Source organism: Somniosus microcephalus, unplaced genomic scaffold (assembly GCF_052327205.1).
Source record: "Somniosus microcephalus isolate GS21.2 unplaced genomic scaffold, FLI_Smic_1.0 unresolved_chr1, whole genome shotgun sequence".
Taxonomy (NCBI): domain Eukaryota; kingdom Metazoa; phylum Chordata; class Chondrichthyes; order Squaliformes; family Somniosidae; genus Somniosus; species Somniosus microcephalus.
In genome coordinates this window covers 161,538,976-161,611,064 of record NW_028225179.1, presented here as the reverse complement: position 1 = coordinate 161,611,064, position 72,089 = coordinate 161,538,976, and the positions used below count along the sequence as shown (strand labels likewise).

At 48.1% G+C, this 72,089-nt stretch overlaps 3 protein-coding genes across 9 annotated transcripts; 2 read left to right on the top strand and 1 right to left on the bottom strand.

Annotated features, from left to right (window-relative positions):
* The first annotated feature begins 5,039 nt into the window (after positions 1 to 5,039).
* LOC147096412 (uncharacterized) lies at positions 5,040 to 12,241 on the top strand. The gene is made up of 2 exons (XM_085975189.1): positions 5,040 to 6,839; positions 12,156 to 12,241. The coding sequence occupies exon 1, from the start codon at positions 5,237 to 5,239 to the stop codon at positions 6,128 to 6,130; it is 894 nt and encodes a 297-aa protein (XP_085831315.1). The 5' UTR covers positions 5,040 to 5,236; the 3' UTR covers positions 6,131 to 6,839; positions 12,156 to 12,241.
* An 819-nt stretch (positions 12,242 to 13,060) lies between these two features.
* On the top strand, positions 13,061 to 14,644 carry LOC147096411 (syncytin-2-like). The gene is given in 2 exon segments (XM_085975190.1): positions 13,061 to 13,171; positions 13,173 to 14,644. Coding segments are annotated over 2 exon segments (774 nt in total). The 3' UTR covers positions 13,836 to 14,644.
* A 7,519-nt stretch (positions 14,645 to 22,163) lies between these two features.
* On the bottom strand, positions 22,164 to 69,763 carry LOC147096410 (uncharacterized). 7 transcript variants are annotated; one of them, XR_015074909.1, is made up of 4 exons: positions 69,206 to 69,745; positions 64,091 to 64,242; positions 31,055 to 31,132; positions 27,111 to 27,672 (listed from the first exon to the last, which is right to left on the bottom strand). XR_015074909.1 is itself a non-coding variant. In XM_085975185.1 (3 exons), exon 3 carries the CDS (start codon positions 25,409 to 25,411, stop codon positions 24,194 to 24,196), a length of 1,218 nt encoding a protein of 405 aa, XP_085831311.1. In that variant the 5' UTR covers positions 25,412 to 25,520; positions 64,091 to 64,242; positions 69,206 to 69,763; the 3' UTR covers positions 22,164 to 24,193. The 7 variants fall into 7 exon arrangements, 2 of the variants coding, with proteins under 2 accessions (XP_085831311.1, XP_085831312.1); XM_085975185.1 differs by lacking the exons at positions 27,111 to 27,672; positions 31,055 to 31,132 and adding an exon at positions 22,164 to 25,520 and having other exon boundaries at positions 69,206 to 69,763; XR_015074907.1 differs by having other exon boundaries at positions 27,111 to 31,132; positions 69,206 to 69,737.
* Between the last annotated feature and the right edge of the window lie 2,326 nt (positions 69,764 to 72,089).

The window sequence follows — 72,089 nt, the reverse complement described above, 5'->3', positions numbered from 1 at the left end:
GTGTACACTGGGAGAGGGACAGACTGTGAATGGACAGAACTTGCACTGTTACTGTATCAGGCCGTGGGCAGGTTATCTGGGTTAGTGTGTACACTGGGAGAGGGACAGACTGTGAATGGACAGATCTTGCACTGTTACTGTATCAGACCGTGGGCAGGTTATCTGGGTTAGTGTGTACACTGGGAGAGGGACAGACTGTGAATGGACAGAACTTGCACTGTTACTGTATCAGACCAGTCGGGAGCAGCGGGAGCAGCGAGGAGGAGCTCGGGAGAAAACCCGGCGACCAGCGAGGCCCGAGACCAGTCGGGAGCAGTGATTCAGAGCCGGTATAAAAACCGGAGAGAGGCGAGGCCCGAGACCAGTCGGGAGCAGCGGGAGCAGCGAGGAGGAGCTCGGGAGAAAACCCGGCGACCAGCGAGGCCCGAGACCAGTCGGGAGCAGTGATTCAGAGCCGGTATAAAAACCGGAGAGAGGCGAGGCCCGAGACCAGTCGGGAGCAGCGGGAGCAGCGAGGAGGAGCTCGGGAGAAAACCCGGCGACCAGCGAGGCCCGAGACCAGTCGGGAGCAGTGATTCAGAGCCGGTATAAAAACCGGAGAGAGGCGAGGCCCGAGACCAGTCGGGAGCAGCGGGAGCAGCGAGGAGGAGCTCGGGAGAAAACCCGGCGACCAGCGAGGCCCGAGACCAGTCGGGAGCAGTGATTCAGAGCCGGTATAAAAACCGGAGAGAGGCGAGGCCCGAGACCAGTCGGGAGCAGCGGGAGCAGCGAGGAGGAGCTCGGGAGAAAACCCGGCGACCAGCGAGGCCCGAGACCAGTCGGGAGCAGTGATTCAGAGCCGGTATAAAAACCGGAGAGAGGCGAGGCCCGAGACCACAGCTGGGGCAGTCGGGAGAGCAGGAGGCCAGTAACTGGTGAGTTTAAAAGCTCACCTTTCGCGGGCTTTTTCTTTCACAGCTGGTGCAGACGGGAGAGCAGGAGGCCAGTAACTCTTATATAGGTGGAGCTGTTGCTAAACCCGAAACACTACAGTGTAGTGTCTCCCACCCTTCCACCTCCTCTAACCTTTTAGGGGTTAGGGGAAGTTGAAAAGGTAGGTTCAATTTATTTTATTTCAGGAGCCTAACCTAGGTGGAGAAGGTTCCAGGACAGGAGGCGGCAGTGAAAATACAACACCAGAAAACAGGTAGGTGACTGGTTGGTGAGTACTTTCACAAACTTATTCTAAGTAGAATTCAATAGTTAAGCTAAATCGTAGTAAATAAAAGGGTATTGTAAGGGTTAAGTCATGGAAGGGCAGCTCGGACCCGTGTCATGCTTCTCCTGTGCCATGTGGGAAATCAGGGACACTGTCCCTGACAACTATGTGTGCAGGAAGTGTGTCCAGCTGCAGCTCCTAGCAGACCGCATGGCGGCGCTGGAGCTGCGAATGGACTCACTCTGGAGCATACGCGATGCTGAGGATGTTGTGGATAGCACATTCAGTGAGTTGGTCACACCGCAGGTAAAGGCTAGCTCAGACAGTAAATGGGTGACCAAAAGGCAGGGTAAAGGCAGGAAGGTAGTGCAGGAGTCACCTGCGGTCATCTCCCTCCAAAACAGGTTTACCGTTTTGGGTACTGTTGGGGGAGATGACTTATCAGGGGAAGGCACCAGCAGCCAGGTTCAGGGCACCATGACTGGCTCTGCTGCACAGAAGGGTGGGAAAAAAAGGGATAGGGCTATAGTGATAGGGGATTCAATTGTAAGGGGGATAGATAGGAGTTTCTGTGGCCGAGACCGAGACTCCAAGATGGTATGTTGCCTCCCTGGTGCAAGGGTCAAGGATGTCTCGGAGCGGGTGCAGAGCATTCTGAAGGGGGAGGGGGATCAGCCAGTTGTCGTGGTACATGTAGGTACCAACGATGTAGGTAAAAAGAGGGAGGAGGTCCTACAAGCTGAATTTAGGGAGTTAGGAGCTAAATTGAAAAGTAGGACCTCAAAGGTAGTAATCTCTGGATTGCTACCAGTGCCACGAGCTAATAAGTTTAGAGAGAGTAAGATAGATAAGCTAAATACGTGGCTTGAGCAGTGGTGCAAGGGAGAGGGATTTAAATTCTTGAGGCATTGGAACCAGTTCTTGGGGAGGAGTGACCTGTACCAAGGGGACGGTCTACACCTGAGCTGTGAGGGTGCCGATGTCCTCGGGGTAATATTTTCTAGGGCGGTTCGGGAGGATTTAAACTAATTTGGCAGGGGGATGGGAACCTAGATAGTGGAAAAGAGGGAAGTCATATGAAGTCAGAAATAGATGGTAGAAAGGTGAGAAGCAATAAGCAAAGGAGAGAAACACAAAGGGCCAAACTAATTCATAATGAGAGTGTGAAAAAAGCAAGCCTGAAGGCTTTGTATCTTAATGCTAGAAGCATTAGGAACAAGGTGGATGAATTAGTTGTGGAAATAGAGGTAAACAAGTATGATTTGATTGGGATTACAGAAACGTGGCTGCAGGGTGGGCAAGGCTGGGAACTTAACATCCAGGGATATACAATATTTAGGAAGGATCGGCAAAAAGGTAGGGGAGGTGGGGTAGCATTGCTGGTAAAGGAGGGGATTAATGCAATGGAAAGGAAGGATATTAACTCGGATGAAACGGAATCTGTATGGGTAGAAATGAGAAATAGCAAGGGGAGGAAAACGTTAGTGGGTGTGATATATAGGCCTCCAAATAGTAATATGGAGGTGAGGGAAGGCATAAAAAGGGAAATTAGAGAAGCGTGCGATAAGAGCACAGCTGTCATCATGGGTGACTTTAATTTACATATTGATTGGACTACCCAAATTAGTAAAAATTCTGAGGAGGAGGAATTCCTGGAATGTTTTCGGGACGGTTATCTGGACCAATATGTCGAGGAGCCGACTCGAGATCAGGCCATTTTAGACTGGGTATTGTGCAATGAGAAGGGACTTATCAACAATCTTCTTGTACGAGGCCCCTTGGGTCAGAGCGATCATAATATGATCGAGCTCTCAGTCGAGATGGAGAGTGAGGAAATTGAATCAGAGACTAAGGTCCAGAACTTAAATAAAGGGAATTACGAGGGTATGAGACGGGAATTGGGTAAGATTGATTGGGTGGTGTTTCTGGGGGGATTGACAGTGGATAGACAATGGCAAGCATTCAAAGATAGAATGGAAGAATTCCAGAACATGTTTATACCGGTTTGGCATAAAAATAAACCTAAAAAGGTGACTCAACCGTGGATAACGAGGGAAATTAGGGACAGCATAAAATAAAAAAAAAGGGCATATCAACTGGCAAAAAAAAGCACCAGACCGGAAGATTGGGGGCAGTACAGGATACAGCAAAAGAGGACAAAGGGATTAATCAGGAAGGGGAAAATAGAATACGAAAGTAAACTTGCAGCAAACATAAAGACAGACTGCAAAAGCTTTTATCGGTATATCAGGAGGAAAAGACTGGTAAAATCCCAAGTCGGTCCCTTGCAGTCCGATTCGGGAGAATATATAATGGAGAATAAGGAAATGGCAGACCAATTAAACTCATACTTTGGTTCTGTATTCACAAAGGAGGACACAAATAACCTCCCAGGAATATCGGCAAACATAGGGACTAATGAGAGGGAGGAGCTGACAGAAATTAGTATCTCTAGGGATATGGTGTTGGGTAAGTTGAGGGGACTGAAGGCCGACAAATCCCCGGGGCCTGATAAACTACATCCTAGGGTACTTAAGGAGGTGGCCCTGGAGATAGCAGATGCTCTAAGGATCATCTTCCGGAACTCCATTGACTCGGGAACAGTACCCGTGGATTGGAGGGTAGCTAATGTTACCCCAATATTTAAAAAGGGGGGTAGAGAGAAAGCAGGGAATTATAGACCAGTAAGCCTTACATCGGTTGTGGGCAAAATGCTAGAGTCCATTATTAAGGATAAAATAGCGGAGCACTTGACAAATGGGGAAAGGATCGGACAGAGTCAACATGGATTTACAAAGGGTAAATCGTGTTTGACTAATCTGCTGGAATTTTTTGAGGAAGTAACTGGTAAAATAGATGGGGGAGAGCCAGTGGATGTGGTGTACCTTGACTTCCAGAAAGCCTTCGATAAGGTTCCACACAAAAGATTATCATGCAAAATTAAGGCTCATGGGATTGGGGGCAAAGTATTAACGTGGATAGAGAACTGGCTGGCGGATAGAAAACAGAGAGTTGGAATAAACGGCTCGTTTTCGGAGTGGCAGGCAGTGACCAGCGGGGTGCCGCAAGGATCTGTCCTGGGACCCCAGCTGTTCACAATATATATAAATGATCTGGATCAGGGAATTGGATGCAATATTTCCAAATTCGCTGACGACACTAAACTAGGAGGAGGGGTGGGCTCTGATGAGGATGTCAGGAGGCTACAGTGCGATTTGGACAGGTTGGGAGAATGGGCGGATACGTGGCAGATGCACTATAATGTGGATAAATGCGAGGTTATCCACTTTGGGGGTAAAAACAGGAGGGTAGATTATTATCTAAATGGCAATAGATTGGGAGATGGGGAAGTGCAGAGGGACCTGGGTGTTCTTGTGCACCAGTCACTGAAGGAGAGCATGCAGGTGCAACAGGCGATTAAGAAGGCAAATGGTATGTTGGCCTTCATATCAAGGGGGTTCGAGTATAGGAATAGGGATACCTTACTACAGCTGTACAAGGTGCTGGTGAGACCGCATCTGGAGTATTGTGTACAGTTTTGGTCGCCCCATCTGCGGAAGGATGTTCTTGCCATGGAAAGAGTGCAGCGGCGATTCACCAGGCTGATACCTGGAATGGCGGGAATGACCTACGAGGAGAGATTGAATAGTTTGGGCTTGTACTCACTGGAGTTTAGAAGATTGAGAGGGGATCTCATCGAAACATATAAAATTATGGCAGGCCTGGACAGGCTGAATTCAGAGAGAATGTTTCCAATGGCAGGGGAGCACAGAACCAGGGGCCACAGTCTAAAAATAGCGGGCAAATCATTTAAAACAGAGATGAGGAAGAATTTCTTCACTCAAAGAGTGGTGAGCCTGTGGAATTCCCTGCCACAGAGGGCTGTGAAGGCTAATTCAATAAATATTTTCAAGAGAGAATTGGATATATTTCTGAAGGCTAAGGGGATTAAGGGTTACGGAGAAAAGGCGGGGACGGGGTACTGAACTGGTAAGATCAGCTAAGATCTCAGAGGAAGATCAGCCATGATCTCATTGAATGGCGGAGCAGGCTCGAAGGGCCGAATGGCCTACTCCTGTTCCTATCTCTATGTTTCTATGTTTTCTATGCTTTAAAAGTTCCAGGGAAATGATACGCCATCAACGTTTTCACACTGGGGAGAGACCGTTCAGGTGCTCGCACTGTGGGACTGGGTTCAGGCGGACATCTGAGCTCACTGTACACCAGCGCACTCACACTGGGGAGAGACCGTTCACCTGCTCCGTGTGTGGGAAGGGATTCACTCGCTCATCCACCCTGCTTACACACCAGCGAGTTCACTCTGATGAGAGACCTTTTAAATGCTCGGACTGTGGGAAGTGCTTTAAAGGTTCCGGGGAACTAATACACCATCAACGTGTTCACACTGATGAGAGACCGTTCAGGTGCTCTCACTGCGGGACTGGGTTCAGGCAGTCATCTGACCTCACTGTCCACCAGCGCACTCACACTGGGGAGAGACCATTCACCTGCTCCGTGTGTGGGAAGGGATTCACTAATTCATCCAACCTGCTGACACACCGGCGAGTTCACTCTGAGAGACCTTTTAACTGCCCGGACTGTGGGAAGTGCTTTAAAAGTTCCGGGGAAATGATACACCATCAAAGTGTTCACACTGACGAGAGACCGTTCAGGTGCTCTCACTGCGGGACTGGGTTTAGGCAGTCATCTGACCTCACTGTACACCTGCGCAGTCACAGTGGGGAGAGGCCATTCACCTGCCCTGAGCGTGGGAAGGGATTCACTCAGTCATCCCACCTGCTGAGACACCAGCGAGTTCACACTGGGGAGAGGCCGTTCACCTGCCCTGAGTGTGGGAAGGGATTCACTCAGTCATCCAACCTGCTGACACACCAGCGAGTTCACACTGGGGAGAGGCCTGAGGAAATGTGAATAAAATGGACGATGAATTGGCTTACAAAAATGGCTTCGCACAAGGAAAGTCTAGATTAGATTAAAGAGCAGCCCCAGCTTTGCAAAGTGCAAAGCTAGCAGAAAAGAGAGACACCTGCCCCAGCCTGCGGCCAAGTGTTAACGAGCAATAAAGGTCACTGAAAAGGCTTAACTGCTAGCTAGAAGATGACTGACTAGCTATTGTGCGGTGCCCAATCACGATCCGGTACTTCAGGAAGGCATATGCAGCAGTGAGACAAGTCAGGACTTGCCCGCCAGACTGAAGACCAGATCATGGCCAAACTGAAAGGGCTTAAGTGATCCCCATTGGAGAACGCTTGTTGCCAGGGAAGTGATGTAATGACCCTTGTCCCACCGTATAAAAGGGGCTTCCCTACCGGTATTCGCTCTTAGCCAGAAGACGTGTGGATCATCAAGAGAGTCAGACACCTCCCGGGGACGTAAATGCTGGCAACACGTGCCTAACCCGGTGTGACTCTTGGGACACGAATGTACTGCAAAAGACCTCAATATACCGTGTGACCACTGCGAACAGTTGGAAGTAATAAAATGTTGTTTTAACTCTCCGAAACCTCGAGCCTGAAATCATTCTTCGTACTACGGAACTCAAGACGAGGACCAGGAAAACCCGGTTCTAACAACTTGGCGTAGTCGGCAGGATCGCAAGACATCAAGAAAGGGGAAAAAGGTAAGCACTATAATTTATTGTGCCCTTTTTGCACCCTGTCTCTGTGATCTTTATTGAACGAACCAACCGGGTAGCGTACCCTCTGGCTGGCGGTTAACGAAGCACAGTGCCCCATTGCTAGCACGCGACAGAGTCCGGGACTCTGATCTATCAATAAACTTATTCGTTAAGTCTACGACCTGTGGCAACATGACAGAACCAAGTAAAAAACCAACGACGGAAGAAGGAGGCAGAGCCCCTCCCGAAACCACGTTAGAAGAAATAGTAATCCAACTTAAACAGTATATAGAAAGTACATTCGATGTCCCACAACATGAATATAATATCGAACAAAAATTTGGTGCCTCAAAAGGACAATGGTCCCTTGATGATATAAAAAGAGCATGGGGCAAGACCACCCGTATGAAAGGAGGGAAAAGAAAAACGGGCTGGGTATTGGCCACCTTGAAACAGTGTAGGCAGAGAGGAGAAATAACTCGGAAGGCGGCAGAGGCCAAAGAGAAAGAACAAAAAACAGCTCTCCACGAACAAATAACAAAATACAAAACCGAGTTAGAGAAACACCAAAAATGCCTTGAAAAAGCAAACGAAAGAGCAGAAAAGTGGAAGGCAAAAATCAAGAAGGAAAGGGAGGCACACAGGGAAAGCCCAAAAGTGGTGATGATTACCCCGACGCCCTTGTATCCTACCTATCCTGCAGCGCCCCCTACAGCCCCTCCGGCATATGAACAGCCCACGCCCCAACCCCGATCAAACAAAGCCCATATTGCTAAAATAAATACTCCTCTTACGGACTCATCAGATGAAGAAGATATAACCGAGAAACCACCCCCACGCCTTGCCCCCATCAGGTTACAAAAACATGAAGTAGGCGGCCGAAATCTCCGAATTTATACCTACTACCCGGCCAACCCAAAAGATATAGATCAATGGGCAACTGATATGCCACACCCAAAGAAAAGCAGAGTAAAAGCCTGGCAGTTCTTGGAACGAAAAAGAACAATCTATAACCTGCACCCATTTGATGGATGCCAGGTTATAGCAGTAGTAGTTAGCGCAAGAGAGTCGGCCGCCCTGACGGCAATAGTAAATATGGCTGTCACCAGACGAGCAAACGCCCTACTTAACGCAGCCAGACAAGCACACCAAGCGGCATTAGCGGCGCATCAAGCAGCCAACCCACCTCCAGCTGCCGGAGCCGCACTTCCTGCCGTACCACCTCCAGCTCCACCAGTCCTAATAGTCCCCCCTGACCTAGCTATGATAGAATCAGAAGCCGATAGGACAGAAGGGTGGACGGCCATTAGAAATTGGCTACAGGAAAGGGGCCCGACCAATCCAGACTGGTCCAAAATAGCCTCCTGTGTCCAAAAAGAAAAAGAAGACCCCAATGACTTCGCCGTTCATTTCGCTAACCAGTGGGTAGAGTACTCTGGCATGGGACAGAATACCGAAGCAGAGGTGGATGCCTGCACCCATGAACCATTAAAAAACGCATTTATGAATGGTTTGAGACCTGACCTGGCAAAATTGGTAAAATTAACAATGGCAAACTGGAAAACAAACGCAGTTTCTTTTGCGAACCTGACCCAACAAGCCGTAACCCAGGATAGAGAACACTGTGCCAATCTCCGAGTCATGAAACTAAACCCCCCGGAGCGAGCAAGCTCTGCACCCCCCGTGGGAAACCCAGATAAGAAACCAGGCACTTGCTACAAATGTGGGAAAGAGGGACACTGGGCTAGAACATGCCGAGTGGGCAACAGGGGTAGAGGAAGAAGCAATAACGGAGGAAGAGGTGGGGAGGACAATGGCAAGGACAGGCAGTCCCAGATAATCAACCCGGCACAAATCCGTGGCAGACCCTGGGCACCGCCAGCCTGTATGACACCCAGACAATTACCCCCTCCCCACCGACCCTTAGCCCTGGAGAGATGGCGATGGTAGAAATGTACCGGAACTCAAACTCCACCGGAAGGGAAACCTTCGACAGCATGGCCCGACAGCAAGCAAAAAACCAATAGACCCCACCAACGAACCCCCGAAGGTAGAGGTACCTTGGCAACTGAGAGCTTTAATCACCCAAGCCAGGGACGGCCTCTATATGACTTTGTTGGTGGGAAAAACAGATAACTCACCCCCACTGAAAGTAGACTGCCTATTGGACACAGGAGCAGAATTGATGGTCTTCCCCACACAATATGCCCAAGACTGCCCGCTAGATGGGAAAACTGAGAAAGCCTTAGGGGCCAGTGGAGAAGACATCATCTTACATAGAACCCACAAAATGACCTTGTGTTTCGGCCCCCATGAAACAAGGGAACATATATGGATTGGACCCGTCACCGCCCCCATCATAGGCTTGGACATATTGACAAAGCTAGACTTTAGCCTACACTTTACTGGGAATGGAGACATAGGTTGGACGATCCAAAACAGCCCCCGCAGGATAAGAGCTGTGAAAGAGAATAGTAAGGACGAGTGGGGACTGAAGGACCATCCTATCTGGGCGCGAGATAAATATGTGTGCGGAACCCTACGGATAGACCCCGTAACGTTCACAGGGAAGCCGCCACCTTCCACAAAACAGTACCCTATAAGCCCCGCCGCCATTTTGCCTATAATCGAACAATTAGAAAAACGAGGGGTGTTAATTAAGACACACTCTGCCTCCAACAGTCCTGTGTGGCCAGTGGTAAAATCCAATGGACAATGGCGACTGACCATTGATTATCGAAAGGCCAACGAGTGCATAGAACAAAAGACCCAATTGGTGGCGGACCCATCAGTTATCTTTAACTCCTTGGGATCTGAGGAAGAAATCTTCTCAGTAATAGATATGGCCAATGGCTTTTGGGCCGTACCCTTAGCCAAAGAGGTGCAGCCGTGGTTCGCCTTTATGGTAAACCAACAACAGTACACCTGGACAAGGATGCCACAGGGCTTCCACAGTAATCCTACGGTGTACCACCGAGCGATACAGACGGACCTACGAACACTGCCCCCTCTGGAATCTACGGTGATCCAATATGTAGATGATATCCTTATAGCCTCAAAGACAAAAGAGCAACACCAAAAAGACCTTCTGATAATCCTGGGGCACCTAGAGCGGGCAGGACACAAAGCAACGTGGGATAAAGCACAGATTAATAGAACCACAGTCACATACCTAGGACAACAAATATCCAAGGGAAATAGGGGACTGACGGAGGATAGAAAAAAGACAATTCAAATGGCCGCATGCCCACGAACCATAAAAGCCCTGAGATCATTTCTAGGCCTGTGTAACTTCAGCCGCCTCTGGATAGAATCATACAGCCAAAAAGCGCAGCCTTTGACCAAACTGCTAAAGGACAATCCGGGTTCCAGGGATCAGATCGCATTAAATCCAGAGCAAATGCGGACGTTCGAAGAACTGAAGCGCGCCCTATGTAGCGCACCGGCTTTAGCCATTCCCGATGCGCGGATGCCATTCCGCCTCTATGTACACGAAAAGGACGGGTATATGACAGCAGTACTAACCCAGGCCCACGGAGATAGACACAGGCCCGTAGGATACTATAGTACCCAGTTGGATTTGGTGGCCCAAGGATGGGGTAGCTGTCTGAGAGCTATGCAAGCAACCTGCCTAGCAATAGAAGTTACAGCCCCGGTAGTTTTAGCACAAAAGTTGGTGGTCCAATGCCCGCACACCGTCCATGCCATGTTAGGAATGAATAAGGTAGCTCAAGTGACCGCCTCTCGATGGACCCGATGGACCACGATTATGGAAACAGATAATTTGACCATTACTAAATCCGGGCCGGGCAATCCAGCAAGCATGATGCCCCTGACAAACCCCGGAGAACTAGAAAGTGATCACGACTGTGTAAACCTGTTAGACGCCATGCAGCAGAGGGCTGAGACACAGGAACTACCCTTACACAATCCCGAAATGGTCCTTTACATGGATGGGTCATCCTTTGTGGAAAAAGGAACCCGATTGGCAGGGTGGGCGGTTACAACAGAATTCGCAGTAGTACGAGCAGGAAGTATGGGAGGAGGGGCCTCAGCACAACAGGCAGAACTAGTCGCCCTCACCCAAGCCTGTCTCTATGCTCGAGACAAGACGGCCAATATATATACCGATTCTAGATATGCCTTTGGCATCGCTCATGACTTTGGACAATTATGGAAACAAAGAGGTTTTCTGACAGCTGCAGGTACACCCATAAAAAATGGAAGAGAGGTAACAGCATTAATGGAGGCCATCCAGTTACCCGAAGAAGTGGCCATACTAAAATGTAAGGGCCATAACAAAGAAGATACCCCTGAAGCTAGGGGCAACGCTAGGGCAGACGAAGCAGCAAAATACGCCGCCCGTACCATTACCCCCCCCCAACACCTCAGGTGTGATATATCACGACAAACAACGACCAAGGGGACATCCTACTAATGCAAAGAGCGACCCCAAGGGAGGAACAATGGACATGGTTAGAAAATGGGTTGCAACCCAATAAAGATGGCATATGGCAACATCTCAAAACGGGAGCAGTAGGATGCCCAAAGGAACTGATGCCGTTTTTGGCCCAACAAATACACTCGTGTGGACACATAGCCGCACAGCAAATGACAGCCAGATTCCAGAGAAATTGGTGGGCAAAAGGGTTTCGAACTCAAGCCCAAAGAATAGTGGAGCAATGTGTGACATGCCAGAAAGTAAATCCTGGACAAAAAATTGAAGTACCAATGTTAAAAGCAGGGCCCTTCCAACATTTACAGGTCGACTATATTTCCTTGCCAAAATGTCAGGGATATACAGATGTATTGGTGATAGTCGATTGCTTTTCACGATGGATTGAAGCCACCCCAGTTCGAAGCGCCACCGCTGCTGCAACCGCGAAAGTCTTGTGTAAAGATTACATTCCTAGATGGGGCGTGCCCTTATGTATTGACTCAGACCAAGGCACACATTTTACGGGGGAAATAATTAAAGAACTTTGCAGACTACTACAAATACAATGGTCATTGCATTGCCCATACCACCCCCAATCATCGGGACAAGTGGAAAGAGCAAACAGGACAATTAAACAACGGCTCACTAAGTACCACTCTGAAGGAGTGCCATGGCCTCAGGCCCTACCCCTTTTCCTATGTAGTATTCGAGCCACCCCGAATAGGACCACTGGACTCAGCCCCTATGAGGTCGTTACCGGTAGACCAATGTCGCTACCCGGAACAATAGATCTACGTAGGGCTGACATTCATCTTCTAAGTGACACAGTACTAAAGTATTGCAAAGATCTAACAGATGCTGTCAGTTTTGCTTCCCAACAGGTCAGCGCAGCTTGGCAAGAACCCCCACCGGGAGGACACAGTTTAGTCCCCGGGCTACAAGTTTGGGTAAAGAAAATAAAGCCAGCCCCCCTGGAAGACAAGTGGGAAGGTCCGTATGTCATCCTGTTGACCACAGGAGCAGCCGTGAAAGTACAAGGAAAGAAGGCTTGGATACACGCGTCACACGTGAAAAGAGATACGGCAGGAGCCCCAAAAGAAGAATAAATTGGACTTATTGTGTATCATGATTCCCATCAACATATTGCTAACCATCTCCTTTACCCCTTTTCTAACATGGGTAGGAGGCATAGAGAATAACTTATTTTATCGGACCCACCTACAGATACACGGAGACCGGAGTGTATGCTACCCCCGGCCACATCAGTGGAATCCTTGTTTGCAGCCACACCAGGTTGGCAACCCCTCCCACTATATACCGCCGACACAACGAAACAGACATGCGAGGGCCAGACGGGTCGATATAGCCAGGGCGTTCGGGGGCAATGCGTGCAGCTAATAAGCTCAACAGACCCCGGTTGCCGAGGGCTCATGGGTGAGAATTGCACAACGTCAGGTAGCTATCCCCTGTGTTTTACGGGTAAGGGATGGGGATGCGTATATGCCCTTGTCACCCAGGACAATACCTGCATACAACAACAATGTGCCCGACACCACTGTCAGGTACACAGGGGCCAGCTGGCCTGTACATGCGAGGAACAAAGGTGCTTTAATGTCACAGCAGGAAGACAATTCATTTGTGGTCAGTGTAACGGGACCCATGTATCATCCGGTAAATGGATCTTCCCATTTGATACATTCCAGCTGTCCGGGTCTGGGGGAAACTCAAATGACCCCCTTAACTATTATTATACACAGTTTGTGAAGGTTAATAACCGGGAGGTCAAATGTTACCGAGCGAAGCACGGGTTTGCGTTCCTCCTCAATGGAACGTATACAACAGCGACGCCAAAACTCCCCTCTCTCTTCGCAGTAGGAGTAATCGCCCCCATAGCTGTTCCCTGCCCCACCAGTACACCATCCAGACGGAAACGCCGGGCAGTCTCCGAGGAGTTCTGTGCAGATTGGCGAGATCCGACCACACTGGGTAGCTCAGTAGGGTGGGGTATTCTATCGGCCATATCATTGGGAGGGGGCGCAGGAGTGATAGCAGCCAAGAATAGGAATTATCTAATGTGCGGAATCACCCTCCTGGGCAATAGCACCATTAAAGCATTAACCGCCATAAATAAGGAAATGGCAACCCTACGTCTTTTTAGCATGCAAAACCGATATGCTTTGGACTACCTCTTGGCACAAGAGGGAGGTGCGTGTATGATTATAGGAGACAAATGCATTACAAACGTCAATAGTGAGAGACAAAATATCCAAGACGCTATAGACAAGATTAAAAATCAACTGGCCGACTTCATTGAAGCCGGAGGGGGTGAAGGATGGTTTACATGGCTGAAAACATTGGGACAGAAATTACTGTATGGTTTGATTGTTATAAGTGGTGTAATTTTGGGAATTATTATTGTTGTAAATAGTATCAAATGTTGTATAAGTCGTGCAGGAGCTACTATACCCCCTCGCCTCTCCCGAATTAGGGTAGAAGTAGACGCAGCAAAGCAGGGGGAACCCCCAGAGGAAGCCTGTTCGGTCCTGCACAGTTATCTGTAAATTCGAAATGAAAACCCTTTTGGTTGTGTTCATGGCCAGAACACAAACAAAACGGAGACACAGGGTGTGTTTTTGATAAAGTGCACTATCAAGAGTATACCTTGTATATAATGATTCTTGTAGATTGTATAAAGAATCAAAGGGAGGGATGTGGAAACGTGAATAAAATGGACAATGAATTGGCTTACAAAAATGGTTTGGATGTGGAAATGGGAATAAAATGGGCAATGAATTGGCTTACAAAAATGGCTCCACACAAGGAAAGTCTAGATTAGATTAAAAAGCAGCCCCAGCTGTGCAAAGTGCAAAAGCTAGCAGAACAGAGAATCTGCCTCAGTCTGAGGCCAAGTGTTAACGAAGTGCCAACGACCAGATCAGGGCCACTGAAAGGGCCTAACTGCTGACTAGAGAATGATTGACTAGCCATTGTTCGGTGCCCACAGCAGTGAGGCAAGTCAGGACCTGCTTGCCAGACTGAAGACCAGATCATGGTCAAACCGAAAGGGCTTGAGTGATTCCCATTGGAGAACGCTTGTTGCCAGGGAAGTGATGTAACAAAACACTTGTTGCCAGGAAAGTGATGTAGTGACCCTTGTCCCACGGTATAATAGGGGCTTCCCCACCGGTATTTTCTCTCTCTCTTAGCCAGAAGGCGTGTGGAACATCAAGAGGGTCAGACATCTCCCGGGGACGTAAATGCTGGCACCACGTGTCTAACCCGGTGTGACCCTCGGGACACGAATGTACTGTCGATATGCTGTATGACCACTCCAAACAGTAATGAATAAAATGATGTTGTTTTAACTCTCCGAACCCTCGAGCCTGGAATTCTTCGTACTACGGAACTCAAGAAGAGGACCAGAAAAACCCGGTTCTTACAGCTGTTTTCTCCTTCCATGTACAAAGGCCGATGATATTCAGATCCTGATGAATCGAGCGACTCTGTCTGATCTTGAGGTGATGTTTGATCTGAGCTTCCTGTCTGTAAATGCTCCACTTCTAAAACCCTGGAGTTTAGAAAGGGGGTAAGAGGGAGAATGTTGTCTCATGTCCCCCTTTCCCAGCCCAGGCTGGTGTCTCTTCAGATCCTGGGACCTTTTAAATCTCTTCCCACAGTCAGAACATTTAATCAGTCTGCACAAGATAAAAAATCACAGGATTGGGGGTAATATGCTGGCATGGGTGGAAGATTGGCTATCAAACAGAAAACAGAGAGTTGGGATAAATGGTTCATTCTCGGGTTGGCAGTCAGTAACTAGTGGTGTTCCACAGGGGTCAGTGCTGGGACCCCAACTCTTTACAATCTATATTAACGATTTGGAGGAGGGGACCAAGTGTAACGTATCCAAGTTTGCCGACGATACAAAGATGGGAGGGAAAGCAGTGAGTAAGGAGGACATAAAAAACCTGCAAAAGGACATAGACAGGCTAAGTGAGTGGGCAGAAATTTGGCAGATGCAATATAATGTTGGAAAGTGTGAGGTTATGCACTTTGGCAGAAAAAAATCAAAGAGCAAGTTATTATCTAAATGGAAAGAAACTGCAAAGTGCTACAGTACAAAGGGGTCTGGGGGTCCTGGTGCATGAAACACAGGTTAGTATGCAGGTACAGCAGGTGATCAGGAAGGCCAATGGAATCTTGGCTTTTATTGCAAGGGGGATGGAGTATAAAAGCAGGGAAGTCTTGCTTCAGTTATACAGGGTATTGGTGAGGCCACACCTGGAATATTGCGTACAGTTTTGGTTTCCATATTTAAGAAAAGATATACTTGCTCTCGAGGCAGTTCAGAGAAGGTTTACTCGGTTGATTCCGGAGATGAGGGGGTTGACTTATGAGGAAAGGTTGAGTAGGTTGGGCCTCTACTCATTGGAATTCAGAAGAATGAGAGGCGATCTTATCGAAACATATAAGATTGTGAGGGGGCTTGATCGGGTGGATGTGGGGAGGATGTTTCCACTGATGGGTGAGACTAGAACTAGGGGGCATAATCTTAGAATAAGGGGCTGCCCTTTCAAAACTGAGATGAGAAGAAACTTCTTCACTCAGAGGGTGGTAAATCTATGGAATTTGCTACTTCAGAGAGCTGTGGAAGCTGCAACATTAAGTAAATTTAAAACGGAGATAGACAGTTTCCTAACTGATAAGGGAATTCGGGGTTACGGGGAGCGGGCAGGGAAGTGGACGTGAGTCTAGGTTTGGATCAGCCATGATCCTATTGAATGGCGGAGCAGGCCCGAGGGGCCGTATGGCCTACTCCTGCTCCTATTTCTTATGTTCTTTTTCTCTTCACATATCTATAAAAGCTTTTACAGTCAGTTTTTATGTTCCCTGCAAGCTTACTCTCATATTCTATTTTCCCCTTCATAATTAATCCCTTTGTCCTCCTTTGTTGAATCCTAAACTGATCCCAATCCTCAGGTTTACTGCATTTTCTGGCCAATTTACAGGAAACTTTCTGTTATCTGGCACTGACAGGACCGAGCTGGTGCCGTTAGATCAAAACAGCCGTATAAACCAGCGCGAATGTTAAAACATACAGAGCTTTTCAGCTCCGTGTGAATCAACAAACCCTCTTGCTTAGCAACAGCTTCAAAACAGTCGGCTGCAGCTGCAAGCGTCTCTAGCTGAAGCTGTTGCTTAGCTACAGACCTTGCAGAGCCTGACTGGGGAAAAAAAAAGCAACGAGAAGTAAAAAAACTTATAGAAAACAGCTCCTGAATTTTGCTGGTAGATAGAGCTTTCTGGACTTTTAACCTCCGGTTAAACGAAAGTTTCCTGTATATGTCCTCTCCTTGGATCTTATGCTGTCCCTAATTTCCCTTGTTAGCCACGGTTGAGTCACCTTTTTTGTTTTATTTTGTGCCAAACTGGGATGAACAACTTCTGTAGTTCATCCATGCAGTCTTTGAATGTTTGCCATTGCCTATCCACCGTCAACCCTTTGACTGCCATTCCCCAATCAATCCTACCCAACTCGCTCCTCAGACCATCCTAGTTTCCTTTATTTAAATTTAGGACCCTAGTCTCTGAGTCAACAACTTCATTCTCCATCTTAATGAAGAATTCGATCATATTATGATCACACCGGCCCAAGGGGCCTTGTACAACAAGACTGCTAATTAATCCTTTCTCGTTACATAATACCCAGTCTAAGATGGCCTGATCTCTGGTTGGTTCCTCGACATATTGGTCCAGGAAACCATCCCGTAAACACTCCAGGAATTCCTCCTCCACAGTAGAGGACATGAGAGTGGGGGTGGGTGACCCTTTAAATGTGGAGGGGTGGGTGTCCCTTTAAATGTGGAGGGGGTGGATGCCCCTTTAAATGTGGAGGGGGTGGATGCCCCTTTAAATGTGGAGGGGGTGGATGTCCCTTTAAATGTGGAGGGGGTGGGTGTCCCTTTAAATGTGGAGGGGTGGGTGTCCCTTTAAATGTGGAGGGGGTGGATGCCCCTTTAAATGTGGAGGGGGTGGATGTCCCTTTAAATGTGGGGGGGGCGGAGTCCCTTTAAATGTGGAGGGGGTGGGTGTCCCTTTAAATGTGGAGGGGGTGGGTGTCCCTTGAAATGTGGAGAGGCGGGGCCGCGCATGCTCATTCGGCCCCCTCACCACAACACCAGGCTGCCAGTGCGCCTGCGCGGGGCCTCCGAGGAGGAGGCGGAAGGCCGGGCACGGGGAAGAGGCGGAATCAGCGGCCGCGGTAAAGTCAAGTGTTGGGGAATCGATTTAAATCGAGGTGAGGGGGGAGCGGAGAGCGAGATTATAAAGTAAAAGACGAGAAAAACCAAACCTGAGAGTCGGGCGGGCGGGACCTCCGCGGACACCGAACGGATCGCCGATTGTGACATCATCAGAGGAAGAGGCCCAATCAGGTGGATGGAGACTGGCCCGGCCTGGGACTGACGGGAGCTCTGACCAATAGGAAGAGGGCTGAGCTGGGAGGACTGACCTGGGCGGCCTGGTCCTCCAACCAATGGTGGTGCGGCAAGGGGGCGGGGCCTCCTCTCCAACTCAGGTGCGCTGGGGCCGATTGTGACGCGCTGTCCCCAGGTGAAAAAAGGGAAGAGGGATAAACCTGGTAACTACAGGCCAATCAGTCTAATGTCAGTGGTGTAGGTGGGCATCCTTTACCTGGTTACGGTAATTTACCTGGTCAGGCAGCCTTTGCCACTGCACTGTGACCAATTCCAATCAGCGGTTTTGAATTGCTAAACCCCCCCCACCCTCCAGTTCTGACTTGAGGAACTTATAATTAATGATATATTAAAAACGGACAAATGGTCTGGATGCAAGAAAGTCAAATTTTATTAAAACTAAAGAAACTACACCACACGATCAAAGTAATCACGGTAAAATTGCTTAACAGGGGAAGGCAGACGGCAAAAACGAGGGATAAATGGCTACAATGTTAACCGTACAATCTTAGCAACATTTCCCTTAAATTACCACCCCTTTACTTCTCCCTAGATTGTCTTGCTAGTGGGTCAAAACCTTGCTCACCTGCAGTCCAAAGAGTAAGAGACAAAAAAGGGGGCAGAGGACTTCCTGGGAGTCCCTGCTGTTTTCGCGCCGAAAAGGTCCGTGCGCAATTTTGCGCTGAAAAGTCCGAATACACAAGAGAAGGGCATTTAACTTCCTCCATTCATACATGGAGACATCACGTAGTAGAGTCAATTTCAGTGAATGGATGTGTGTTAGCAACCCATTGTGCTTGCCGTCCGATGATTGGGGAGTGGCCCATTTGAATCAGCCAGTGTAAACAAGCAGCTTGTAGGTTACCGGACCCGCCCAATACCACAGGGTGACTGACAGCTCGGTCTCCATTCAAACTTACTACAGGGCAGCGCTGAGCTTTTCATATGCTAACAGCCTGTCTGTCCTTTTCTGCTGCCTTTTAAAATTCTGTTACCATGAAGTCTGTTCAGCCATTTTTATGCCCTGGGCAATTTAAACAGTCCAAAACTCAAGAGTACATCTTTTAATAAAATGTACAATCTGAAAGTGTGCGATTTTCACAAAGTTCTTTGATTCCAGTGTCCAAGCGCTGCCGAGCTTACGAGCTTTTTAACGCAGCCTTTTGCGGTTCTGGGTCTGTTTTAAAACATTGCCCAACCCAGAGACAATTTAAATCACACAAGTCTTCGTCTACGATGTGGATTAATATTTCCCCATCTTCGGGGGCTGAGGGGATTTTGCGACCCCTACAGTGGTGGGTTAACGACTAGAGACCATTGTCAAGGACAAAATTAATTCTCACTTGGAGAAGCGTGGATTAATAAGGGGCAGCCAGTGTGGATTTGTTAAAGGTAAATCGTGTCTGATTAACCTGATTGAGTTCTCTGATGAAGTAACAGAGGGTTGATGAAGGTAGTGCAGCAGATGTTGTATATATGGACTTTCAAAAGGCATTTGATAAAATACCACAAGAGACTTACTCTGAAAATAGAAGCAGAGGGAATTAAAGGGCTGATGGTAATTTGGGTATATAATTGGCTAAGGGAGAGGAGGCAGTGAGCAGTGCTGAGGGATGTTTTTCTGACTGGAGGGAAGTATGCAGTGGGCTCCCCCAGGGGTCGGGATTAGGACCATTGCTTTTCTTGTTATATATAACTGACCTGGACTTGGGTATAGGTGAACAATTTCAAAGTTTGTAATCTCTGGATTACTCCCGGTGCCACGTGCTAGTGAGTATAGGAATAGGAGGATAGAACAGATGAATGCGTGGCTGAAGGGATGGTGCAGGAGGGAGGGCTTTAGTTTCCTGGATCACTGGGACTGCTTCTGGGGCAGGTGGGACTTGTACAAGTCGGACGGTTTACACCTGAACCAGAGGGGAACCAATATCCTTGCGGGGAGGTTTGCTAGCACTGCTGGGGGGGGTTTAAACTAACTCGGCAGGGGGATGGGATACAGAGTGGAGCTATAGTAGGGGGTGAGGTACAGCCAAATACGGAGGAAAAAACAAGTCAGCAGGGAAGGCAGAGCAAAGATGTGAAGGCAAAAGGGAATATGGCAGGGCTGGAATGCATTTATTTTAATGCAAGGAGTCTTGCAAATAAGGTGGATGAACTGAAGTTGTTGATGAACACATGGGAGTACGATATTGTGGCTATCACGGAGACATGGTTGAGGGAGGGTCAGGACTGGCAGCTGAATATTCCGGGGTATAGAATCTTCAGGCGAGACAGAGGGGGGGGTAAAAGGGGAGGGGGTGTTGCAATATTAATTAAGGAGTCTATTACTGCTGTAAGGAGGGATGATATATTAGCGGGTTCCTCTAATGAGGCCATATGGGTAGAACTTAAAAACAAAAAGGGGGCAAGCACCTTGCTGGGAGTGTACTATAGGCCCCCAAACAGCCAGGGGGAGATAGAGGAACAGATATGCAGGCAAATCTCAGAGAAGTGCGAAAATAATAGGGTAATAATAGTGGGGGATTTCAACTTCCCCAATATAAATTGGGATAGTCAGAGTGTGAAAGGCTTGGAGGGTGAAAAATTCTTAAAGTGCATTCAGGAAAGCTTTTTGAGCCAACATGTAGAAGGTCCTACAAGAGAGGGAGCGGTGCTGGACCTAATTCTAGGGAATGGAGACGGGCAGGTGGTGGACGTGTCTGTAGGAGAGCATTTTGGCGATAGTGACCACAATTCGGTGAGATTTAAGGTGGTCATGGAAAAAGACAAAGACGGCCCGGAAATAAGGGTTCTAAATTGGGGGAAGGCAGATTTTAATAAGATAAGACAGGATCTGGCCAAAGTGGACTGGGAGCAGCTACTTATAGGAAAATCCACATCAAAACAGTGGGAGGCTTTCAGAAGGGAAATAGAGAGAGTACAACACCAACATGTTCCTGTAAGGGTCAAGGGTGGGACCAACAAGCAAAGGGAACCTTGGATGACAAAGGACATACAAAAATGCATTAGGAAAAAAAGGGGGGCTTTTGGCAGTTACAAAAGACAAAAGACGGTGGAAGCCCTAGAGGAGTATAAGAGGTGCAGGGGCATACTTAAAAAGGAAATTAGGAGGGCGAGGAGGGGCCATGAAATAACACTGGCGAGCAAGATAAAGGAAAATCCTAAGATGTTTTATAAGTATATTAAGGGCAAGAGGATAACCAGGGAAAGGGTAGGGCCCATTAGGGACCAAAGTGGCAAGCTGTGTGTAGAGCCAGAAGAAGTAGGTGGGGTTTTAAATGAATTTTTTGCCTCCGTGTTCACTGTGGAGAAAGATGATGTAGGCATAGAAATCGGGCAAGGGGACTGTGACATACTTGAACATATTAGCATCGAGAGGGAGGAGGTACTAGCGGTTTTAGCAGGCCAAAAAGTGGATAAATCCCCAGGCCCGGACGAGATGTATCCCAGGCTGTTGTGTGAGGCAAGGGAGGAGATTGCGGGGGCTCTGACACAAATTTTCAGAACCTCTCTGGCCACAGGGGATGTACCAGAGGACTGGAGAACAGCTAACGTAGTACCATTATTCAAGAAGGGTAGCAGGGATAAACCAGGGAATTACAGGCCAGTGAGCCTAACATCTGTGGTAGGGAAATTATTGGAAAAAATTCTGAGGGACAGAATTAGTCTCCACTTGGAGAGGCAAGGATTAATCGGGGATAGTCAGCATGGCTTTGTCAAGGGTAAATCATGTCTGACCAATCTGATTGAATTTTTCGAGGGGGTGACTAGCTGTGTAGATGAGGGAAATGCTGTGGATGTGGTTTACATGGACTTCAGTAAAGCTTTTGACAAAGTCCCGCATAGGAGACTGGTCAAGAAGGTAAGAGCCCATGGGATCCAGGGGGCCTTGGCGCGTTGGATCCTAAACTGGCTGAGTGGCAGGAGGCAGAGGGTGATGGTCGAAGGTTGCTTTTGTGACTGGAAGCCTGTGTCCAGTGGGGTACCTCAGGGATCGGTGCTGGGTCCCTTGCTGTTTGTGATCTACATTAACGATTTGGATGAGAATGTAAAGGGTATGATCAGTAAGTTCGCGGATGACACGAAAATTGGTGGGGTGGTAAATTGCGAGGAGGAAAGTCTCAGGCTACAGGACGATATTAACGGGTTGGTCAGATGGGCGGAAAAGTGGCAAATGGAATTTAACCCGGAAAAATGCGAGGTGATGCATTTTGGACGGTCAAATAAGGCAAGGGAATACACAATGGGTGGTAGGGCCCTAGGAAGTACAGAGGGTCAGAGGGACCTTGGTGTACATGTACATAGATCCCTGAAGGCAGCGGAGCAGGTAGATAAGGTGGTTAAAAAGGCATATGGGATACTTGCCTTCATTAGCAGAGGCATAGAATATAAGAGTAGGGAGGTTATGATGGAGCTGTACAAAACGCTGGTGAGGCCACAGCTGGAGTACTGTGTGCAGTTCTGGTCGCCTCACTATAGGAAGGATGTGATTGCTCTGGAGAGGGTGCAGAGAAGATTCACCAGGATGTTACCTGGGATGGAGCGCCTTAGCTATGAAGAGAGACTCTACAGGCTGGGGTTGTTTTCCTTGGAGCAAAGGAGGCTGAGGGGGGACCTGATTGAGGTGTACAAAATGATGAGGGGCATAGATAGGGTAGATAAAGAGGAACTTTTCCCCTTAGTAGGGGGGTCAATAACAAGGGGGCACAGATTCAGGGTAAGGGGCAGGAGATTTAGGGGGGATTTGAGGAGGAACTTTTTCACCCAGAGGGTGGTTGGAAGCTGGAACTCACTGCCTGAAAGGGTGGTAGAGGCAGGAACCCTCACAACATTCAAGAAGCATTTGGATGAGCACTTGAAATGCCATTGCATACAAGGCTATGGACCAAATGCTGGAAAATGGGATTAGACTGGACAGGGATGGATGGGCGGCGCAGACACGATGGGCCGAAGGGCCTCTTTCTGTGCTGTAAAACTCTATGACTCTATTTACGGATGATACTATTTACTATGTTGCCAAGTTTTGTGAGTGTAGTAGTAGCAGACTTCAGAAGGACAGAGACAGACTGTGAAATGAGCAGACACAAGGCAGATGACATTAAATGAGGATAAGTGTGAAGTGATGCACTTTGGGAGAAACAACAGGGAGAGGCCGTATAATCTAAATGGGACTAGTTTGAGGGGGTGCAAGGGCAGAGGGACCTGGGGGTCCATATTCACAAGTCTTTGAAAGTGCCACGGCAAGTTGGTGAGGCGGTTCAGAAAGCGTATGGGATACTTGTCTTTGTAAATAGGGCCATTGAATACAAAAACAAGGAAGTTACACTAAACCTTTACAAATCACTAGTTAGGAACATAGGACAGGAGGAGGCCATTCAGCCCCTCGAGCCTGTTCCGCCATTCAATGAGATCATGGCTGATCTGTGACCTAACTCCATACGCCCGCCTTTGGCCCATATCCCTTAATACCTTTGGTTAACAAAAACCTATCAATCTCAGATTTAAAATTAACAATTGATCGAGCATCAATTGCTGTTTGCGGAAGAGAGTTCCAAACTTCTACCACCCTTTGTGTGTAGAAGTGTTTCCTAATTTCACTCCTGAAAGATCTGGCTCTAATTTTTAGACTATGCCCCCAGTCCTAGAGTCCCCAACCAGCGGAAATAGTTTCTCTCTATCTACCCTATCTGTTCCCCTTAATATCCTGAAAACTTCGATCAGATGACCTCTTAATCTTCTAAATTCCGAAGAATACAACCCTAATTTGTGTAATCTCTCCTCGTAACTTAACCCTTGAAGTCCAGGTATCATTCTGGTAAACCTACACTGCACTCCCTCCAAGGCCAATATATCCTTCCTAAGGTGTGATGCCCAGAACTGCTCACAGTGCTCCAGGTGTGGTCTAACCAGGGTTTTGGCCTCAGCTGGAGTCTTGTGTACAGTTCTGGGCACCACACTTTAGGAAGGATGTCAAGGCCTTGGAGAGGGTGCAGAGGAGGTCGACCAGGATGGTACCAGGGATGAGGGACTTCAGTTATGTGGAGAGATTGGAGAAGCTGGGATTGTTCCCCTTAGAGCAGAGAAGGTTAAGAGGAGACCTAATAGAGGTGTTCAAAATGATGAGGGGATTTGATCGAGCAAGTAGAGAGAAACTGTTCACTTTGGCAAGTGGGTCGGTAACCAAAGGTCACAAATTTAAAATAGTTGCTAAAAGAACTAGAGGGGAAATGAGGAGAATTGTTTTCATAGAGGGTTGTTCAGATGTGGAACGCACTATCTGAAAGGATGCTGGAATCAGGTTCCACTGGAACTTTCAAACAGTAATTGGACGAGTCCTTGAAGAGGACTAGTTTGCAGAGTTCTGGGGATAAAGCTGGGGTGTGGGACTAAATTGGACAGCTCTTTCAAAGACATGATGGGCCGAATCACCTCCTTCTGTGCTGTTAGATTCTATGATCAGTGTGAAGTCGCTGGTGTCTCTTCAACTCCCCGGAGCTTTTAAAGCTCTTCCCACAGTCAGAACATTGAAAGGGTCTCTCGTCAGTGTGAACTCGCTGGTGTGCCAGCAGGCTGGAGGGCCGAGCGAATCCCTTCCCACACATGGAGCAGGTGAACGGCGTCTCCCCAGTGTGAACTCCCTGATGTACCAGCAGGTGGGATGAATTAGTGAATCCCTTCCCACACACTGAGCAGGTGAACGGCCTCTCCCCAGTGTGTAGGTGTTGGTGTAGCTTGAGGACCCCGGAGCTTTTAAAACTCTTCCCACAGTCAGAACATTTAAAGGGCCTCTTGCCAGTGTGAACTCGCTGATGTATCAGCAGGTTGGATGAATTAGTGAATCCCTTCCCACACACCGAGCAGGTGAACGGCGTCTCCCCAGTGTGAACTCGCTGATGTACCAGCAGGTTGGATGACTGAGTGAATCCCTTCCCACACACAGAGCAGGTGAACGGCGTCTCCCCAGTGTGAACTCGCTGATGTACCAGCAGGTTGGATGACTGAGTGAATCCCTTCCCACACACGGAGCAGGTGAACGGTCTCTCCCCAGTGTGTAGGTGTTGGTGTCTCTTCAAATCCCCGGAGCTTTTAAAGCTCATCCCACAGTCAGAACATTTAAAGGGTCTCTCGTCAGTGTGAACTCGCTGGTGTACCAGCAGGCCGGAGGGCCAAACGAATCCCTTCCCACACACGGAGCAGGTGAACGGCGTCTCCCCAGTGTGAACTCGCTGATGTACCAGCAGGTGGGATGAATTAGTGAATCCCTTCCCACACACGGAGCAGGTGAACGGCCTCTCCCCAGTGTGTAGGAGCCAGTGTCCCTTCAGCTCCTGGGGGCTTTTAAAGCTCTTCCCACAGTCAGGACATTGAAATGGTCTCTCCTCAGTGTGAACAAGCTGGTGTGTTTGCAGGTGGGATGAACAAACAAATCCCTTTCCACACACGGAGCAGGTGAACAGACTGTCCCTGGTGTGACTGCGCCGTTGAACTTTCAATGCAGACGGGGAACTGAAGCCCTTCCCGCCGTCCCCACCTTTACCCAGTTTCTCCTTGGTGTGACGGTGCACGTGTCTCACCAGGTCAGGCGATCGGCTGAATCCGCGTCCACACACTGAACACGTGTGCGGTTTGTCTGCGTTGCGATCCCTGCTCTCTCCTTCCATGTGCAAAGGCCGATGATATTCAGGTCCTGATGAATCCAGCGACTCTGTCAGATCTTGATGTGATGTTTGGTCTGAGCTTCCCGCCTGTAACTGCTCCACTTCTATAACCCTGTAAATTGAGATCAGAAAAGGATCAGAGGCAAACTGTTGTTTAATTTTCCCCTTTCCGAACCTAGGGGCAGTGAAGCTGATTTTCAGGCCCCAGCTGCTGCACAAGTTGGTTGAAAGGATCAGCAGTAATGGCGGCTGTAATACCCACAAGGCCCCGGCTCTGCAGAAAGTGCTCTGTTGACTGAGTCCCGCGCATGTGCTCATGGCCCCCACGCTCTCCCTCCTGCTCTACAATCGCCCGTCCCGAGCGGTCCGCAACACGTATGCTCAGCACACAAAACCCCGCGGTTGGAACATCGGGCGTGCATGCGGAGCCACAACATCTGGTACGCGTGCGCGGCTCAGGTGGGGGCGAGTCAGTGTTTTGCCTCAGCCGCCAGGGAGGTGCGCATGCGCAGGACGACCCAACATTCTTCCCGTCAGCAATCACTCCCTCGTTTCTTTATTTCCAGCATTTTCTGTTTTTATTACTCAGCAGGTCAGGCAGCATCTGTGGAGTGAGAGTTAACATTTCAGGTCGATGACCATTCATCAGAACTGCTTGCTCTTTAGTGTCAGCCAGTGGCTCAGTGGGCCGCACTCTCAGAAAGTTGTGGGTTCATAGTCCCACTCCAGAGACTTGAGCACAAAAATCCAGGCTGACACTGCAGGGCAGTGCTGAGGGAGTGCGGCACTGTCGGAGGTGCCGTCTTTCGGATGAGATGTTAAATTGAGGCCCCGTTTGCTCTCTCAGGTGGATGTAAAAGATCCCATGGCATTATTTCAGGAAAGAAAGACTTGCATTTATATAGTGCCACCAGATATCCTAAAGTGCTTTACAGCCAATGAAGTACTACAATGAAGTAGTCACTGTTGTAATGTGGGAAAGAGCAGGGGAATTATCCCCAGTGTCCGAGCCAATGTTTATCCCTCAATCAACATAAAAAATGATAGATTATCTGGTCATTATCACAGTGCTGTTTGTTGGAGCTTGCTGTGCACTAACTGACTGCCACATTTCCTACATTACAACAGTGACTACACTTCAAAAGTACTTCATTGGCTGTAAAGTACTTTGGGACGTCCGGTGGTGAAAGGCGCTATATAAATGCAAGTCTTTCTTTCTTCACTGGTCTCACCAGCGACCTCTTCTGGCAGTTGGTTGATTGACAGACGAGAGCCCACGCATGCGCACTGGGAGCGGCGGTTTGGGCCGAGTCCGGCACAGTGACCCCTCCCGGTCACAAAGGGTAATGACCGCGCATGCCCAGAGACCAACCCTCCTCCCTCACTTGGAGCTGTGCCTGCGCACTTGGATCCTGCCAGACGGAGTCGGCGCGGGGCCATTCCAGGGAAAGGCCTTGGTGTCGGTTCCAGAGTCGCGATCGGTGACGCGAAGTGTGTTTTCTCCGCTCCGATTGGGTGGAGAATGGCGCGGGGTGGATCGGGAGAGAATCGAGAGAAATAGAAAAACCTCAGAGTCCGCGAGGCCCCGGACCGAGCGGCGGCACTTGGACGGTGCACGTGATCTCCTCGGGGACACGTCACCCGGGCCCGCGGCCTGATTGACGGCAGCTTCCGACCAATAGGGAGTGAAATAATGAGTAGATTTGCCTTTCTAAATCTAGGCTTTATTAACCTTAAAACGCCAGCAGCACATCTTTACACCCAGTCCCAACCAAGGCTGTAGAGAACTGAATTTAAGATGGCCACCACAAATCACATGACATCAACTACCAATGAGTTTACAGCATATATCTCATGGCAGGAAACAGGCAACCAATTACAATGCTTCTTATGAAACAGAATAATCACCACATTCACCCCTCCTTTTAAAACATACTCCAACCTAGGTAGCCTTTACAATTTACAATTAGTTATTTATAACTAAAACAATACAAGTATAAGATTTCAACAATTTTAAAACCTTACTATCAAATTATTTTAAAAGTCCATTTTCAATCGGTCGACCGGATATCTTGTTCGTGTCGACCTTCTTAGCCTGGGTGAAATTCCTTGCCCTCCCACACCAGGAGACACGGAAGTATCTTCTGCAGGAAGGCTATCCATATCCTGATTATCAACGGTTTCCGGATTGGAAATCCCATCAGGAGGTAAACTGGGACGGTCATGAACATCCATCGAGGGCTGACTAATAGAATTATAATTATCTGCAATAGGATTGGAAATATTCGTAGTATCTGTGACGACATCCACATTATCTGAATCATGACTATTGTTAATATCCTCAGAAGAGGGCTGGCCACCACAAGGAGCCAAATCTTTAATTGAAACAGTACTTTCTTTCCCATCTTGGAATCGAATATGAGCATATTGGGAATTTGCCTCCAACAGCTCCACCTCCTCCACTAAAGGATCATATTTTGACAGTCTAACATGGCGTCGGAGCAGCACAGGTCCCTGCATAGTAAGGCATGAAGGTACCAAATATCCCGTAGTAGATCTCCGCGGATAGTTAAAGAGCCTTTCATGGGGGGGTCACATTAGTAGCCGTTGAAAGCAATGATCTAATGGAATGCAGGGCATCAGGCAATACCATTTCCCACTGTGTATTCTTAAGGTTCCGGGATGTCAAAGCCAACATAACTGCCTTCCAGATCACCCCATTGTATCGTTCACACTGTCCATTACCCTGGGGATTATACGGGGTAGTTCTGCTAGTAGATATTCCGACTCTGGAGGTATTCCTTCAACTGGGAAGACATAAAAGAACTTCCCTGATCCGAATGGATATACGCCGGCATCCCAAAGATGACAAAAAGTTGAGTCAGACATTTGATAACTGTAGCAGCTGATACATCTGCACAAGGAAAAGCAAAAGGGAACCTTGAAAACTCATCTACAACAGTAAATATATATCGATTCTGAGTCGTTGAAGGAAGAGGCCCCTTAAAATCAACACTCAAACGTTCAAAAAGGAGAAGTAGCCTTTATAAGATGAGCTCGTTGAGGCTCAAAGAAATTCGGTTTACACCGAGCACAGATAGAACATGAAGTCATCCGCTTGACGTCTTCAACTGAAAAGGGCAAATTCTTACTGCGTACGAAGTGTATCATCCTCGTAACCCCAGGATGGCAGAAGGCATTGTGAAGATTAATAAGCGTATCTCCGTGAATCACAGAACAATAAGCCCTCGACAGCGCATCAGCAAAAACATTATCCTTCCCCGGACGATAAACTATATCAAAATGGTAGCATGCCAACTTAATCCTCCACCTCATTATTTTATCATTCTTGATCTTTCCAAAATGTTTGACATCAAACATAAAGGACACAGATTTTTGGTCAGTTACCAACGTAAAATGTCGCCCCGATAAATAATGTCTCCATTTACGCAGTGCTTCTACTATTGCATACGCCTCTTTCTCTATTGAGGAGTGTCTTTTCTCACTATTGTTCAAAGTACGCGAGAAAAAGGCCACAGGTCTTCCATTTTGGTTCAGAGTAGCCCCAATTGCAAAATCGGAAGCGTCCGTCGCAATCACAAAGGGAACCTGCTCATCAATAGAATGCACAACTGCTCCAAGGATATCCTTTTTAAAATTATCAAAACACGTCCTGGCCTCCCATGATAGAGGATATGTCGTAACCCGAATAAGGGGCCAGATCTTCTGTGAAAAGTTTGCAATCCAATTAGAATAAGAAAACAGTCCAACAACTCGTTGCAAAGCCTTAGAATTAGTAGGACAAGGTAAATCAATCAATGGTCGCAGACGTTCTGGATCTGGTTTAATCTTGTTTCCCCGAGATAATATATCCCAGTAGATTTACCTCAGTAGTCGAAAAGATACACTTCTCTATTAAAAGTTAAACCAACTTTTTCCGCAGCTTGAAGGAATCTTTCTAAATTAGAATCATGCTCCACCCTTGATTTGCCACACACCGTGATGTCATCTAAATATGAAAAGGTGTCAGAGAGAGAGTTATCACTTATAAAAGCATCCATTGCCTGTTGAAAACAGGCAACACCATTAGTAACACCAAATGGTACTCGGCAAAACTGATACAGCTTTCCGCCAGCCTCAAAGGCCGTATATGGTTGATCCCTCTTAACGATAGGAATCTGATGATAAGCACTCTTTAAATCAATAGTGCTAAAAACCTTATACTGAGATACTTTGTTGATAAGCTCATCAATCTTAGGCAAAGGGTACACATCTAATTGAGTATACCTATTAATAGTTTGAGAGTAGTCTATCACCATTCGTTTCTTATGTCTCTCGTTAGTGGTGACAACTACCTGTGCCCGCCAGGGCGAACAACTAGGTTCAATGATTCCTTCCAATAAAAGACGTTGAACTTCAGAATTAATAAATTCTTTATCCTGACTGCTATACCTTCTTGACTTGGTAGCAATTGGCTTACAATCCGGCATCAAATTGGAAAAAAGTGATAATGGAGAAATGGATAAAGAAGTTAATCCACAAATAGATAAAAGGTGGCTTAGTTCCTCCAAAAGAAAGACTGAGAGACTCGTGTAATTGAAGCACATCATGACCAATCAAAATATCCGCAGAGATTAGGCAAAACAGATAGGCGTATATCAGTATACGTATTACCTAGAAGAGTTAATTTCACAAGGCAACAACCAGCTACTTGTGAGGCGAGAGTCGTCTAAGCCATACACACCTGATAAGTAACAGGCGAAATTTTCAAATGCTTCTCCTTCACAAACTGAAGACTTATAAAACTCTCAGTACTGCCCATATCTATAAGGGCCTTCACTTCTAACACATTAACTTGGGCCGTAACTATAGCTTTGTTTAAGCCATGAGCAAAGGCAGCAGAAACTGATGCAATAAACGCCCTATCTAAAGGCTGAATAGTCACAGAGGAGGCAATTAATTTACAAACACGTGCGTAATGACCTCTCTTGCCACATTTACTACACACAGCCTCCCGAGCAGGACACTTCAGACGAGGGTGCCGGGCGTTCCCACAAAAATAACACTTCTGAATCCTAGAGGCAACAGCTGCCGAAGTAGAAACTGTTTCAGAATCTGGTAAACCACTCCCATTAAGTCCACATAATTCCTTTTCATCCGGAACTGCCGAAACCACAGTCGCAGGCCGATTAAAAAGAGCATAAGAATCCGAACTTCTCTGAGCCAAATCCAATGTAGAGGCTTGCTCAAAAGCACTCGAGATCCAAAGTCTTATTTTCTAATAACCGCTGACGAATTGATCTAGACAGTAATCCATTAATAAAAGCATCCCGTACCGATTCTTCCTTATATTCTTCTGCTGACACGGCCTTATAATTACAGTTAGCACCAAGGCGCCGAAGTGCTTGTAAATAAGCATCCAAAGATTCTCCCACCTGCTGCCTACGGGCAGATAGAAGGTGACGTGCAAATACCTCATTCTTCGATTTAACAAAAATCTTTTCCAATGTAGCAATAGCCAATTCGTAAGTTTCACAGTCCAAGATATGCTTATACACATCCGGAGCAATGTAGTTGATCAGTATATTCAACTTATTTAGAGACTCTTGATCCAACAAACCCAAAAAGTTTTTAAATGTACGATACCAATGTTTCCATTTATCATCCACTCCTGCAGAATTAGGGTCAGCATTAAATCGTTCCGGTTGAAGATATCGCTCCATTCTAGCAAAAGGTTAATAAATTGAAATAATGAGTAGATTTGCCTTTCTAAATCTAGGCTTTATTAACCTTAAAACACCAGCAGCACATCTTCACACCCAGTCCCAACCAAGGCTGTAGAGAACTGAATTTAAGATGGCCACCACAAATCACATGACATCAACTACCAATGAGTTTACAGCATAGATCTCAAGGCAGGAAACAGGCAACCAATTACAATGCTTCTTATAAAACAGAATAATCACCACAGGGAGCGAGCGGGGTGGGGCTGGAGGAGCGAGCCGGCGGCGGGTTCTCCAATCGGGGAGCCTGAGGGGCGGGACTAGCGGCACCCAGTGGGCAGGGCTGGAGGAGCGAGCGGGCTGCGGGCCCTCCAACCAATCGGAGAGCCCGAGGGGCGGGACCAGCGCCGGCTGATTGTCTGATCCGCAGGGCAGCGAGTTTCTCCAGTCCCTTGTTCAGGGCCCGGGGCCAGGGGAGGCTGTGGGCCTTCATTCCCCGCATTGGACACAAGGCTCTTTGTTTCAGGCATAGGGTGACGTCGCACTGAAATTTTCCGCTCTCCTATACAAAGATGGCTGCCGTTAACCTGGGCCTGTAAGGGGAAGAAATCCCCACAACTGCAAACACGGGATCTTCAGCTTATTATTGGGAGCTTGCCTCCTGCACGAGTTGTTTATGAAGCCTCTCCACCCACCTACCGGTCCATTACTCCCTCCGTCGCGATTTATACCCGCTGCACCATCGCGCTCCCGGCTTCAGCCCCCCTCCATCTCCAGTAACGCACTGCGCATGCTCAATATACCAGCCCCCTCCCGCGCCTGCACGCTGGGCTCTTGTAGTCTGGGTGCGGCACGTGGTCCACCGCGGGGAATGCTGGGTAGAAGACCAGATTAGTGAATGGAACATGATTTACTGTGATCAGATTGAGGACTGAACCATGTTCATTCTGGTAGTCATGGTTTGTTTCTGCTGATCGTAATAACTCCTGTATCTGCGCTGGAGATGAATATTCTGTTTAAATAGTAAATAAATAAAGCTCGAGGAACAGCACCTCATCTTTCGATTAGGCACTTTACAGCCTTCTGGACTCAACATTGAGTCATAGAGTAATACAGCACGGATAGAGGCCCTTCGGCCCATCGTGTCCGCGCCGGCCATCAAGCCCTGTCTAATCTAATCCCATATTCCAGCATTTGGCCCGTAGCCTTGTATGCTATGGCATTTCAAGTGCACATCCAAATGCTTCTTAAATGTTGTGAGGGTTTCTGCCTCCACAACCCTTTCAGGCAGTGAGTTCCAGACACCAACCACCCTCTGGGTGAAAAAGTTCTTTCTCAAATCCCCTCTAAACCTCCCGCCCTTTACCTTGAATCTATGCCCCCTAGTTATCGACCCCTCTACTAAGGGAAAAAGCTCCTCAGCATCCATCCTATCTATGCCCCTCATAATTTTGTACACCTCAATCATGTCCCCCCTCAGCCTCCTCAGCTCCAAGGAAAACAAACCCAACCTGCCCAGTCTCTCTTCATAGCTGAAGCGCTCCAGCCCTGGTAACATCCTGGTGAACCTCCTCTGCACCCTCTCTAACGCGATCACATCCTTCCTGTAGTGTGGCGACCAGAACTGCACACAATATTCCAGCTGTGGCCTAACCAGTGTTTTATACAGCTCCATCATAACCTCCTTGCTCTTATATTCAATGCCTCGGCTAATGAAGGCAAGTATCCCATATGCCTTTTTTACCACCTTATCCACCTGTTCCGCCGCCTTCAGGGATCTGTGTACTTGCACACCCAGATCCCTCTGACCCTCCGTCTTGCCTAGGGTCTTTCCATTCATTGTGTATTCCTTTGCCTTGTTAGTCCCCCCAAAGTGCATCACCTCGCACTTTTCCGGGTTAAATTCCATTTGCCACTGTTCCGCCCATCTGACCAACCCATCTATATCGTCCTGCAGACTGAGGCTACCCTCCTCGCTATTTACCACCCTACCAATTTTTGTATCATCCGCAAACTTACTGATCATACCCTTTACATTCATATCCAAGTCATTAATGTAGACCACAAACAGCAAGGGACCCAGCACCGATCCCTGTGGTACCCCACTGGCCACAGGCTTCCAGTCACAAAAACAACCTTCGACCATCACCCTCTGCCTTCTGCCACTAAGCCAGTTTTGTATCCAATGTGCCAAGGCACCCTGGATTCCATGGGCTCTTACCTTCTTGACCAGTCTCCTGTGCGGGACTTTATCGAAGGCCTTACTGAAATCCATGTATACCACATCCACTGCGTTACCCTCATCCACACACCTAGTCACCCCCTCAAAAAATTCAATCAAATTAGTCAGACATGATCTTCCCTTGACAAAGCCATGTTGACTATCCCTGATTAATCCTTGCCTCTCCAAGTGGAGACACATTTTGTCCCTCAGGATTTTTTCCAATAATTTTCCTACCACTGATGTTAGGCTCACTGGCCTGTAGTTCCCCGGTTTTTCCCTACTACCCTTCTTGAATAATGGTACTACATTAGCGGTTCTCCAGTCCTCTGGCACATCCCCTGTGGCCAGAGAGGTCCTGAATATATGTGTTAGAGCCCCCGCAATCTCCTCCTTTGCCTCACACAGCAGCCTGGGATACATTTCATCCGGGCCTGGGGATTTATCCATTTTTAGGCCAGCTAAAACCGCCAATACCTCCCCCCGCTCGATGTTAATATGTTCGAGCATATCACAGTCCCCCCGCCCTATTTCTATGTCTACATCGTCCTTCTCCATAGTGAAAACAGACGCAAAAAATTCATTCAGAACCCCTCCTACATCTTCCGGCTCCACACACAGATTGCCACTTTTGTCCCTAATGGGCCCTATTTTTTCCCTAGTTATCCTCTTACCCTTAATATACTTATAAAACATCTTCGGATTTTCCTTTATTTTGCTTGCCAGTGTTATTTCATGGCCCCTCCTTGATCTCCTAATTTCTTTTTTAAGTATCCCCCTGCACTTTTTGTACTCCTCTTGGGCTTCCTCCGTCTTTAGCCTTTTGTATCTACCAAAAGCCCTCCTTTTTTTCCTAATCCATTCCCGTATATCCCCTGACATCCAAGGTTCCCTGTGGTTTTTGGAACCACCCTTGACCTTTACGGGAACATGTTGCCATTGTATGTTCTCAATCTCCCTTCTGAAAGCCTCCCATTGCTCCGATGCGGATTTTCCTACAAGTAGCTGATCCCAGTCCATTTTGGCCAGATCCTGCCTTATCCTATTAAAATCGGCCTTCCCCCAATTTAGAACCTTTATTTCCGGCCCATCCCTGTCCTTTTCCATGGCCACCTTAAATCTTACCATATTATGGTCACTATCACCAAAGTGCTCACCTACTAGCACTTTTTCCACTTGGCCGGCCACATTCCCGAGAATTAGGTCCAGTACCGCCCCCTCTCTTGTAGGACTTTCTACATGCTGGCTCAAAAAGCTCTCCTGGATGCACTTTAAGAATTCTACACCCTCTGAGCCTTTCACACTCTGACTATCCCAGTTAATATTGGGGAAGTTGAAATCCCCCATTATTATTACCCTATTATTTGCACATTTCTCTGAGATTTGCCTACATATCTGTTCCTCTATCTCCCCCTGACTGTTTGGAGGCCTATAGTACACTCCCAGCAAAGTGCTTGCCCCCTTTTTGTTTTTAAGCTCCACCCATATGGCCTCATTAGAGGACCCTGCTAATATATCATCCCTCCTTACTGCAGTAATTGACTCCTTAATTAATATTGCGACACCCCCTCCTCTTATACCTCCCCCTCTGTCTCGCCTGAAGATTCTGTACCCCGGAATATTGAGCTGCCAGTCTTGCCCTTCCCTCAACCATGTCTCCGTGATAGCAACAATATCATACTCCCATGTGTTTATCAACACCTTCAGTTCATCCACCTTATTCGCAAGACTCCTTGCATTAAAATAGATGCGCCATCCAGCCTTGCCCTTATATATTTGCCCTGTCTACCAAGTTGACTTGTTTTTTTCTCTATAATTGGCAGCACATCCCCCCCTATTTCAGCTCCCCTCTGTATCCCATCCCCCTGCCAAGTTAGTTTAAACCCCCCCCAACAGTGCTAGCAAACCTCCCCGCAAGGATATTTGTCCCGCTCTGGTTCAGGTGCAACCCGTCCGACTTGTACAAGTCCCACCTTTCCCAGAAGCAGGCCCAGTGATCCAGGAAAGTAAAACCCTCCCCCCTACACCAACTCTTTAGCCACGCATTCATCTGCTCTATCCTCCCATTCCTATACTTACTAGCACGTGGCACTGGGAGTAATCCAGAGATTACAACCTTTGAGGTCCTGCTCTTTAATCTGTTACCTAGCTCCCTAAATTCTTGATGCAGGACCTCATCCCTCTTTTTACCTATGTCGTTGGTACCAATGTGGACCACGACCATTGCCTGTTCACCCTCCCCCTCCAGAATGCCCTGCAGCCGCTCAGTGACATCCTTGACCCTGGCACCAGGGAGGCAACAAACCATCCTGGATTCACGTCTACGGCCACAGAAACGCCTATCTGTTCCCCTTACTATAGAATCCCCTACCACTATTGCTCTCCCACTCTTTTTCCCCCCTTCCTGGGCAGCAGGAGCACCCCCAGTGCCAGGAACTTGGCTGCTGCTGCCTTCCCCTGGTGAGTCATCCCCCTCAACAGTATCCAAAGCGGTATACTTGTTTGAAAGGGGGATGCCCGCAGGGGTTCCCTGCACTACCTGCCTGCCTTTGTTGCTCCGCCTGGTGGTCACCCCCTGTGCCGCCCTGCCCTGAGGCGTGAACAACTCGCTAAACGTGCTATCCACGAGCCTCTCAGCATCGCGCATGCTCCAAAATTCATCCACCTGCAGCTCGAGCGCCGCAATGCGGTCTGCAAGTAGCTGCAGCTGGATGCATTTCCCGCACACATGGTCGTCAGGGACACTGGCAGCTTCCCTGATTTCCCACATGGAGCAAGAGGAGCAGAACACAGGTCTGAGCTCTCCTCCCATGACTTACTCCTTTAATTAATTAAAAAATTTATTCAATACCCCAGTTACAGGTATACTCTAGGGCGCTTTATTTACCAACTGTCCCCACAACACCACAGAAGTGTAACACCACAGAATTCAAGCTTGTATTGAAAAGAGAGAAATACTCACCAACCAATCACTTACCTGCTCCCTGGTGACGTCACACTTGGATTACTTTTTACCTCTCTCCTCTGCTGTTGATTTGGTATGCCTCTGCCTTGGCGCCGGTTTTTATACCGGGCTCACCTCCGCTGCTGCTGCTCTCCCCCGAACTGGTCGGGCCTCTGCCTTGGCGCCGGTTTTTATACCGGGCTCACCTCCGCTGCTGCTGCTCTCCCCCGAACTGGTCGGGCCTCTGCCTTGGCGCCGGTTTTTATACCGGGCTCACCTCCGCTGCTGCTGCTCTCCCCCGAACTGTTTCAGACTTTGACCCTTACTCCCATTTTTCATGCTGTATGATTTTGCCATCCCCATTTGCAACATTTTCCAAGACTCGGTTTCACAGCCACATCTCTTTCCTCAGCAACTGTCTCCAGTTCCAACTTATTCCACGTGGATTCCAACTGAACTTCCACCCTTCGTGTTTCAGATCCACCCAGGATAACTTTCCTGCCTCTTACCTTAGTAATATCTGTTACATCTCCAGCTTTTTCCAGTTCTGATGAAGGGTCCCAGACCTGAAACGTTAACTCTGTTTCTCTCTCCACGGATGCTGCCTGGCCTGCTGAGTATTTCCAGCATTTTCTGTTGTTATTTCAGTGAATAAATAAGCTTTGTTTCAAACACAGTGTGTCACATATTTGATTTCTCCATGATAAGAGAAGACAAATTGATGTTCTGTTCCAGACTGTTTAATTTTCGGGCCTTTTCTTACTCTAGATTACTTCCGTTCTCATCTCGTTTGCCTTTTACCACATCAAACCCCAAGCCTGCTCCGTTTACATAGAAACATGGAAGATAGGAGCAGGAGTAGGCCATTCGGCCCCTCGAGCCTGCTCCGCCATTCAATGAGATCATGGCTGATCATCCAAATTCAGTACCCGGTCCCTGCCTTCTCCCCATATCCCTTGATACCTTTAGCTCTAAGAAATATATCTAACTCCTTCTTGAATATATTTAAAGACTTGGCCTCAACCGCCTTCTGTGGTAGAGAATTCCACAGGTTCACCACTCTCTGGGTGAAGAAATTCTTCCTCATCTCTGTCCTAAATGGCTTACCCCTTATCCTTAGACTATGACCCCTGGTTCTGGACTCTCCGACCAGCAGGAACATTCTACCTGCATCTAATTTGTCCAGACCTGTCAGAATTTTATAAGTTTCGATGAGATCCCCACTCATTCTTCTAAACTCCAGCGAGTATAAGCCCAATCGACCCAATCTCTCCTCATACGTCATTTCTGCCATCCCAGGGATCAGCCTTGTGAATCTTCGCTGAACTCCTTCCATGGTAAGAACATCCTTCCTCAGATAAGGCGACCACAACTGCACACAGTACTCAAGGTGTGGTCTCACCAAGGCCCTGTACAACTGCAGCAGGACATCCTTGCTCCTGTACTCAAACCCTTTTGCTATGAAGGCCAACATACCATTTGCCTTCTTCACCGCCTGCTACACCTGCATGCTTACCTTCAGCGACTGGTGCACAAGGACACCCAGGTCTCGTTGCACTTCCCCTTCTCCCAATCTATTGCCATTCAGATAACAGTCTGCCTTTCTGTTTTTGACACCAAAGTGGATAACCTCGCATTTATCCACGTTATATTGCATCTGCCACGCTTCTGCCCAATCACCCAACCTCTGGGATCTCAGAAAACACCATGAATATACAACTGGTGGATTTGACTGCTGTTTTACAATCATAATTCTCCATTTGTGTGTGTGCCCGTGCATTATAACTATCAATCAGCAGCCTTTCCTTTCCCCACTGTGGAAATGTAAAAGCGATTGTTAATTCAGTACCAGTTTGAGTCTTAGTGAAACAGCAAAGTACTGAATTTTACAAACGCTGCCACTAGTGTAATAAACACACAAAAGCAACAGAGGGGCAGGGAGAATGTGTGAGAAATGATGAGTGGTAACATAATAGGGAACACTAATGCCTTTTATAAACATATAAAGCGTGAAAGAATAGCCCAAGGAAAGGTGGGGCCGATTACTGACCAAAAAGGCAATCTTGTGGAAGCAGAGGACATGGCTGAGGTACTAAATTAACACTTTGGCTCCGTATTCACTAAAGGAGAGGATGCTGCCAATCGTACAGTAAAGGAGGAGGTGGTAGAGAAATTGGACAGGATATAAATCGATTCGGACGATGTACTAAATTGGTTGGCAGGGCTCAAAGTAGAAATGTCACCCGCTCTGCCACAATCTTCCAATCCTTAGATATGGGAAAGGTGCCAGAGGACGGGAGGGCTGCAAACGTTACTTCACTGTTCAAAAAAGGAGAGCGCGATGAACCAAATAACTACAGGCCACTCAGCTTAACATCGGTGTTATTTCCGAAACACAATTAACCGTCACTTGGAAGAACATGGGTTTATTAGCGACAGACAAAATGGATTTTATTTAAAGGCAAATCTAACCTGGCTGACTTGAATGAGCCAATGGATGAAATAGGAGAGGGTTGATGAAGGTAGTGCAGTTGATGTTCTGTTTCTGGACTTTCAGAAGGCCTTTGATAAAGTACCTCATAATAGACTGGTGAACAAAATTGGAGCCAATGATATTAAAGGAGCAGTGGCAGCGTGGATACTAAATTGGTGAAGGGACAGAAAACAGACAGTCGTTGTGAACCGATATTGTTCACACTGGAGGGAAGTTTACAGTGTCCCCAGGGGGCGGGATTAGGACCACTGCTCTTTGATTTATTTCAGTGACATGGACTTGGGTATACATGGCATAGTTTAAAAGTTTGTCGATGACACGAATCTCGGAAAAGTCGTAAACCGTGAGGAGGACAGCAGAAGACTTCAGGAGGAAATAGAGACACTGGTGAAATGGGCAGACACATGGCAGGTGAAATTTAATGCAGAGAAGTGTGAAATGCTGCATTTTGGAAGGAAGAATGAGGCGATGCAATTTAAACCAACTGGTACAATTTAAAAGGGTTGCAGGAACAGTAAAACTTGGGGGTATAGATACAGAAATCTTTTGACGGTGGCAGGACAGGACGATAAGGCTTTTAGAAACGTATATGGCAGCATTGGCTTTATAAATAGAGGCACAGGAACATCGGAACAGGAGTAGGCCACTCATTCGTTCCAGCTTGTTCCTCCATTCAATTCGATCATGGCTGAGCTGTATCTTAACTCCATCTCCCCGCCTTGGTTCCAAAACCCTAAATACCATTGGCTAACACAAATCTATCAATCACAGTTTGTCATTTTCAATTGACCGAACCTCAACAGCTTCTTGAGGGCGAGTGTTCCAGATTTCCACTACACTGTGTCTGAAGAAATGCTTTGTAACATCACCCCTGAACGGCCTCGCTCTGCGGTTAAGGTTACGTGGACCCCTCGTTCTCTCTGCCCATCCACAGTTCCTAACTTCTAACATCACCCCTGAACGGCCTCGCTCTGCGGTTAAGGTTACGTGGACCCCTCGTTCTCTCTGCCCATCCACAGTTCCTAACTTCTAACATCACCCCTGAACGGCCTCGCTCTGCGGTTAAGGTTACGTGGACCCCTTGTTCTCTCTGCCCATCCACAGTTCCTAACTTCTAACATCACCCCTGAACGGCCTCGCTCTGCGGTTAAGGTTACGTGGACCCCTAGTTCTCTCTGCCCATCCACAGTTCCTAACTTCTAACATCACCCCTGAACGGCCTCGCTCTGCGGTTAAGGTTACGTGGACCCCTAGTTCTCTCTGCCCATCCACAGTTCCTAACTTCTAACATCACCCCTGAACGGCCTCGCTCTGCGGTTAAGGTTACGTGGACCCCTCGTTCTCTCTGCCCATCCACAGTTCCTAACTTCTAACATCACCCCTGAACGGCCTCGCTCTGCGGTTAAGGTTACGTGGACCCCTCGTTCTCTCTGCCCATCCACAGTTCCTAACTTCTAACCATTTAGAACATTCTCTGATCGATCCTTTAGGTCCAACGTGAATGAGCTCATTTCTTTCTGAAGTGAGGGGAGTGCAACAAACTCACTCAATCCATTCCAGGAGGGTGGGTTCTCCGGCGTTCTGAATGTTATTTAATATTGGTGTCGCGAGTCTAACGCCCTCGAACGTCTATGTGGACACGGTGTCAAGCTGTAATGAGAGTGGGAGGAGGCTCCCGTGGAGTATAAACACAGCATAGACCACTAGAGCCGAATGGACTGTTTCTCTGCTGCAGTTTCGATGTAAATCTAATCTGCCCCGAACGGTCACAAACTCCAATCTCTGTGACTGTGACCATGGTGTGTAACCCTTCCTTGTCCATCATTCACCTTCCCACAGCATTCGATATAGTCTCATCTGGCATTCTTTTCCATGTCATGGCCTCCATTGTCCATCCCATAAAACTGATCCTCGTGTGCTTCCTGCCCTAGCTCACTGATCGCAGATCGCAAATCTCCAGCAATGGGTTAACTTTTGTCTTTCTATCCACACCTATACTGTTGGCCAATATTGAACCGATGATGCTGCTTCTGGTGCACAGTAACTGATTACTGTAGCGCCGGAGGCAGATGGGATTGTTTCAATACCTGCTTCTTGGGATTTGCTGGTGCATTGAAATCTCTGTGCCGAGATCGCCTCATCAGGCACCTCCATTGACTGGGCGAGGCTACATCATAGACCCATAATATGATACAGCACAAAAGGTCATTCAGCCTCATCAGGCACCTCCATTGACTGGGCGAGGCTGCATCATAGACCCATAATATAATACAGCACAGGAGGTCATTCAGCCCATCACACCGGTGCTGACTCTTTGGAAGAGCGATCCCATTATTCCCACTGTCCCTCTCTTTCCCCATAGCCCTGTAAATGTTTTCCCTTCAAGTATTTATCCAATTCCCTTTTCAATGTTACAACAGAATCTGCTTCCTCCACCCTTTCGGACAATGCATTCCAGATCTCACTAACTCGCTGTGTAACACAATGTTACCTCACCACCCTTTCGGGCAATGCATTCCAGATCTCACTAACTCGCTGTGTAACACAATGTTACCTCACCACCCTTTCGGACAATGCATTCCAGATCTCACTAACTCGCTGTGTAACACAATGTTACCTCACCACCCTTTCGGGCAATGCATTCCAGATCACACTAACTCGCTGTGTAACACAATGTTACCTCACCACCCTTTCGGACAATGCATTCCAGATCTCACTAACTCGCTGTGTAACACAATGTTACCTCACCACCCTTTCGGACAATGCATTCCAGATCTCACTAACTCGCTGTGTAACACAATGTTACCTCACCACCCTTTCGGGCAATGCATTCCAGATCACACTAACTCGCTGTGTAACACAATGTTACCTCACCACCCTTTCGGACAATGCATTCCAGATCTCACTAACTCGCTGTGTAACAGAATGTTACCTCACCACCCTTTCGGGCAATGCATTCCAGATCACACTAACTCGCTGTGTAACAGAATGTTACCTCACCACCCTTTCGGGCAATGCATTCCAGATCTCACTAACTCGCTGTGTAACACAATGTTACCTCACCACCCTTTCGGGCAAAGCATTCCAGATCTCACTAACTCGCTGTGTAACACAATGTTACCTCACCACCCTTTCGGACAATGCATTCCAGATCACACTAACTCGCTGTGTAACACAATGTTACCTCACCACCCTTCGGGCAATGCATTCCAGATCTCACTAACTCGCTGTGTAACACAATGTTACCTCACCACCCTTTCGGACAATGCATTCCAGATCACACTAACTCGCTGTGTAACACAATGTTACCTCACCACCCTTTCGGACAATGCATTCCAGATCTCACTAACTCGCTGTGTAACACAATGTTACCTCACCACCCTTTCGGACAATGCATTCCAGATCTCACAAACTCGCTGTGTAACACAATGTTACCTCACCACCCTTTCGGGCAATGCATTCCAGATCACACTAACTCACTGTGTAACACAATGTTACCTCACCACCCTTTCGGACAATGCATTCCAGATCTCACTAACTCGCTGTGTAACACAATGTTACCTCACCACCCTTTCGGGCAATGCAATCCAGATCTCACTAACTCGCTGTGTAACACAATGTTACCTCACCACCCTTTCGGACAATGCATTCCAGATCACACTAACTCACTGTGTAACACAATGTTACCTCACCACCCTTTCGGACAATGCATTCCAGATCTCACTAACTCGCTGTGTAACACAATGTTACCTCACCACCCTTTCGGGCAATGCATTCCAGATCACACTAACTCGCTGTGTAACACAATGTTACCTCACCACCCTTTCGGACAATGCATTCCAGATCACACTAACTCGCTGTGTAACACAACGTTACCTCACCACCCTTTCGGACAATGCACTCCAGATCTCACTAACTCGCTGTGTAACACAATGTTACCTCACCACCCTTTCGGACAATGCATTCCAGATCTCACTAACTCGCTGTGTAACACAATGTTACCTCACCACCCTTTCGGGCAATGCATTCCAGATCACACTAACTCGCTGTGTAACACAATGTTACCTCACCACCCTTTCGGGCAATGCATTCCAGATCACACTAACTCGCTGTGTAACACAATGTTACCTCACCGCCCTTTCGGACAATGCATTCCAGATCTCACTAACTCGCTGTGTAACACAATGTTAACTCACCGCCTTTTCGGACAATGCATTCCAGATCACACTAACTCTCTGTGTAACACAATGTTACCTCACCACCCTTTCGGACAATGCATTCCAGATCTCACTAACTCGCTGTGTAACACAATGTTACCTCACCATCCTTTCGGACAATGCATTCCAGATCTCACTAACTCGCTGTGTAACACATTGTTACCTCACCACCCTTTCGGACAATGCATTCCAGATCACACTAACTCGCTGTGTAACACAATGTTACCTCACCACCCTCTCGGGCAATGCATTCCAGATCTCACTAACTCGCTGTGTAACACAATGTTACCTCACCACCCTTTCGGACAATGCATTCCAGATCACACTAACTCGCTGTGTAACACAATGTTTCCTCACCACCCTTTCGGGCAATGCATTCCAGATCTCACTAACTCACTGTGTAACACAATGTTACCTCACCACCCTCTCGGACAATGCATTCCAGATCTCACTAACTCGCTGTGTAACACAATGTTACCTCACCGCCCTTTCGGACAATACATTCCAGATCTCACTAACTCACTGTGTAACACAATGTTACCTCACCACCCTTTCGGGCAATGCATTCCAGATCTCACTAACTCACTGTGTAACACAATGTTACCTCACCACCCTTTCGGACAATGCATTCGAGATCACACTAACTCACTGTGTAACACAATGTTACCTCACCACCCTTTCGGACAATGCATTCCAGATCACACTAACTCGCTGTGTAACACAATGTTACCTCACCACCCTTTCGGACAATGCATTCCAGATCTCACTAACTCGCTGTGTAACACAATGTTACCTCACCACCCTTTCGGGCAATGCATTCCAGATCACACTAACTCGCTGTGTAACACAATGTTACCTCACCACCCTTTCGGACAATGCATTCCAGATCTCACTAACTCGCTGTGTAACACAATGTTACCTCACCACCCTTTCGGACAATACATTCCAGATCACACTAACTCACTGTGTAACACAATGTTACCTCACCACCCTTTCGGGCAATGCATTCCAGATCACACTAACTCACTGTGTAACACAATGTTACCTCACCACCCTTTCGGACAATGCATTCCAGATCACACTAACTCACTGTGTAACACAATGTTACCTCACCACCCTTTCGGACAATGCATTCCAGATCACACTAACTCGCTGTGTAACACAATGTTACCTCACCACCCTTTCGGACAATGCATTCCAGATCTCACTAACTCGCTGTGTAACACAATGTTACCTCACCACCCTTTCGGGCAATGCATTCCAGATCACACAAACTCGCTGTGTAACACAATGTTACCTCACCACCCTTTCGGACAATGCATTCCAGATCTCACTAACTCGCTGTGTAACACAATGTTACCTCACCACCCTTTCGGACAATGCATTCCAGATCACACTAACTCACTGTGTAACACAATGTTACCTCACCACCCTTTCGGGCAATGCATTCCAGATCACACTAACTCACTGTGTAACACAATGTTACCTCACCACCCTTTCGGACAATGCATTCCAGATCTCACTAACTCGCTGTGTAACACAATGTTACCTCACCACCCTTTCGGACAATGCATTCCAGATCACACTAACTCGCTGTGTAACACAATGTTACCTCACCACCCTTTCGGACAATGCATTCCAGATCACACTAACTCACTGTGTAACACAATGTTACCTCACCACCCTTTCGGACAATGCATTCCAGATCACACTAACTCGCTGTGTAACACAATGTTACCTCACCACCCTTTCGGACAATGCATTCCAGATCTCACTAACTCGCTGTGTAACACAATGTTACCTCACCACCCTTTCGGGCAATGCATTCCAGATCACACTAACTCGCTGTGTAACACAATGTTACCTCACCACCCTTTCGGACAATGCATTCCAGATCTCACTAACTCGCTGTGTAACACAATGTTACCTCACCACCCTTTCGGACAATACATTCCAGATCACACTAACTCACTGTGTAACACAATGTTACCTCACCACCCTTTCGGGCAATGCATTCCAGATCACACTAACTCGCTGTGTAACACAATGTTACCTCACCACCCTTTCGGACAATGCATTCCAGATCTCACTAACTCGCTGTGTAACACAATGTTACCTCGCCACCCTCTCGGGCAATGCATTCCAGATCACACTAACTCACTGTGTAACACAATGTTACCTCACCACCCTTTCGGACAATGCATTCCAGATCACACTAACTCACTGTGTAACACAATGTTACCTCACCACCCTTTCGGACAATGCATTCCAGATCACACTAACTCGCTGTGTAACACAATGTTACCTCACCACCCTTTCGGGCAATGCATTCCAGATCTCACTAACTCGCTGTGTAACACAATGTTACCTCACCACCCTTTCGGGCAATGCATTCCAGATCTCACTAACTCGCTGTGTAACACAATGTTACCTCACCACCCTTTCGGACAATACATTCCAGATCACACTAACTCGCTGTGTAACACAATGTTACCTCACCACCCTTTCGGACAATGCATTCCAGATCTCACTAACTCGCTGTGTAACACAATGTTACCTCACCACCCTTTCGGACAATGCATTCCAGATCACACTAACTCGCTGTGTAACACAATGTTACCTCACCACCCTTTCGGGCAATGCATTCCAGATCTCACTAACTCGCTGTGTAACACAATGTTACCTCACCACCCTTTCGGACAATGCATTCCAGATCACACTAACTCGCTGTGTAACACAATGTTACCTCACCACCCTTTCGGGCAATGCATTCCAGATCTCACTAACTCGCTGTGTAACACAATGTTACCTCACCACCCTTTCGGGCAATGCATTCCAGATCTCACTAACTCGCTGTGTAACACAATGTTACCTCACCACCCTTTCGGACAATACATTCCAGATCACACTAACTCGCTGTGTAACACAATGTTACCTCACCACCCTTTCGGACAATGCATTCCAGATCTCACTAACTCGCTGTGTAACACAATGTTACCTCACCACCCTTTCGGACAATGCATTCCAGATCACACTAACTCGCTGTGTAACAATGTTACCTCACCACCCTTTCGGACAATGCATTCCAGATCTCACTAACTCGCTGTGTAACACAATGTTACCTCACCACCCTTTCGGACAATGCATTCCAGATCACACTAACTCGCTGTGTAACACAATGTTACCTCACCACCCTTTCGGACAATGCATTCCAGATCTCACTAACTCGCTGTGTAACACAATGTTTCCTCACCACCCTTTCGGGCAATGCATTCCAGATCACACAAACTCGCTGTGTAACACAATGTTACCTCACCACCCTTTCGGGCAATGCATTCCAGATCTCACTAACTCGCTGTGTAACACAATGTTACCTCACCACCCTTTCGGACAATGCATTCCAGATCTCACTAACTCGCTGTGTAACACAATGTTTCCTCACCACCCTTTCGGGCAATGCATTCCAGATCTCACTAACTCACTGTGTAACACAATGTTACCTCACCACCCTTTCGGACAATGTATTCCAGATCACACTAACTCGCTGTGTAACACAATGTTACCTCACCACCCTTTCTGGCAATGCATTCCAGATCTCACTAACTCGCTGTGTAACACAATGTTACCTCACCACCCTCTCGGGCAATGCATTCCAGATCACACTAACTCGCTGTGTAACACAATGTTACCTCACCACCCTTTCGGACAATACATTCCAGATCACACTAACTCGCTGTGTAACACAATGTTACCTCACCACCCTTTCGGGCAATGCATTCCAGATCTCACTAACTCGCTGTGTAACACAATGTTACCTCACCACCCTTTCGGGCAATGCATTCCAGATCTCACTAACTCGCTGTGCAACACAATGTTACCTCACCACCCTTTCGGACAATGCATTCCAGATCACACTAACTCGCTGTGTAACACAATGTTACCTCACCACCCTTTCGGACAATGCATTCCAGATCTCACTAACTCGCTGTGTAACACAATGTTACCTCACCACCCTTTCGGACAATGCATTCCAGATCTCACTAACTCGCTGTGTAACACAATGTTACCTCACCACCCTTTCGGGCAATGCATTCCAGATCACACTAACTCGCTGTGCAACACAATGTTACCTCACCGCCCTTTCGGACAATGCATTCCAGATCACACTAACTCACTGTGTAACACAATGTTACCTCACCGCCCTTTCGGACAATGCATTCCAGATCTCACTAACTCGCTGTGTAACACAATGTTACCTCACCACCCTTTCGGACAATGCATTCCAGATCTCACTAACTCGCTGTGTAACACAATGTTACCTCACCACCCTTTCGGACAATGCATTCCAGATCACACTAACTCGCTGTGTAACACAATGTTACCTCACCACCCTTTCGGACAATGCATTCCAGATCTCACTAACTCGCTGTGTAACACAATGTTACCTCACCACCCTTTCGGACAATGCATTCCAGATCTCACTAACTCACTGTGTAACACAATGTTACCTCACCACCCTTTCGGACAATGCATTCCAGATCACACTAACTCGCTGTGTTACACAATGTTACCTCACCACCCTTTCGGACAATGCATTCCAGATCTCACTAACTCGCTGTGTAACACAATGTTACCTCACCACCCTTTCGGACAATGCATTCCAGATCTCACTAACTCGCTGTGTAACACAATGTTACCTCACCACCCTTTCGGACAATGCATTCCAGATCTCACTAACTCGCTGTGTAACACAATGTTACCTCACCACCCTTTCGGACAATGCATTCCAGATCTCACTAACTCGCTGTGTAACACAATGTTACCTCACCACCCTTTCGGGCAATGCATTCCAGATCACACTAACTCGCTGTGTAACACAATGTTACCTCACCACCCTTTCGGACAATGCATTCCAGATCTCACTAACTCGCTGTGTAACACAATGTTACCTCACCACCCTTTCGGGCAATGCATTCCAGATCACACTAACTCGCTGTGTAACACAATGTTACCTCACCGCCCTTTCGGACAATGCATTCCAGATCTCACTAACTCGCTGTGTAACACAATGTTACCTCACCGCCTTTTCGGACAATGCATTCCAGATCTCACTAACTCGCTGTGTAACACAATGTTACCTCACCACCCTTTCGGACAATGCATTCCAGATCACACTAACTCGCTGTGTGACACAATGTTACCTCACCACCCTTTCGGACAATGCATTACAGATCACACTAACTCTCTGTGTAACACAATGTTACCTCACCACCCTTTCGGACAATACATTCCAGATCTCACTAACTCGCTGTGTAACACAATGTTACCTCACCCACCCTTTCGGACAATGCATTCCAGATCTCACTAACTCGCTGTGTAACACAATGTTACCTCACCACCCTTTCGGACACTACATTCCAGATCACACTAACTCGCTGTGTAACACAATGTTACCTCACCGCCCTTTCGGACAATGCATTCCAGATCTCACTAACTCGCTGTGTAACACAATGTTACCTCACCGCCTTTTCGGACAATGCATTCCAGATCTCACTAACTCGCTGTGTAACACAATGTTACCTCACCACCCTTTCGGACAATGCATTCCAGATCACACTAACTCGCTGTGTAACACAATGTTACCTCACCACCCTTTCGGACAATGCATTACAGATCACACTAACTCTCTGTGTAACACAATGTTACCTCACCACCCTTTCGGACAATACATTCCAGATCTCACTAACTCGCTGTGTAACACAATGTTACCTCACCCACCCTTTCGGACAATGCATTCCAGATCTCACTAACTCGCTGTGTAACACAATGTTACCTCACCACCCTTTCGGACACTACATTCCAGATCACACTAACTCGCTGTGTAACACAATGTTACCTCACCACCCTTTCGGACAATGCATTCCAGATCACACTCACTCACTGTGTAACACAATGTTACCTCACCACCCTTTCGGACAATGCATTCCAGATCACACTAACTCGCTGTGTAACACAATGTTACCTCACCACCCTTTCGGACAATGCATTCCAGATCACACTAACTCGCTGTGTAACACAATGTTACCTCACCACCCTTTCGGACAATGCATTCCAGATCACACTAACTCGCTGTGTAACACAATGTTACCTCACCACCCTTTCGGACAATGCATTCCAGATCACACTAACTCGCTGTGTAACACAATGTTACCTCACCACCCTTTCGGACAATGCATTCCAGATCACACTAACTCGCTGTGTAACACAATGTTACCTCACCACCCTTTCGGACAATGCATTCCAGATCTCACTAACTCGCTGTGTAACACAATGTTACCTCACCACCCTTTCGGACAATGCATTCCAGATCACACTAACTCGCTGTGTAACACAATGTTACCTCACCACCCTTTCGGGCAATGCATTCCAGATCTCACTAACTCGCTGTGTAACACAATGTTACCTCACCACCCTTTTGGGCAATGCATTCCAGATCTCACTAACTCGCCGTGTAACACAATGTTACCTCACCACCCTTTCGGACAATGCATTCCAGATCTCACTAACTCGCTGTGTAACACAATGTTACCTCACCACCCTTTCGGGCAATGCATTCCAGATCTCACTAACTCTCTGTGTAACACAATGTTACCTCACCACCCTTTCGGACAATGCATTCCAGATCACACTAACTCGCTGTGTAACACAATGTTACCTCACCACCCTTTCGGGCAATGCATTCCAGATCACACTAACTCGCTGTGTAACACAATGTTACCTCACCACCCTTTCGGACAATGCATTCCAGATCACACTAACTCGCTGTGTAACACAATGTTACCTCACCACCCTCTCGGGCAATGCATTCCAGATCACACTAACTCGCTGTGTAACACAATGTTACCTCACCACCCTTTCGGGCAATGCATTCCAGATCACACTAACTCGCTGTGTAACACAATGTTACCTCACCACCCTTTCGGACAATGCATTCCAGATCTCACTAACTCGCTGTGTAACAATGTTACCTCACCACCCTTTCGGGCAATGCATTCCAGATCTCACTAACTCGCTGTGTAACACAATGTTACCTCACCACTCTTTCGGACAATGCATTCCAGATCTCACTAACTCGCTGTGTAACACAATGTTACCTCACCACCCTTTCGGACAATGCATTCCAGATCACACTAACTCGCTGTGTAACACAATGTTACCTCACCACCCTCTCGGGCAATGCATTCCAGATCACACTAACTCGCTGTGTAACACAATGTTACCTCACCACCCTTTCGGACAATGCATTCCAGATCTCACTAACTCGCTGTGTAACACAATGTTACCTCACCACCCTTTCGGACAATGCATTCCAGATCTCACTAACTCGCTGTGTAACACAATGTTACCTCACCACCCTTTCGGACAATGCATTCCAGATCTCACTAACTCGCTGTGTAACACAATGTTACCTCACCACCCTTTCGGGCAATGCATTCCAGATCACACTAACTCGCTGTGTAACACAATGTTACCTCACCACCCTTTCAGACAATGCATTCCAGATCTCACTAACTCGCTGTGTAACACAATGTTACCTCACCACCCTTTCGGGCAATGCATTCCAGATCACACTAACTCGCTGTGTAACACAATGTTACCTCACCACCCTCTCGGACAATGCATTCCAGATCTCACTAACTCGCTGTGTAACACAATGTTACCTCACCACCCTTTCGGGCAATGCATTCCAGATCTGACTAACTCGCTGTGTAACACAATGTTACCTCACCACCCTTTCGGACAATGCATTCCAGATCTCACTAACTCGCTGTGTAACACAATGTTACCTCACCACCCTCTCGGACAATGCATTCCAGATCTCACTAACTCACTGTGTAACACAATGTTACCTCACCACCCTTTCGGGCAATGCATTCCAGATCTCACTAACTCGCTGTGTAACACAATGTTACCTCACCACCCTTTCGGACAATGCATTCCAGATCACACTAACTCGCTGTGTAACACAATGTTACCTCACCACCCTTTCGGACAATGCATTTCTGATCTCACTAACTCGCTGTGTAACACAATGTTACCTCACCACCCTTTCGGACAATGCATTCCAGATCTCACTAACTCGCTGTGTAACACAATGTTACCTCACCACCCTTTCGGGCAATGCATTCCAGATCACACTAACTCGCTGTGTAACACAATGTTACCTCACCACCCTTTCGGGCAATGCATTCCAGATCACACTAACTCGCTGTGTAACACAATGTTACCTCACCACCCTCTCGGGCAATGCATTCCAGATCACACTAACTCGCTGTGTAACAATGTTACCTCACCTCGCCTGTGGCTCTTTCTCCACTCACTTTAAATCTGCATCGCCTGGTTACTGACTCTTCTGCCAATGGAAACAGTTCCTCCTTATTTACTCATCAAAACCAATCATGAGTTTCAACAGCTCTATAAAATCTTCGTTTAACCAACTCTGCTCTAAAGAGAACAAACCAGCCTCTCCCCAGAACTGAAGTCCCTGATCCTTAGTGCAATTCTCTCAAATCTCTTCTGCACTGTCTCCAAGGCCTTGATATCCTCCCTAAAGTGTGGTGCCCAGAATTGAAAACCAGACTCCAGCTGAGGCCTAACCAGTCTGTTCTAACAGTTGAACATCACTTCCTTGCTGTTATTCGCTATTCCTCTTGTAATAAAGCCGAGGACATCGCTCATGGTGTCAGCACTTGACTAATGAGCACTGTAGGAGGGGAGGACATTCACCACTGCTCCACTAATATTAACAGTGGTGTAACTTTAAGCAGATTGGTGATGCAATATCTTTAGGGGTCTTACAATATCTGGAAATGACAAATACATAACTGGTTTGATCTGACTGCTGTTTTACAATTATAATTCTCCACATGTGCACGTGTCCCACTGTGTGTCTAACAAACTCAGTCAGCGTCCTTCCCTTTCCCCACTGGGGAAATGTGAAAGCGATTCAGTCCCGGATCAGTAATTTCTCCAAACTTAAGTTGATGTTATTCGCCGGCATTAAGTTATAACCCAATTTGAGACCTTGTAAGATGGAGTTTTCTGCTGTTTGACACACGCAGACTCTGGTATAATAAACACACGACAACAACAGCAGCACCGTAGGGAATCAAGCTGAATACAGAAAGTACAGAGGAGAAATCAAAAACAAACTAAGAGGGGCACGGAAAAACTGAGGAAAGATTAGTGGGAATAGAATAGGGAACATTAAAATCTTTCTTAAACATGTAAAGCCTAAAAGGAGAGTCAACGGAAAGGTGCGATGATTAAGGACCAAAAGGGCAATCTTCTGGTGGATGCAGTGGGCATGGCTGAGGTACTGAATGAGTACTTTGCATCTGCCTTCACTAAAGAAGAGGGTGCTGCCAATGTTACAGTGAAGGAGAGGGTGGTAGTGAAATTGGACAGGATATAAATAGACCAAGAGGATGTAGTGAAACAGTTGACAGCGCTCAAAGTGGAAGTGTCATGGTCTGGATGGGATACATCCTGGGTTACTGAGAGAAGGAAGGCTCTGGCCACAATCTTTGAATCCTCCTTGGATAGGGGAGTGGTGCCACAGGACTGGGGATTTGCAAATGTTACCCCCTCGTTTAAAAATGGAGCGTGTGGTAAACCAATGAACGACAGGCGAATCAGTCTAGCGCCGGTGTTCAGGAACCTTCTGGAGATAAATCATTGAGAACCTGCTAAGATATCATCTCTCCTTACAGCAGTAATTGACTCCTTGATTAATATTGCAACACCCCCTCCTCTTTTACGCCCCCCTCTGTCTTGCCTGAAGATTCTATACCCTGGAATACTGAGCTGCCAGTCCTGCCCCCCCCTCAACCATGTCTCTGTGATAACAATATCATACTCCCATGTGTTCATCAACACCTTGAATTCATCTGCCTTACTCGCAAGACTCCTTGCATTAAAATAAATGCCATCCAGCCTTGCCATGCTCCCTTGTGCCATTACATATTTGCTCTGCCTTCCAGGCTGACTTGTTTTTTCCTCTATATTTGGCTGTGCATCACCCTCTACTGTAGCTCCACTCCGTATCCCATCCCCCTGCCAAGTTAGTTTAAACTCCCAACAGTGCTAGCAAACCTCCCTGCAAGGATGTTGGTCCCGTTCCGGTTCAGGTGCAAACCGTCCGACTTGTACAGGTCCCACCTTCCCCAGAAAAAGAGCCAGTGATCCAGGAAACTAAAGCCCTCCCTCCTGCACCAACTCTTTAGCCACGCATTCATCTGCTCCATCCACCTATTCCTATACTCACTAGCACATGGCACCGGGAGTAATCCAGAGATTACAGTCTTTGAGGTCCTGCTTTTTAATCTGCTACCTAGCTCCCTAAATTCTTGTTGCAGGACCTCATCCCGCTTTCTATCTATGTCCTTGGTACCAATGTGAACCACGACCTCTGACTGTTCGCCCTCCCCCTTCAGAATGCCCTGCAGCCGTTCAGTGACATCCTTGACCCTGGCACCAGGGAGGCAATATACCATCCTGGAGTCACGTCTGCAGCCACAGAAACGTCTATCTGTTCCCCTTACGATAGAATCCCCTATCACTATTGCTCTCCCACTCTTTTTCTCCCCTCCTGTGCAGCTGAGCCACTCGTAGTGCCACGGACTTGGCTCTTGCTGCATTCCCAAGAAAGCATCTCCCCAGCAGTATCCAAAACGGAAAATCTGTTGGCGAGGGAGATGGACCCTGCACTACCTTCCTAGTTCTTTTACTCCATCTGACCACTTCGTTAGACGAGCTATGAAGATCTCAGCTTCGCGGATGCTCCACAGTGACTCCAGCCGCAGCTCCAGCTCAGAAACGTGGATTTCGAGTAGCTGCAGCTGGAGACACTCCCTGCACACATGTTCGCCCTGGACACCGAAAGTGTCCCCAACTTCCCACATAGCACAGGAGGAGCACTCCACACTGCCGAGCTGCCCTGCCATGTCCTACCCTTAATTTACTCCTTTTAAAGAATATTAAATACACTAGGGACCTTACTTCCCTTTAAACACTACTTACGCTAAACTAGAAACCTTACTTTTACTTTAACGACAGGACTGTAGAAATATTCATCAGGTCCTACTTCCCAATCAGCTCCTTCCCTGGTTGCGACGTCACTTTAGCGGTTTTGCAGTTGTAGTTTGACTGCTCCCGCTCTCAGACTCTTTCCTGCAGTCCTGTGACGTCTCTCCTCGATTTTGCTGTACTTTTGGAATTCGCCGGACTTGTATCTGCCTCCTCACTGCTGCCGACTCCTTGAAGGTCCGCGCTGTCCTCAGCCTCCCGCTCTATTTATGCCTCCTCGCTGCTGCTGCCGACTCCTCGCAGGTCCGCGCTGTCCTCGGCCTCCCGCTGTATTTATGCCTCCTCGCTGCTGCTGCCGACTCCTCGCAGGTCCGCGCTGTCCTCGGCCTCACGCTCTATTTATGCCTCCTCACTGCTGCTGCCGACTCCTCGCAGGTCCGCGCTGTCCTCGGCCTCCCGCTCTATTTATGCCTCCTCGCTGCTGCTGCCGACTCCTCGCAGGTCCGCGCTGTCCTCGGCCTCACGCTGTATTTATGCCTCCTCGTTGCTGCTGCCAACTCCTCACAGGTTCTCTTTCGAGCAGAAAAATGTTAATTGGGAGATTTAATAGAGGTGCTCAAAATCATGAAGGTGTTTCCATAGAGTAAATAAGGAGCAACTGTACCCACTGACAGAAGGGTCGGTAAACAGAGGAGACGGATTTAATGTAATTGACAAAACGCCAGAGGGGAGGTAAGATTGTTTTTAGGCATCGTGTTATGATCTGGAATGCAATGTCTGAAAGCGTGATCGGAGCAGAGGCAATAGTAACTTTTAAACCTGAATTAGTGAAATACACGAAGGGGAGAACATTAGCAGTGCTCTGGGCACAGAGCAGGGGAGTGGGACACATTGGCCTGCTCTTTCAAAGAGCCGGTACAGGCCCGCTGTGCCCAATGGCCTCATTCTGTGCTGTCTGGTCCCAAGTTTCTATGGTATCAACCTCGAACTCTTTGTTCCTGAGCGAGTAATAAACGATAAATGTACCTGAATGCTATTTACAGAAGCAGATCTTTAGCGTGTGAAATTGCATTGGGAAGTTTAATTCTGTTAACCAGCAAACGATGACCAAAAATTGATAAAAAGGGAGAAAAATCGACTGAGTATATCAGCAAGAAACATTTAAAAATTGTAGGAGCTTCTGAAAGTAAGTAAACATGGAGAGTAGCAAAAGTAAGCATTGGTCCCTTAGAGGCTGAGACAGGAGAAATTATAATGGGAAATAAGGAAATGGCAGATTTTAAACAAATATTTTGTATCTGTCTTCACAGTAGAAAACACAAATAACGCACCAAAAATGGCAGGGAACCAAGGGACTAATGAAAGGACTGACATCAATTACTTTCAGTTCCTGCGAGAAAAAAAGTACTTGAGAAACTAATGGGACTAAAAACCGACAAATCCCCAGGACCTGACGGCCGACATCCTAGGGTTCTACAAGAGGTGGCTGAAGAGAGAGTGGATGCATTGGTTGTGATCTTCCAAAATTCCCTAGATTCTGGAGCAGTCCCAGTGGATTAGAAGGTAGAAAAAGTAACCCCGCTATTCTAGAAAGGGGGAAGAGAGAAAGCAGGGAACTACAGGCCAGTGAGCCTGGCGTCAGGAAAATGCTGGAATCCATCATTAAGGGAGGGGTAAGAGGGCACTTAGAAAATCATATGATCAGGCGGAGTCAACATGGTTTTATGAAAGAGAAATCATGCTATTAGTGTTTTTTGAGGATGCAACTAGCTGGATAGATAATGGGGAACTGGTGGATGTCAAATATTTGGATTGCCAAAAGGCATTTGATAAGGTGCCACATAAAAGGTTGCTGTGCAAGATAAGGACTCATGGGGTGAGGGGAATATATTAGTTACAAGGACAGGTTGGAGAAGCTGGATCTGTTTTCATGAGAGCAAAGGAGGTTGAGGGGTGATTTGATCGAGGTGTACAAGATTATGATGGGTTTGGATAGGCTAGACAGGGAAAGGCTGTCCCCACTAGTTGATGGTACGAGGACTAGGGGACACAGATTTAAGGTTTTGGGCAAGAGATACAGGGGGCGAATGTGAGTAAAAACCTTTTTACACAGTGAGTGGTGAGGACCTGGAACTCGCTGCCGACGGAAGTGGTGGAAGTGGAGACACTCGATGTTTTCAAGGGGAGACTGGATAGGCACTTGAGGGAAATAAACTTGCAGGGCTACGGGGATAGAGCGGGGGAATGGGACTGACTGGATTGCTCTACAGAGAGCCGGCACGGACTCGATGGGCCGAATGGCCTCCTTCTGTGCCGTTATGACTATTACCATCGATAGAGGATTGGTTAACTGACAGAAAACAGAGAGTAGGGATAAACAGGACATTTTCAGCTTGGCAGGCTAGTGGGGTGCCACAAGGATCAGTGCTGGGGCCTCTGCTATTTACAATCTATATTACTGACTTAGATGAAGGGACCGAGTGCAATGGATCCAAGTTTGCTGCTGATACAAAGCTAGGTGGGACAGTAAGCTATGGGGACACAGAGCCTGCAAAGGGATATGGGCAGTCTAAGTGTGCGGGCAGTAAGGTGACAGATGGAATATAATGTGGGGAAATGTGTGCGTATTCACTTTAGTAGGAAGAACAGAAAAACAGAACCTTTTTTAAATGGTGAAAAATGATTAAATGTTGGTGTTCAGAGAGATTTAGGTGTTCTCGTACAGGAGACAAAGTTAGCATGCAGGTACCGCGAGCAATTGGGCAGGCGGATGGCATGTTGGACTTTATTACAAGGGGTTGGGATACAACAGTGAGGAAGTCTTGCTACAATTGGACAGGGCTTTGGTGAGACAACACCCAGAGTACCGGGCACAGTTTTGGTCTCATATCGATAAAGGATGGGATAAAGACAGTAGGGAGAAATGATCTTAGCTCCAAAAATAAAGTAAATAAATCAGTTTGGGTGGAGCCAAGAAACAGCAAGGGGCAGAAAACATTGGTTGGAGGTGATTATAGGCTCCCAAACTGTAGTTGTAATGTAGGGCGGCGTATAATTCAGGGAACTAGAGGTGCATGTAGCGAGGGTAATATAGTAATCATGGGGGATTTTAAGCTATGTATAGATTGGGGGAACGAAATCTGCAGTAATAGTGTGGGGACATCATCTGAGTCAATGGGACTCTCTCTGACCTTTCTCCCCATTCCATCTCCAGGACCAGTGTGTATCTGAGTCAATGGGACTCTCTCTGACCTTTCTCCCCAGTCCATCTCCAGGACCAGTGTGTATCTGAGTCAATGGGACTCTCTCTGACCTTTCTCCCCAGTCCATCTCCAGGACCAGTGTGTATCTGAGTCAATGGGACTCTCTCTGACCTTTCTCCCCAGTCCATCTCCAGGACCAGTGTGTATCTGAGTCAATGGGACTCTCTCTGACCTTTCTCCCCAGTCCATCTCCAGGACCAGTGTGTATCTGAGTCAATGGGACTCTCTCTGACCTTTCTCCCCAGTCCATCTCCAGGACCAGTGTGTATCTGAGTCAATGGGACTCTCTCTGACCTTTCTCCCCAGTCCATCTCCAGGACCAGTGTGTATCTGAGTCAATGGGACTCTCTCTGACCATTCTCCCCAGTCTATCTCCAGGACCAGTGTGTATCTGAGTCAATGGGACTCTCTCTGACCTTTCTCCCCAGTCCATCTCCAGGACCAGTGTGTATCTGAGTCAATGGGACTCTCTCTGACCTTTCTCCCCAGTCTATCTCCAGGACCAGTGTGTATCTGAGTCAATGGGACTCTCTCTGACCTTTCTCCCCAGTCCATCTCCAGGACCAGTGTGTATCTGAGTCAATGGGAATCTCTCTGACCTTTCTCCCCAGTCCATCTCCAGGGCCAGTGTGTATCTGAGTCAATGGGACTCTCTGACCTTTCTCCCCAGTCCATCTCCAGGACCAGTGTGTATCTGAGTCAATGGGACTCTCTGACCTTTCTCCCCAGTCCATCTCCAGGACCAGTGTGTCTGAGTCAATGGGACTCTCTGACCTTTCTCCCCAGTCCATCTCCAGGACCAGTGTGTATCTGAGTCAATGGGACTCTCTCTGACCTTCCTCCCCAGTCCATCTCCAGGACCAGTGTGTATCTGAGTCAATGGGACTCTCTCTGACCTTTCTCCCCAGTCCATCTCCAGGACCAGTGTGTATCTGAGTCAATGGGACTCTCTCTGACCTTTCTCCCCAGTCCATCTCCAGGACCAGTGTGTATCTGAGTCAATGGGACTCTCTCTGACCTTTCTCCCCAGTCCATCTCCAGGACCAGAGTGTATCTGAGTCAATGGGACTCTCTCTGAACTTTCTCCCCAGTCCATCTCCAGGACCAGTGTGTATCTGTGGTGATTATTCTTTATGTTTAGTAAGAAGTATTGTAATTGGTTGTTTCTTTCCTGCCTTGAGATATATGCTGTAAACTCATTGGTAGTTGATGTCATGTGATTTGTGGTGGCCATCTTAAATTCAGTTCTCTACAGCCTTGGTTGGGACTGGGTGTTGAAAGATCTGCTACTGGATTTTTAAAGTTAATAAAGCCTAGATTTAGAAAGGCAAATCTACTCTTTATTTCAATTTATTAACTTTAAGTCAGAATGGAGCGATATCTTCAACCGGAACGATTCAATGCTGACCCTAATTCTGCAGGAGTGGATGATAAATGGAAACACTGGTATCGTACATTAAAAAACCTTTTGGGTGTGTTGGATCAAGAGTCTCTAAATAAGCTGAATATGCTGATCAACTACATTGCTGCGGATGTGTATAAGTATATTTTGGACTGTGAAACTTACGAATTGGCTATTTCTACATTGGAAAAGATTTTTGTTAAACCAAAGAATGAGGTATTTGCACGTCACCTTCTATCTGCCCGTAGGCAGCAGGTGGGAGAATCTTTGGATACTTATTTACAAGCACTTCGGCACCTTAGTGCTAACTGTAATTATAAGACCGTGACGGCTGAAGAATATAAGGAAGAATCGGTACGGGATGCTTTTATTAATGGATTACTGTCTAGATCAATTCGTCAGCGGTTGTTAGAAAAGAAGACTTTGGAACTTAAGAGTGCTTTCGAGCAAGCCTCTACATTGGATGTGGCTCAGAGAAGTTCGGATTCTTATGCTCTTTTTAAACGGCCTGCGACTGTGGTTTCGGCAGTTCCGGATGAAAAGGAATTATGTGGACTTAATAGGAGTGGTTTACTAGATTCTGAAACAGTTTCTACTTCGGCGGCTGTTGCCTCTAGGATTCAGAAGTGTTATTTTTGTGGGAACGTCCGGCACCCTTGTCTGAAGTGTCCTGCTCGGGAGGCTGTGTGTAGTAAATGCGGCAAGAGAGGTCATTATGCACGTGTTTGTAAATCATCAGGTTCAATTACCTCCTCTGCGACTATTCAGCCTTTAGATAGGGCGTTTATTGCATCAATTTCTGCTGCATTTGCTCATGGCCTAAACAAAGCTATAGTTACGGCCCAAGTTAATGGGTTAGAAGTGAAGGCCCTTACAAAACTCTCGGTACTGCCCGTATCTATAAGTCTTCAGTTTGTGAAGGAGAAGCGTTTGAAAATTTCGCCTGTTACTTATCAGGTGTGTATGGCTCAGACGACTCTCACTTCACAAGTAGCTGGTTGTTGCCTTGTGAAATTGATTCTTCTAGGTAATACGTATACTGATATACGCCTATCTGTTCTGCCTAATCTCTGTGCGGATATTTTGATTGGTCATGATGTGCTTCAATTACACGAGTCTCTCAGTCTTTCTTTTGGAGGGACTAAGCCACCTTTATCTATTTGTGGATTAACCTCTTCCATTTCTCCATTATCACTTTTTTCCAATTTGATGCCGGATTGTAAGCCAATTGCTACCAAGTCAAGAAGGTATAGCAGTCAGGATAGAGAATTTATTCATTCTGAAGTTCAACGTCTTTTATTGGAAGGAATCATTGAACCTAGTTGTTCGCCTTGGCGGGCACAGGTAGTTGTCACCACTAACGAGAGACATAAGAAACGAATGGTGATAGACTACTCCCAAACTATTAATAGGTATACTCAATTAGATGCGTACCCTTTGCCTAAGATTGATGAGCTTATCAACAAAGTATCTCAGTATAAGGTTTTTAGCACTATTGATTTAAAGAGTGCTTATCATCAGATTCCTATTGTTAAGAGGGATCAACCATATACGGCCTTTGAGGCTGGCGGAAAGCTGTATCAGTTTTGCCAAATACCATTTGGTGTTACTAATGGTGTTGCTTGTTTTCAACGGGCAATGGATGCTTTTATAAGTGATAACTCTCTCTCCGACACCTTTTCATACTTAGATGACATCACGGTGTGTGGCAAATCAAGGGTGGAGCATGATTCTAATTTAGAAAGATTCCTTCAAGCTGCGGAAAAAGTTGGTTTAACTTTCAATAAAGAGAAGTGTATCTTTTCGACCACTGAGGTAAATCTACTGGGGTATATTATCTCGGGAAACAAGATTAAACCAGACCCAGAACGTCTGCGACCATTGATTGATTTACCTTGTCCTACTAATTCTAAGGCTTTGCAACGAGTTGTTAGACTGTTTTCTTATTATTCTAATTGGATTGCAAACTTTTCACAGAAGATCCAGCCCCTTATTCGGGTTACGACATATCCTCTATCATGGGAGGCCAGGACGTGTTTTGATAATTTTAAAAAGGATATCCTTGGAGCAGTTGTGCATTCTATTGATGAGCAGGTTCCCTTTGTGATTGAGACGGACGCTTCTGATTTTGCAATTGGGGCTACTCTGAACCAAAATGGAAGACCTGTGGCCTTTTTCTCACGTACCTTGAACAATAGTGAAAAAAGACATTCTTCAATAGAGAAAGAAGCGTATGCAACAGTAGAAGCACTGCGTAAATGGAGACATTATTTATCGGGGCGACATTTTATGTTGGTAACTGACCAAAAATCTGTGTCCTTTATGTTTGATGTCAAACATTTTGGAAAGATCAAGAATGATAAAAATAATGAGGTGGAGGATTGAGTTGGCATGCTACCATTTTGATATAGTTTATCGTCCGGGGAAGGATAATGTTGCTGCTGATGCGCTGTCGAGGGCTTATTGTTCTGTGATTCACGGAGATACGCTTATTAATCTTCACAATGCCTTATGCCATCCTGGGGTTACGAGGATGATACACTTCGTACGCGGTAAGAATTTGCCCTTTTCAGTTGAAGACGTCAAGCGGATGGCTTCATCATGTTCTATCTGTGCTCGGTGTAAACCGAATTTCTTTAAGCCTCAACGAGCTCATCTTATAAAGGCTACTTCTCCTTTTGAACGTTTGAGCGTCGATTTTAAGGGGCCTCTTCCTTCAACGACTCAAAATCGATATATATTTACTGTTGTGGATGAGTTTTCAAGGTTCCCTTTTGCTTTTCCTTGCGCAGATGTATCAGCTGCTACAGTTATCAAATGTCTGACTCAACTTTTTGTCATCTTTGGGATGCCTGCGTATATCCATTCGGATCAGGGAAGTTCTTTTATGTCTTCCCAGTTGAAGGAATACCTTCAGAGTCGGGGAATTTCTACTAGCAGAACTACCCCGTATAATCCCCAGGGTAATGGACAGTGCGAACGATACAATGGGGTGATCTGGAAGGCAGTTATGTTGGCTTTGACATCCCGGAACCTTAAGAATACACAGTGAGAAATGGTACTGCCTGATGCCCTGCATTCCATTAGATCATTGCTTTCAACGGCTACTAATGTGACCCCCCATGAAAGGCTCTTTAATTATCCGCGGAGATCTACTACGGGATATTCGGTACCTTCATGGCTTACTATGCAGGGACCTTTGCTGCTTCGACGCAATGTTAGATTGCCAAAATATGATCCTTTAGTGGAGGAGGTGGAGCTGTTGGAGGCAAATTCCCAATATGTTCATATTCGATTCCAAGATGGGAAAGAAAGTACTGTTTCAATTAAAGACTTGGCTCCTTGTGGTGGCCAGCCCTCTTCTGAGGATATTAACAATAGTCATGATTCAGATAATGTGGATGTCGTTACAGATACTACAAATATTTCCAATCCTATTGCAGATAATTATACTTCTATTAGTCAGCCTTCGATGGATGTTCATGACCGTCCCAGTTTACCTCCTGATGGGATTTCCAATCCGGAAACCGTTGATAATCGGGATATGGATAGCCTTCCTGCAGAAGATACTTCAGTGTCTCCTGGTGTGGAGGGCAAGGAATTTCACCAGGGTTAACAAGGTCGACACGAACAAGATATCCGGTCGACCGACTGAAAATGGACTTTTAAATTGATAGTAATGTTTTAAAATTGTTGAAATATTATATTTGTATTGTTTTAGTTGTAAATAATTAACTCTTTATTTCAATATCTGAGTCAATGGGACTCTCTCTGACCTTTCTCCCCAGTCCATCTCCAGGACCAGTGTGTATCTGAGTCAATGGGACTCTCTGACCTTATTCCCCAGTCCATCTCCAGGACCAGTGTGTATCTGAGTCAATGGGACTCTCTGACCTTTCTCCCCATTCCATCTCCAGGACCAGTGTGTATCTGAGTCAATGGGACTCTCTCTGACCTTTCTCCCCAGTCCATCTCCAGGACCAGTGTGTATCTGAGTCAATGGGACTCTGACCTTTCTCCCCAGTCTATCTCCAGGACCAGTGTGTATCTGAGTCAATGGGACTCTCTCTGACCTTTCTCCCCAGTCCATCTCCAGGACCAGTGTGTATCTGAGTCAATGGGACACTCTCTGACCTTTCTCCCCAGTCTATCTCCAGGACCAGTGTGTATCTGAGTCAATGGGACTCTGACCTTTCTCCCCAGTCCATCTCCAGGACCAGTGTGTATCTGAGTCAATGGGACTCTCTCTGACCTTTCTCCTCAGTCCATCTCCAGGACCAGTGTGTATCTGAGTCAATGGGACTCTCTCTGACCTTTCTCCCCAGTCCATCTCCGGGACCAGTGTGTATCGGAGTCAATGGGACTCTCTGACCTTTCTCCCCAGTCCATCTCCAGGACCAGTGTGTATCTGAGTCAATGGGATTCTCTCTGACCTTTCTCCCCAGTCCATCTCCAGGACCAGTGTGTATCTGAGTCAATGGGACTCTCTCTGACCTTTCTCCCCAGTCCATCTCCAGGACCAGTGTGTATCTGAGTCAATGGGACTCTGACCTTTCTCCCCAGTCCATCTCCAGGACCAGTGTGTATCTGAGTCAATGGGACTCTCTGACCTTTCTCCCCAGTCCATCTCCAGGACCAGTGTGTATCTGAGTCAATGGGACTCTCTCTGACCTTTCTCCTCAGTCCATGTCCAGGACCAGTGTGTATCTGAGTCAATGGGACTCTCTCTGAACTTTCTCCTCAGTCCATCTCCAGGACCAGTGTGTATCGGAGTCAATGGGACTCTCTGACCTTTCTCCCCAGTCCATCTCCAGGACCAGTGTGTATCTGAGTCAATGGGACTCTCTCTGACCTTTCTCCCCAGTTTATCTCCAGGACCAGTGTGTATCTGAGTCAATGGGACTCTCTCTGACCTTTCTCCCCAGTCCATCTCCAGGACCAGTGTGTATCTGAGTCAATGAGACTCTCTCTGACCTTTCTCCCCAGTCCATCTCCAGGACCAGTGTGTATCTGAGTCAATGGGACTCTCTGACCTTTCTCCCCAGTCCATCTCCAGGACCAGTGTGTATCTGAGTCAATGGGACTCTCTGACCTTTCTCCCCAGTCCATCTCCAGGACCAGTGTGTATCTGAGTCAATGGGACACTCTCTGACCTTTCTCCCCAGTCTATCTCCAGGACCAGTGTGTATCTGAGTCAATGGGACTCTGACCTTTCTCCCCAGTCCATCTCCAGGACCAGTGTGTATCTGAGTCAATGGGACTCTCTCTGACCTTTCTCCCCAGTCCATCTCCAGGACCAGTGTGTATCTGAGTCAATGGGACACTCTGACCTTTTTCCCCAATCGATCTCTGAATCGGAAGAGTTCTCTCCGGTTGGTGCTCACAATCCTGTGTTGGTTCACCTGCTGTCGTTCCTCAGTCTACAATCCCGGTTTACTCTCCGCTGTGAACCTCTCAATCACTCAGTCTTTCACCAGGAAATCTAATTATGGCAGGACAGAAAAGAACAATATCAACAGTGTGAAGTAATGTAATATAGACATTTCTTCTGCTTCATAAAAATAAAAGTTTGGGTCAGAGTCCTTCGGTCTGATGTTGTCCCTTTTCTCAGATCCCCGCCATGCCCGCCTGGGCTTCCAGCAAATCACCAAGGTTCTGGATAGAAATGTACAATTTCCCTGTGCTTTAGGCAAACCGAAGCTGGGGCAATCTTTCCCAGGTAACACACTGACTGATCTCACTGGGCCCATCCTCCCCGGGTTACACACTGACTGATCTCACTGGGCCCATCCTCCCCGGATTACACACAGTCTGCACTGGGCCCATCCTCCCCGGGTTACACACTGTCTGATCTCACTGGGCCCATCCTCCCCGGGTTACACACTGTCTGATCTCACTGGGCCCATCCTCCCCGGATTACACACAGTCTGCACTGGGCCCATCCTCCCCGGGTTACACACTGTCTGATCTCACTGGGCCCATCCCCCCCGGGTTACACTCTGTCTGATCTCACTGGGCCCATCCTCCCCAGGTTACACACTGTCTGATCTCACTGGGCCCATCCTCCCCGGGTTACACACTGTCTGATCTCACTGGGCCCATCCTCCCCGGGTTACACACTGTCTGATCTCACTGGGCCCATCCTCCCCGGGTTACACACTGTCTGATCACACTGGGCCCATCCTCCCCGGGTTACACACTGTCTGATCTCACTGGGCCCATCCTCCCCGGGTTACACACTGTCTGATCTCACCGGGCCCATCCTCCCCGGGTTACACACTGTCTGATCTCACTGGGCCCATCCTCCCCGGGTTACACACTGTCTGATCTCACTGGGCCCATCCTCCCCGGGTTTCACACTGTCTGATCTCACTGGGCCCATCCTCCCCAGGTTACACACTGTCTGATCTCACTGGGCCCATCCTCCCCGGGTTACACACTGTCTGATCTCACTGGGCCCATCCTCCCCGGGTTACACACTGTCTGATCTCACTGGGCCCATCCTCCCCGGGTTACACACTGTCTGATCTCACTGGGCCCATCCTCCCCGGGTTACACACTGTCTCATCTCACTGGGCCCATCCTCCCCGGGTTTCACACTGTCTGATTTCACTGGGCCCATCCTCCCCGGGTTACACACTGCCTGATCTCACTGGGCCCATCCTCCCCGGGTTACACACTGTCTGATCTCACTGGGCCCATCCTCCCCGGGTTACACAATCATAGAAACTTACTGCACAGAAGGCCGCCATTCGGCCCATCTTGTCCGAGCCGGCTGACAAAGATCTATCCACTCTAATCGCACTTTCCAGCACTTGGTCCGTAGCCGTGTAGCTTACGGCACTTCAAGCAGTTTTTAAACGTGATGAGGTTCTCTGCCTCGACCACCCTTTCAGGCAGTGAGTTCCAGACCTCCACCACCCTCTGGGTGTAAAAAACTCACCTTAAAACCCCTCTAATCCTTTGACCATCTGCTTTAAATCTATGCCCCCTGGCTATTGACCTCTCCACTAAGGGAAATAGGTCCTTCCTATCCACTCAATCTAGGCCCCCAATAATTTGATACACCTCAATCGAGTCTCCCCTTGGCCTTCTCTGTTCCAAAGAAAAGAACCCCAGCCTATCCAATCTTTCCACATAGCAAAAATTCCCCAGCCCAGGCAAAATCCCCATAAATCTCCTCTGCACCCTCTGGTGCAATCACATCCTTCCTGTAATGTGGTGACCAGAACTGCACGCAGTATTCTAGCTGCGGCCTAGCCATACAGTTCACTCATTACCTCCCAGCTCTTATATTCTATGCCTCGGCTAGTAAAGACCTTTCTCCCCAGTCCATCCACTACAGGGTGCAGAGCAGATGTAATTTTTTTCACCCAGAGGGTGATAGGGGTCTGGCACTCACTGCCTGAAAGGGTGGTAGAGGCAGAGACCCTCAGCACATTTAAAAAGTACTTGGGTGTACACTTGAAGAGCCGTAACCTACAGGGCTGTGGAGCAAGAGTCTGCAGGACGGGTTCATGGAATCCATTCGGGACATTTTCCTGGAACAAAATGTCATGGAACCAACAATGTTAGAACTTGTATTGTGTAATAAGACCGGGTTAATTAGCAACCTCATAGTAAAGGATCCAGTGGGGCAGAGTGATCATAATATGTTAGAACTTCACATTAATTTTGAGAGAGTGACTTGCCTAAGTCCGAAACTATTGTCTTAAACTTAAATAAAGCCAATTACATAGGTATGAGGGGCGAGTTGGCTGAGGTAGATTGGAAAAATAGATTAAAAAGGTATGGCGGTAGATAAGCAGTGGCTAGCATTTAAAGAAATATTTCATAATTCTCAACTAAAATACATTCCATTGAGAAACAAAAACTCCACGGGAAGTGATCCAACCGTGGCTAACTAAAGGTAAGGATAGCATTAGATTGACAGAAGCTTATAATGTTGCAAAGAATAATAGTAAGCCTGAGGATTGAGAGAGTTTCAGAAACCAGCAAAGAGTGACCAAAAATTGATAAAAAAAGGGGAAAAAATGCAATGACAGAAAACGAGCAAGAAATCTAAAAGCAGATTGTAAGATTGTCTACAAGTATGTAGGAAGGAAGAGAGTAGCAAAAGTAAACATTGGTCCCTTAGAGGCTGAGACAGGAGAAATGATTGTGGGGAATAAGGAAATGGCAGAAACGTTAAACAAATATTTTGTATCTGTCTTCACAGTAGAAGACACAAAAAGCATATCAAAAATGGTGGGGAACCAAGGGTCTAATGAGGGTGAGAAACTTAACGTAATTCATATGAGTAGCGAAAAAGTACTTGAGAAACTAATCGGACTGAAAACCGACAAATCCCCTGGACCCGACGGCCTACATCCTAGGGTTGTAAAAGAGGTGGCTGAAGAGATAGTGGACGCATTGGTTTTGATCTTCCAAAATTCTGGAATGGTCCCAGCGGATTGGAAGGTCGCAAATGTAACACTGCTATTCAAGAAAGGAGGGAGAGGAAAAACAGGGAACGACAGGCCAGTTAGCCCGACATCAGTCATTCGGAAAACACTGGAATCCATTGTTAAGGAAGTGGTATCCAGGCACTTAGAAAAATCATAACATGATTAGGCAAAGTCAACATGGTTTTATGAAAGGGAAATCATGTTTGACAAATTTAGAGTTTTTTGATGATGTTACTAGCAGGGTAGATAAAGGGGAACCAGTGGATGTAGTATATTTAGATTTCCAAAAGGCAGTCGATAAGGTGTCACATAAAAGGTTATTGCACAAGATTAGGGCTCATGGGGTTGGGGGTAATACAGTAGCATGGATCAAGGATTGGTTACCAGACAGAAAACAGAGTAGGGATAAACGGATCTTTTTCAGGTGGGCAGGCTGTAACTAGTGGGGTGCCACAAGGATCAGTGTTGGGGCCTCAGCTATTTACAATCTACATTAATGACCTAGATGAAGGGACAATGTGTAATGTATCCAAGTTTGCTGACGATACAAATCTAGGTGGGACGGTAAGCGGTGAGGAGAACACAAAGACTCTGCAAAGGGGTATAGATAAGACTGAGTGGGCAGTAAGGTGGCAGATGGAGTGTAATGTGGGGAAATGTGAGGTTATTCACTTTGGTAGGAAGAATAGAAAAACAGAATATTCTTTAAATGGTGAGAAACTTTCAAATGTTGGTGTTCAGAAAGATTTGGGTGTCCTCGTGCAAGAAACACCGAAAGCTAGCGTGCAGGTACAGCAAGCAATAAGGAAGGCAAGTGACATATTGGTGTTTATTGCAAGGGGGGTTGGAGTATAAGAGTAAGGAAGTCTTGCTCCAATTGTACAGGGCCTTGGTGAGACCACACCTGGAGTTCTGTGCACAGTTTTAGTCTCCTTATCTAAGGAAGGATATAATTGCCTTGGAGGCGGTGCAACGAAGGTTCACTAGATTGATTCCTGGGATGAGAGGGCTGTCCTATGAGGAGAGATTGTGTAGAATGGGCCGATACTCTCTGGAGTTTAGAAGAATGAGAGGTGATCTCATTGAAACATGTAAGATTCTGAAGGGGATTGACAGGGTAGATGCCGAGAGGTTGTTTCCCCGGGCTGGAGTGTCTAGAACTAGGGGGCATAGTCTCGGGGCATAGTCTCACAACGTGGACCACTTTCCATACCTCGGGAGCCTACTGTCAACAAGGACAGACGGCGATGACAAAGTCTAACACCGCCTTTAGTGTGCCAGTGCAGCCTTCGGTCGCCTGAGGAAGAGTGTGTTTGAAGACCAGGACCTCAAACCCGGCACTAAGCTCATGGTCTACAGAGCAGCAGTGATACCCGCCCTGCTGTATGCCTCAGAGACATGGACCATGTACAGCAGGCACCTCAAAGCACTGGAGAGGTACCACCAACGCTGCCTCCGCAAGATCCTGCAAATCCATTGGCAGGATAGACGCACCAACGTCGGTGTTCTCGCTCAGGCCAACATCCCCAGCAGCAAAGCTTTGACCGCGCTCGATCAGCTCCGATGGACGGGTCACATTGTCCACATGCCCGATACGAGACTCCCAAAACAAGCGCTCTACTCGGAGCTCCGACACGGCAAGAGAGCCCCAGGTGGGCAGAGGAAACGCTTCAAGGACACCCTCAAAGACTCCTTGAAAAAGTGTAACATCCCCACCGACACCTGGGACTCCCTGGCCCAAGACCGCACAAAGTGGAGAAGAAGCATCCGGGAAGGCACCAAACACCGAGTCTCCTCGCGGGAGCAATCGGAAGACAAGCGCAGGCAGCGCAAGGAGCGCACGTCAACCCAAACACCCCACCCCCCAAAGAATCGCCCCCCGCGCCCGCTTCCAGCCCCCCGGGCCCCGCGCCCGCTTCCAGCCCCCAGGTTCCCAGAGATTGCCTGAGAGAGGCCGGCGCTGCTGTAAATGCCGGAGATTCTCTGATCCACACTCACCGCACCATCCGCCGCTCCTCAGTCCCGCCGCCATTTTATCTCCTTCCTCAAACCGGAGCCTCATCCGGGGACTGCGAGCAGCACCGAGCATGCGCACTGCGGGCACGCAGCCCGCGCTTAAAGTTCCTCACTAAGTCCGTCTCTTCTATTGGCTGCGACTCGTAGATTGACAGCTGCGCTCACCAATCGCAACGCCTCGGGGCCCCGCCCACTGTGTTAAAAGGCCGCCGCCAGCTCCGGGGTCACGTGGCTCCTGATCGGCCGTTCAACCGCCTCAGCGCGCGGGTGAGGTCATAGCCCCGCCCACCCGCGAGCCCTTGTTGCCCAAGGTGCCGGCCGGCGGTTGTCCTTCCCCCGGGGGGCGGACTCCTCTCTAACTCTGGTCTCCAACTACTCCTCCCCACTCCGGGCTGTCCTTCCCCCGGGGGGGGGACTCCTCTCTAACTCTGGTCTCCAACTACTCCTCCCCACTCCGGGCTGTCCTTCCCCCGGGGGGGGGGACTCCTCTCTAACTCTGGTCTCCAACTACTCCTCCCCACTCCGGGCTGTCCTTCCCCCGGGGGGGGGGGACTCCTCTCTAACTCTGGTCTCCAACTACTCCTCCCCACTCCGGGCTGTCCTTCCCCCGGGGGGGGGGGACTCCTCTCTAACTCTGGTCTCCAACTACTCCTCCCCACTCCGGGCTGTCCTTCCCCCGGGGGGGGGGACTCCTCTCTAACTCTGGTCTCCAACTACTCCTCCCCACTCCGGGCTCTCCTTCCCCCGGGGGGGGGGGGGGACTCCTCTCTAACTCTGGTCTCCAACTACTCCTCCCCACTCCGGGCTGTCCTTCCCCCGGGGGGGGGACTCCTCTCTAACTCTGGTCTCCAACTACTCCTCCCCACTCCGGGCTGTCCTTCCCCCGGGGGGGGGGACTCCTCTCTAACTCTGGTCTCCAACTACTCCTCCCCACTCCGGGCTGTCCTTCCCCGGGGGGGGGGACTCCTCTCTAACTCTGGTCTCCAACTACTCCTCCCCACTCCAGGCTGTCCTTCCCCCGGGGGGGGGGGGTCTCCTCTCTAACTCTGGTCTCCAACTGCTCCTCCCCACTCCGGGCTGTCCTTCCCCCGGGGGGGGGACTCCTCTCTAACTCTGGTCTCCAACTACTCCTCCCCACTCCGGGCTGTCCTTCCCCCGGGGGGGGGACTCCTCTCTAACTCTGTTCTCCAACTACTCCTCCCCACTCCGGGCTGTCCTTCCCCCCGGGGGGGGGGAGACTCCTCTCTAACTCTGGTCTCCAACTACTCCTCCCCACTCCGGGCTGTCCTTCCCCCCGGGGGGGGGGACTCCTCTCTAACTCTGGTCTCCAACTACTCCTCCCCACTCCGGGCTGTCCTTCCCCCGGGGGGGGGGACTCCTCTCTAACTCTGGTCTCCAACTACTCCTCCCCACTCCGGGCTGTCCTTCCCCCGGGGGGGGGGGACTCCTCTCTAACTCTGGTCTCCAACTACTCCTCCCCACTCCGGGCTGTCCTTCCCCCGGGGGGGGGGGACTCCTCTCTAACTCTGGTCTCCAACTACTCCTCCCCACTCCGGGCTGTCCTTCCCCCGGGGGGGGGGCGGACTCCTCTCTAACTCTGGTCTCCAACTACTCCTCCCCACTCCGGGCTGTCCTTCCCCCGGGGGGGGGGACTCCTCTCTAACTCTGGTCTCCAACTACTCCTCCCCACTCCGGGCTGTCCTTCCCCCGGGGGGGGGGGACTCCTCTCTAACTCTGGTCTCCAACTACTCCTCCCCACTCCGGGCTGTCCTTCCCCCGGGGGGGGGACTCCTCTCTAACTCTGGTCTCCAACTACTCCTCCCCACTCCGGGCTGTCCTTCCCCCGGGGGGGGGACTCCTCTCTTACTCTGTTCTCCAACTACTCCTCCCCACTCCGGGCTGTCCTTCCCCCGGGGGGGCGGACTCCTCTCTAACTCTGGTCTCCAACTACTCCTCCCCACTCCGGGCTGTCCTTCCCCCGGGGGGGGGACTCCTCTCTAACTCTGGTCTCCAACTACTCCTCCCCACTCCGGGCTGTCCTTCCACCGGGGGGGGGGACTCCTCTCTTACTCTGTTCTCCAACTACTCCTCCCCACTCCGGGCTGTCCTTCCCCCGGGGGGGGGACTCCTCTCTAACTCTGGTCTCCAACTACTCCTCCCCACTCCGGGCTGTCCTTCCCCCGGGGGGGGGGGACTCCTCTCTAACTCTGGTCTCCAACTACTCCTCCCCGCTCCGGGCTGTCCTTCCCCGGGGGGGGGGACTCCTCTCTAACTCTGGTCTCCAACTACTCCTCCCCACTCCGGGCTGTCCTTCCCCCGGGGGGCGGACTCCTCTCTAACTCTGGTCTCCAACTACTCCTCCCCACTCCGGGCTGTCCTTCCCCGGGGGGGGGGGGACTCCTCTCTAACTCTGGTCTCCAACTACTCCTCCCCTCTCCGGGCTGTCTTCCCCCGGGGGGGGGGACTCCTCTCTAACTCTGGTCTCCAACTACTCCTCCCCACTCCGGGCTGTCCTTCCCCCGGGGGGGGACTCCTCTCTAACTCTGGTCTCCAACTACTCCTCCCCACTCCGGGCTGTCCTTCCCCGGGGGGGGGGGGGACTCCTCTCTAACTCTGGTCTCCAACTACTCCTCCCCACTCCGGGCTGTCCTTCCCCCGGGGGGGGGGGGACTCCTCTCTAACTCTGGTCTCCAACTACTCCTCCCCACTCCGGGCTGTCCTTCCCCCGGGGGGGGGGACTCCTCTCTAACTCTGGTCTCCAACTACTCCTCCCACTCCGGGCTGTCCTTCCCCCGGGGGGGGGGACTCCTCTCTAACTCTGTCTCCAACTACTCCTCCCCACTCCGGGCTGTCCTTCCCCGGGGGG

Coding starts and splice junctions, on each gene's coding strand:
- LOC147096412 (XM_085975189.1), top strand. CDS start 5,237: ATGGCGGAGCAGGCTCGAAGGGCCGAATGGCCTACTCCTGTTCCTATC.
- LOC147096410 (XM_085975185.1), bottom strand. CDS start 25,411: ATGGAAGGAGAGAGCAGGGATCGCAACGCAGACAAACCGCACACGTGT.